The following is a 72089-nucleotide window of genomic DNA, read 5'->3' as shown; positions in this document are numbered from 1 at the left end:
GGATGAGATGTAAAATTGCATCTGGAAACTGGCAGTTGTTGGCGCTGAGCACTGAGGCCGTTGCAGCAATGCCATCGTCATGGGGGATGTTGGTGTAGAGTGCTGAGACATCCATTGTGACGAGGAGCGCTCCTGGTTCAACTGCTCCATGTGTGCCGAGTTTCTGTAGGAAGTCCGTCGTGTCGCGACAAAAGCTGGGGGTTCTTTGTACAATGGGTTTCAGGATGCCCTCGACATAGCCGGAGAGGTTCTCGCACAGGGTCCCATTGCCCGATACGATGGGACGGCCGGGTGTGTTTGCCTTGTGTATCTTCGGGAGGCAGTAGAGATCTCCAACGCGGGGAGTACGTGGGATGAGAGCACGGAGGGTGTTCTGAAGGTCCGGATCAAAGGTCTTGATCAGAGTGTTGAGTTGACGGGTGTGTTCTTTGGTCGGATCTGCAGGTAACTGTCTGTAGTGTTCCTCGTTGTTGAGTTGTCGGTACACTTCTTTGCAGTAATCCGTTCTGTTCAGTATGACGATGGCCCCTCCTTTGTCTGCTGGTTTGATGACAATGTTGCGGTTGGTCTTGAGAGCGTGGATGGCGTTACGTTGTGCTTGGGTGACACTATTTCACATAAATATTTCTGCTTTTTTCCTCCTGAGTCTTTATCATGCGATCCTAGAATCAGAATTTATGTCACACTATTTGTAACTCCCACAGTTGCGTGGACCTGCAGAGTTTCACTGGCTGTCTTGTCTGGAGACAATACACATCTTTTTAGCCTGTCTTGATGCTCTCCCCACTCCCATTGTTTTGTTTCTTAAAGACTGGATTAGTTGTAAGTATTCGCATTCCAACCATTATTCATGTAAATTGAGTCTGTGTCTTATAAGTTCTGTTTGTGAACAGAATTCCCACTCACCTGAAGAAGGGGCTCAGAGCCTCGAAAGCTTGTGTGGCTTTTGCTACCAAATAAACCTGTTGGACTTTAACCTGGTGTTGTTAAACTTCTTACTGTGTTTACCCCAGTCCAACGCCGGCATCTCCACATCATGACTACCATAGACACCGCAAACTGCCGGCTCCAAGTGGAGAGGATCGCCAAGAAGATCGCGCATATCGACACAGACATCAAGTTTCTACAAAGATGCAAGAAAGCAGACAAGATACCGAAAGGACTACAGATCACGAACCCACTCAGGTCAACCTATAACACAGACTACGCTGAGAGACTTTGCCGTCGCACCTCTCTCACCCTCCTCAACCACCTCATACACCAACTCTACAGCAAACGCCGCAGCCTGGAAACCAAGATCGAATCCATATTCTCAACTTGCGCTCAGGACGCAGACCAGCTGCGAAACTCTGCCAAGCAGACGAGACAAAGGAACTACACCATCTACATGCACACCAAGAACAGGAAACTTGAGAAACTCGGCATCACCACCAGCAGCAACCAAGCCTCCCCCGGTACCACAGTAGGAAACAGCACGACTGCCGGGAAGTCCATTGTCAACTTGTCCGACTACACACTTCAACCAGATGAAATCGAAGTTCTCAGCCGAGGGCTTAATTTTTGCCCCACCACCAAAATAGACCCCATCAGTCTCGCAGCAGACACAGAGGAATTCATCAGGCGAATGAGGCTGAGGGAGTTCTTCCACAAACCCCAAGAGGCCAACAACGAACACAATGAGACAGCCAATGAACTGGAACAGCCGACAGAGAGATCCGCAGTGCATCCGAAGAGGAAAGAGTCGAATTGGACTCCTCCGGAAGGCCGCTGCCCTCGACTTGACATGTATGCCCAAGCCGTCAGGAGGTGCGTCAACACCAAATTCATCAGCCGCACTCACAAGACAGCCCCGAACATCACCCAAGCACAACGTAACGCCATCCACGCTCTCAAGACCAACCGCAACATTGTCATCAAACCAGCAGACAAAGGAGGGGCCATCGTCATACTGAACAGAACGGATTACTGCAAAGAAGTGTACCGACAACTCAACAACGAGGAACACTACAGACAGTTACCTGCAGATCCGACCAAAGAACACACCCGTCAACTCAACACTCTGATCAAGACCTTTGATCCGGACCTTCAGAACACCCTCCGTGCTCTCATCCCACGTACTCCCCGCGTTGGAGATCTCTACTGCCTCCCGAAGATACACAAGGCAAACACACCCGGCCGTCCCATCGTATCGGGCAATGGGACCCTGTGCGAGAACCTCTCCGGCTATGTCGAGGGCATCCTGAAACCCATTGTACAAAGAACCCCCAGCTTTTGTCGCGACACGACGGACTTCCTACAGAAACTCGGCACACATGGAGCAGTTGAACCAGGAGCGCTCCTCGTCACAATGGATGTCTCAGCACTCTACACCAACATCCCCCATGACGATGGCATTGCTGCAACGGCCTCAGTGCTCAGCGCCAACAACTGCCAGTTTCCAGATGCAATTTTACATCTCATCCGCTTCATCCTGGACCACAATATCTTCACCTTCAACAACCAGTTCTTCATCCAGACACACGGAACAGCCATGGGGACCAAATTTGCACCTCAATATGCCAACATCTTCATGCACAGGTTCGAACAAGACTTCTTCACCGCACGGGACCTTCAACCGATGCTATACACTAGATACATCGATGACATTTTCTTCCTTTGGACTCATGGTGAACAATCACTGAAACAACTCTATGATGACATCAACAAGTTCCATCCCACCATCAGGCTCACCATAGACTACTCTCCGGAATCGGTTGCATTCTTGGACACGCGCATCTCCATTAAGGACGGTCACCTCAGCACCTCACTGTACCGCAAGCCCACGGATAACCTCACGATGCTCCACTTCTCCAGCTTCCACCCTAAACACGTTAAAGAAGCCATCCCCTACGGACAAGCCCTCCGTATACACAGGATCTGCTCGGATGAGGAGGATCGCAACAGACACCTCCAGACGCTGAAAGATGCCCTCATAAGAACAGGATATGGCGCTAGACTCATTGATCAACAGTTCCAACGCGCCACAGCGAAAAACCGCACCGACCTCCTCAGAAGACAAACACGGGACACAGTGGACAGAGTACCCTTCGTTGTCCAGTACTTCCCCGGAGCGGAGAAGCTACGGCATCTCCTCCGGAGCCTTCAACATGTCATTGATGAAGACGAACATCTCGCCAAGGCCATCCCCACACCCCCACTTCTTGCCTTCAAACAACCGCACAACCTCAAACAGACCATTGTCCGCAGCAAACTACCCAGCCTTCAGGAGAACAGTGACCAAGACACCACACAACCCTGCCACAGCAACCTCTGCAAGACGTGCCGGATCATCGACACAGATGCCATCATCTCACGTGAGAACACCATCCACCAGGTACACGGTACATACTCTTGCAACTCGGCCAACATTGTCTACCTGATACGCTGCAAGAAAGGATGTCCCGAGGCATGGTACATTGGGGAAACTATGCAGACGCTGCGACAACGGATGAATGAACACCGCTCGACAATCACCAGGCAAGACTGTTCTCTTCCTGTTGGGGAGCACTTCAGCGGTCACGGGCATTCGGCCTCTGATATTCGGGTAAGCGTTCTCCAAGGCGGCCTTCGCGACACACGACAGCGCAGAGTCGCGGAGCAGAAACTGATAGCCAGGTTCCGCACACACAAGGACGGCCTCAACCGGGATATTGGGTTTATGTCACACTATTTCACATAAATATTTCTGCTTTTTTCCTCCTGAGTCTTTATCATGCGATCCTAGAATCAGAATTTATGTCACACTATTTGTAACTCCCACAGTTGCGTGGACCTGCAGAGTTTCACTGGCTGTCTTGTCTGGAGACAATACACATCTTTTTAGCCTGTCTTGATGCTCTCCCCACTCCCATTGTTTTGTTTCTTAAAGACTGGATTAGTTGTAAGTATTCGCATTCCAACCATTATTCATGTAAATTGAGTCTGTGTCTTATAAGTTCTGTTTGTGAACAGAATTCCCACTCACCTGAAGAAGGGGCTCAGAGCCTCGAAAGCTTGTGTGGCTTTTGCTACCAAATAAACCTGTTGGACTTTAACCTGGTGTTGTTAAACTTCTTACTGTGTTTACCCCAGTCCAACGCCGGCATCTCCACATCATGACTTTGGGGACTTCCCAGACAGCTTTTTCTTACATATATCCTACCGCAATAACCTAACTTAACTCTTTCCTTCATTGCCCATATTATGGCCTTTTGAAATGGAATTGCTGAGTAACTGCCAGTGGTGAGTAATTGAAATGAAGCTTGCCAAACCTTTTTTTTAATTGAGAAATGCTAACAACCTTTGAGAAAGAGGCTTTCATTCAGCAGTCGCTATGTGCTGGGTTAGTATCCAGATGTATGGAGTAAAAGGATATAATTCCAATCTATTAGCTCCCTAAATTTTAGTTAGAAGGAAATTCATGATTAATGTGATGTCAACAGCTTTGGCAATATCCTCCAAATTTTGAATTGTTTAAACCTACCTAATGCACTTAAGAAATAAATTGTTATTTTGGAATGTGAGTCAAAAACGTTCAGTAATTTATAATGGGTGGAATTACTCAGACTGTGGGCACATTGTCAACTGCACTTTTGTGACATCCAAATGTGACTGTAACCTACCCAAAGATTTGATTTGCTCGTCCTGCAGTTTTTAACATGCCTTTTTTTTTCAAAAATGTTCTTGCTGCTCCAAAGGTTAAGGGATCGCTGTAGCATCCCTAGATAGAGACAAAAAGGTGGCATGATGCTGCCGATGGATACTTTTGTCAGGATACAATATTCCAGTTGTTACTGGACCTAAAGGTCTGATGCAGAATAGTGTATGCTGAAATTCTAACAAGGCTTTTAGAGAATTTGATTTCAGCTCAAAAGAAAAATAAATAAAACTAAAGGCCTTGAAGTTATTGGAAAAACTCAGCTGGGACTCACTTTAGGAAAAAAACCTACCATTTATGTTACTCAACACCAACGTGGTTGACTTAAAAGTGCCAAGCAAGACACTCAGTTACATCATTCTTCAGTTAGTTCATGAAGAAGGCCCAGTATTACCAATAAAGATGAGCTATTATTGCCAGCTGTTGGGGAGAAAAATATAGCTATTCGGCTATAATGTACTTCACTCTCTCACTCTCGAGAAAACCAGACTCTTGGAGCTTCAGACAAGTTCGTAAACTATAGTACGGGCTGGCCCCCGTGCTCTGACTAGTGGTTCACCAGGGACAGCCCCGATACAGGAATTATACTTGTAGTTAAGATCCAGTTACATAGCATGTCCAACTCGAAGATGTACATTTGCACAGAAGATAAATCTATATCCACTCACAACTATGGATTAGGTTTACATCTCACATACTATAAGGGTATAGTTGTCCAATTACAACTTGTGCACGTCTACCTAATTAAAATATCACCACGCATGTATTTCTTTCTACTCAATTATGAAGTTATCTTTCTAACCAGTGGTGTATCAACTCCCCCGTCCCAATTCTTCTTGTTAGAACAGACACTAACAATCTGCAGCTATGTAACTGTGTCCTCACTCGTGACTAGGAGTTTTATGGTCCTTCACACTTATCTGGGTCTGTTTTATTCAAGACCTGTGGTTTTCTCGTGGTTTTCCCTGTGTGACTGAGTTTAGCAGCTTGCAGCTTATGTGATTTTTAAACCTGTATGATTATTAACCTTTTCACTGCCTTGCCAGCAGTGTCCACATCCTGAGAACCAATAAATATACACAACAATGAAAGGTCATCAACCTGAAACAATAACTCCACAGATGCAGCCAGACCTGCTGAGTATTTTCAGTATTTCCTGTTTTTATTTCAAATTTCTAACACCTGGAGTATTTTGTTTCTAAACATTTTTTAAATTAATTTATTATTATGATATCTATGCATTTTGAAGGAACAGGGAAAGCAATGTGGTGGAAAAGTGAGGGTGTAGTAACAGGAGAAAAGGAGAGGGATGATGGTTTGACTGAGTCTTCTATTTCTATAGGTGGCAGGGCGGAGGAGTTGTGTTATATAATAGGGAAATATTTAATTGTGGCTCAGAAAGTAGAAAGAAAGAATTCCTTTCACAGTCGTTAAGATGCTTGTGGATCTCACTGTTCACCCTTCCCAAGATAAGGGGTATTGCAACCCAGTTTAATTAATGTGAAGGTGAATCGTTCGGCAAAGTACAGAGCATGGCCTACTTGCAAAACACCAGCATCATTGAGCAACAAATATTGAAGCAGTAACATCATTTTTGCCATAGCTTTCTTGACAACTCTCGGCATCAGCTGCCCATTGATTTGAGGATGACGACTTCTCAGGGACATGGATTTCTGCCATGGGTCTTTATATGACTGAACAGGCCAATTCATGAACCATGGATCGGTGCACACATAGGGTTCAGGATATCCCACGAGGAAGTGGGATCCAGAAACTGCTTTATTGTCTTTCCTTCTCTGCTGTCCCTCTGCCTCAGCGTTAAGGCATTTGAACTCAAAGTGTGATGCAGCTTGATGGACAAGTTGTTGCCATTTTGAACGATTGGTAGGAAGCTGCTCCCAGTCATAAAGGTCAATACTTCAAGGAAAGCGAGAACACTTGAAGGAGAGCTTCAGTGTGTCTTTGAAGCGTTGCCTCTTTCCTCCCCTGGAACATTGGCAATTTGAGAGTTGAGAAAACAAGACCTGGTGGGGGAGACACTTTTCAGCCAACTGGTAGTGTCCAGTTCATTGAAGTTGATTTTTCAGGAGTTTTGCCTGATTGCCTCTGGAGATGACTTTAAGAGGGACACCAGCTTTGTTCGATGGTCGTCACATTGAATCTGGAGAATGTAGCGGAGGCATTGCTCATGGAATTTCTCTAGCACTCTTATGTGTCACTGATACACAGTCCAGGTCACACGTCACTACAGGAATGTGGTGACAGTAGAACTTTTGTTGACTTGCGGACATCTTTATTGTCAAATACTCAGTGTCATGGGGGCGATCCTCCCATCGCGAGCTGCAACTTTTCTGGCGGGTCGGGCTGGGAGATGCCGTCATCGGCCTTTTTTCGGGATTTGCGCATGCGCAGGGAACGCACGCGCATCTTCCAGAGCTGGAGAGCAGTCGGAATCCAGACCACGCTGGAAACCGGTGGGAAGACAGGTAAGTTGAATCTTTTTTTGATGTAATTTAAATATGTTTAGCATTTCATTATCAGGAACTTACCGGTCCCAATTGAATCTCCCACCCCGCCAGGAATACTTCATTCTGGCAGGATTTAGAGTAACTCCCCATGTTTGGGGAACAAGCGAGAGACCCTGCCGGAATGAAGGGGGCAATCAGAGCCCCCCATGGGGTCAGGCGGTGGGGGGGCGTAGTGCCCCCTGGGCATGGGTATCCTGGCAGTGCCAACCTGTGCCCCCGGCACTGCCCAAGGGGAAAAGTGCCCATGCCCAGGGGTATCTTGGCACTGCCCACCAGGCATTGGGCCGTGCCAAGGGGGTGGGGCCTATTGTGGGCAGGGCCTAGGGGGCAATTGGTGGCGGGTCCTGCTGCCACTCTGGGGATCAGTCTGGGCTGGACGGAGGCCAGCGATTGGGCTGGGCTGGGGGTGTAGCGATCTGCCGGGGGAGAGGGCCTGCCTCCTGTGTTGGGGGGGTCTGACCCTGGGAGTGGGAGCCAGCGAGTTGGGGGGGGGTCTGCCGGGGTGAGGGGGGTGAGGAGATCACCACTGCTGGGTGCGGGGGGCTAGACATCGGGGTGCTTCGGGGCGGGGGAAGGGGGGGTCAGTCTGGCCCGGGAATTGTTGTGGGGACCGCGATCGGGCCATGGGGGGGGTTGCTGGAGGGGTAGTACTGCGGGGACCCCAGGCTGGCCAGCGATCGAGCTGGCCAGCAAACGGGGAGTCTGACAGATCGGAGCCACTGCGCATGCGCAGAGTTCCAGAACTGTCAAACTCTAGTATGAATAGGCCCTGCCCTCCTGGGTTTTTTATGAGATTCATGATTGGGATCTCTGCAGTGCAGAGTGTGGAGATTCGAGTGAGAAGTTGAACTAAGAAAACAGTCGTGATCTAGAACAGTTTTCCCACCAATTCAGTGTTTTTGGGAGAATCACCCCCATAGTTTGTAGAAGGCTGAGTTGATTTTGCTAATCCTGGATCTCCCTGTCAATGGTGGCCTTTTGAGAGAGGTGGTTGCCAGGGTATGGGAAAAGCTCAATATGTTCCACATTCTCTACTTCAGCGTACCTGGGAGGGATGTCCAGGCGTGGGTCGCATTAGAGTTTTTTTTTGGCAATATTTAATGGCAGGCTATGTCACTTGTATGCAGAATTGAAGAGATCGAGAATGGTGTGCAAATCTGGTGCAGAGTGGGTAACTACACTGCAGTCATCCGCAAACTGTGGATCACATCGGTCTGTGGTGGTTAGTTTAGCTTTGGCACAGGGGTGATTGAGGTTCAAGAGTTTTCCATCTCAGCTGCATTTAACGCAGACATCAGAGGGCAGTTGATCTTTGATGAGGTGACTAGTCACTGCCAGGTAGATTGTAAATAGTATGGGAGCTATGACATAATCTTGCTTGACCCAAGTCCAGATTTTGAAGGCATCTATTTCACATCTCCCATTCAAGGCAGTTATATCATCATGAAACAATGACAGGATTGTGATGAAGTCTTCTGTCCATTTGACTTTGGTCTATAAATGGCCCTGGTAGCTTCAAAATAGCTTTGCATGTCATGATGGCAGCACATTGTTGGATCTGTCGGGCCTTCACTTTCTTAACTTCCTGATTTGCCTTTGGGTGTCAGCATTGAGCTGCTGGAATTCTGCTTTCTTGACCTCGGCTTGTTCTGCTGGGCAATGAAAGCTGCTCGTTTTCATTCTAGGAGGTCATAAATTTCAGCATCAGTTTCATCGAACCCGTCCTGTTGATGATAATGCTCAAACCCAATGGTCTGAACACAGGAGTCTGGTATAGATGACTTTATTATTAAATGGGACGTGCGAAGATTTTCCAGATGGCTTATGGGCTGCACTTCAAATTCCTCTCTTCAGTCAAACTGCTTTAGGGCTGAGACGTTGATCTTCCAGCTCTTCAACATTTGGGTCTCATGATGTCTTGGTGTTAGATGGATGTTCATCACCAATTGAACAAATCAATGATTTGCCCAGGAGTCATCTATCTCCCACATGGATTGAGTGATGCAGACATCAATCTGATCTTGGACCCAAACAATGACATAATCCAGGTGCTTTGATCTTGGATGCTACTGTGTGGTTTTGTGTCTAGCGGAAGGAGGTGTTTGTTAGAATAAGGCTATGCTAAGCACATTTCGACAGCACCATCTGCATTGGCTTTTCTCACACCTTTCTCCCAATGGTTCCCCTCCAGACACCAGAGTTATGGTCAACCCTAGCATTAAAATTCCCCCAGAAGGATGGTCTTTTCTTCTTGTGGGTTGACAGTGAGGACTTCATTAAGGACAGAATAGAACTTTTCCTTAAATATCTTAATTAGAGTCAAAGGTCGGGGCACAAGTGTTGATGATGGCGATGTACTGATTATGGTTGAGCTGTAGGTGAAATGTCGTCACTCTTTCATTGGTACAACTGGGGAGTTCTGGCAGTGCATCAAGATCCTATTCTGGAAAGCAAAATCCATGGACGCGAGGATCACTGTCAGCCTTTCCTTTATCCCGCTTGTTTCTTCAGCTGCCCCTCCCCAGGAAGGCAGGTTTCACTGAAGGTGGCGATATTAATTCAGAGCCTTGATAGTTCAGTGATCCAATTGCAGTTCATCTTCCTGGAACAGTCTCTCTTGAGATTATCCATGAGAACTCTAACATTCCTGGTTATAAAATTTACAAGTTCTTTCTTTGACCATGAAGATGATAATCCCAGCAGGAGAAAGTGGGACAATCTATTTTTATGGCATTTTCTCTCATCCCTCTCCCCAGTCAAAGTAAGCAGAAGGTTTCCTGAGAAAAACTTCTCCGTCTCAGGTGCTGCTACCAAAGACACGCCCAACCCAACACAGTAGGATATTCGTGCACCTGTCACTTGTGTGCAGATTCTTGAATAGGGACTCCCAGCTTCCCAGCCCTGCCCCTGTCCCCTAGTGGACCCTGGTAGAGGCCTGCGTGTGATTTTGTTTAATGTGGGGACGCTATAATTTCCACACAATCTTGACAGATGGATCTTGCCACCTTAATGTGGTGGAGAGGCTTTGATGATCTCTTGAATTATGCCACTGGTTCCTGTTCGGGCGGACCATGGCAGCAAAATTGGGGGCAATTGCCAGACGAAGTGCAGTCCAAAAATTCCTCAAAGGCAGAAAAGATGAAGGAAAACGGGATACAACGGCAGAAGAAGGTTGCTGCAGACTACTAACTTTGTGTTCCGTGCGGTAATTCTCAGTTATGTCAATGATATCATGTAGCAGCCCATGGCTTTGCCTGCCCTTGTGCAATCAACATAAGGCCAGTAGCGCTGGTCTGAATTTCTCCCCACAGGTGCCTAAAACAGCAGCACAGGGAGGAATAGAATCAGGGTATTATGGAAGATGTCTTCTCACCTCCATGCAGTTTTACTGGGTGAAATCTGGGAGCATGCCCAGAAGGGACATGTGATTTGAATTATTGTACCTACTGTGGGCTGAGTCAAACAGTAGAAAAGTAAGTTCTGGAAAAGGATTATTTGGGTACAAAATCAGTTCTGGGATGGTAGAAGGAAATTCACCCTATTGACTTATGTCAAAAGCTAATGTTTAAATTGGGTTTTTTTATTCATGGGATGTGGGTATCGCTGGCTGGGCTAGCATTTGTTGCACACCCTTAATTGCCCTTGAACTGAGTGGCTTGCTTGGCCATTTCAGAGGGCAATTATGAGTCAACCACATTGTTTTGGGACTGGAGCCACATGTAGGCCAGACCAAGTAAAGACGGCAATTTTGCTTCCCTAAAGGACATTGATGAATCAGATGGGCTTTTATGACTATTGACATGGTTTCACTAAGTTCGGGATTTTATCAAATTCAAATTTCACCATCTGCTGTGGTGGGATTCAAACACGGGTCCCTTGAGCATTAACCTGGGTCTCTGGATTATTAGTCCAGTGACAATACCACTGTGCCACCGCCTCACCACTGATGGTAGGAACATATGAATAGGAGTAGACCATTCAGAGCCTGGAACCTGTTTCCGGCATTATATTAAATCAGGGCTGATCTGTATCTTAGCTTCATTTATCCAATTTGGTTCCAAATCCCTTGATTACTTAATCAAATTCTATCAATCTGCTTTGAAATTTCTTACCGGCCTTGCTCAACAACGTTTTGGGTGACGAAGTTCCAGATACCCACTACCCTAAGAATTAATTGCACAGTTATGGAGTATAAAAATATATTTGTAGTTGCAAAAACCCATAAGTCTTGAAGTAATTGCTGTCAATATGGATGGTAACCAAAGTCAACAAATTTATTAAATTTCAAAAGCACCTGGATTTTCTCTCAAATGATTTTTTGCACATTGGTTAAAAAGTATCTGTATTCAATTCCTGTTTGTACTATTTTTGTTCTGTCATGAATTCTTTATATTAACTAGGTTCTGACAATTTAATCAACAACCTGCACAGGGAATCAAACTCTTTGACAACTTACTTGGCCATCCATACATTAATTGTTCATTCAATTAAAACTAACTTATCGGGCTGAGTTTTCACTGAGTTGGCATAACTCAGGAACCCTTTAAAAATGGCGGGCAGCTTCCTGGGATTCTGGGATTCCCAGCCCTATTCCCAGGCTGTCTGATTTTTTGGAGTGGCCTGGTTTCTGTTATAAGCCTGTATCTGGCATTCCCAACCTGGCTGTCTCCATGTCTTACCCCCTGCAATTTTTCTGGAGTCAGGCTAGATTTTTAAGAAGTTGCACTTCATGGCTCCTGAAGGGGGTCGTGAACCTGAGTCTGCATGAGAAGACCATTTAAAAGGTAAGTTCCAAAGGCCCTTCTCATGCCTCCTATGCCAAGGCAAGGCCCATGTCCATCTCCATGGCCTCTTACCCCCAAACAAAGTGATGGCACTCCACCCCCCCCCCCCACAGTAGCCCCTCGTACCCCTATGCCATGGTATGGTATTCCACCCACTCCCCACCATGGCCACTCACGCCTACTACGCCAAGCTCTGGCACTTTCATGCCCATTGACCCACTATTCACTGTATAGAACCAATGGACCCTACAGTGACAGTAAGATGTGCAGCATAAAAATCTTTAAAAAGTCATTCATTCATTCATTACTTTCCACTATATTTTTGAAAAAGTAATTTCACTACAGGCTATCATCCGGACCCTTTAAAGTATCAATAACAGAAATCAAAACCCCTTGAAACCACTTAACACTGTGTGAATAAACATTATGAAATTGACTGCAGAGATCAAAGAGCTAGAACTGTCAATCAAGCAATATTTTCTCCAGGGCTCAACTGTTTCAACATGAATAATGGATGTCTGGGCTCTCAGCCAAGCATACATAATGGTTTGCGGAATGATGGTACCCAATTGGTACCCAATTTTACACCCCCTCCCCTAACCCCCGCTGCCATCCCATCCCTGGAAGGGGCTGTAAAATTCAGGCAATTACGTATTTTAAAATCAGACACATTACAATTAATGGACAATTGAAAATCAAATGGAAAATGTATGCCTAACAATGGAACTGAGGCACCAGATAGCACATTTAATATATCCATAAGCACCAAGAGAAACTTGCTGTCACTTCAGCTGTGGACTATTTAAATTGGAGCATTGGTGGAGAAAATCAAATATAGAAAGGCCCATTAAATAACGAATACATTTCCAAATTAATGTAAAACTTATAATGGAATGGAAGAAGGTTTTTCTTTAGAATTCAGAACATCCATCACAAAATAAGGCCTATCATAGGTGGGAGGCTATCATACTGAAGATCATACAGTCTCCACCAGCTACTCTTGAAACAATTTGCAGAAGAAGGTCTCCTTTGAAAATGTCAAAGTCAGAGTTGTAGGTCCTTGCCTATTCTGTTGCGCTTCTGTACATAGTTACAGCTGTCAATCATTTTACATTGCTGGACTTAGGTGCGAATGCCAATGATCTTACAATTCTAGAAATCTCTAATCAAATTTTAAGTGTCAGTCACATTGCTTGTAGATGCTGCACTCCAGGTAGGTGATACATTGCTGATAGTCACACTGTAACTGGTAGCATTGAATTCTGAAGTCCATCCCCTATGGCTGTAAACTGCCTAGACTCATTGCCTCACCCCAACATTTGCCCATAGTACAACATTTACTAAAACACTCCTCATTTCACTAATATCTGTTACTCTGCTCTGCACTGCAGTTCTGCCAGTTCCCTCTAGTGATTTACCATTATCATTAAACTGAAGAAATGAAAGTAATATTATAATTATATAATTCTTGAGTAAATTTACATGTACAACAACAACAACTTACGTACAATTCTTTAACAGTGCCTTCAATGTCGTAAAATGTCCAAAAGTGTTTTGTGGTAGAGTTATCAAATATCCTCTCAGGTGGACATAAAAGATCCCATGGCATTATTTTGAAGAAAATCAGGGGAGTTATCCTTGGTATCTCGGCCAATATTCATCCTTCAATCAACCCCACTAAAAAAACAAGGCTATCTGTTCGTGATTACACGGCTAGTTCATGAGAACTTGCTATGTGCAAGCTGTTTGCCATATTTCTTACATTACAACAGTGACTATGTTTCAAAACACTTCAGAAATATCCTAAAAGGTGCCATATAAATGCAAGTCTTTTCCTTCTTTTTAATGTTGACACTAAAGCACATTAGGACAGGTGACAAAATGTTTGTCACAGATAGGTTTTAAGGAATGTCTTCAAGGAGGGGAGAGATATAGGGAGGCAAAGAGGTTTAGCAAGGATAATTGCATACTTATGGCCTCAACAATTGAAAGCTGTCAGACAAGAACCAGTAAAATCAGAGATATGTACAAGGGCAGAATTAAAGGAGCACAGATATCTTTGGAGGGTAACAGGAGATCACAGGGACATAGAATGATGAGACTCTCGAGGGATTCAAAAATGAGGGAGTCAAGGTAGGTTAGTGAGGACCTGGTTTAATGGTGAATGCGAATTGGTGAGGGTTAGGAAACAGGTAGTTTTGAATGAGCGCAAACGTTTACTGGCTGGAAAATGGCAGGCTGTCCTGCAGGGTATTGGAGCTATCATGTCTAAAAATAAAGTAAAAATAAAGTTTACTTATTAGTCACAAGTAAGGCTTACATTAACACTGCAATGAAGTTACTGTGAAATTCCCCTAGTCACCTGTTCGAGTCAATGCACCTAACCAGCACATCTTTCAGACAGTGGGAAGAAACCAGAGCACCCAGAGGAAACCCACGCAGACACGGGAAGAACGTGCAAACTCCACACAGACAATGACCCAAGCCAGAAATCGAACCTAGGTTCCTGGTGCTGTGAGGCAGCAGTGCTAACCACTGTGCCACCGTGCCGCCCTAGGGAAAACAAAGGCATGAATGAGGCTCTCAGAAGCAGATGAGCTGTTGCAGTGAGCGGAGTTGTGAATGATGTTACAGTAGTGGAAATTGTGGCACAGATAGGTGCCAGGAACCTTATCTCGGGGTGAAATATAACACCAAGGTTGTGAAGAGTCTGGTTCAATCTTAGACACTTGACAGAGAGAGAGGTGGAGTCGGTTGCTGTGGAGCAGAGTTTGTTCCCTGGGTTCAACCTTTTTGTTCAAACATGGAGTTCTGGGAAAGATGAAAACTGATTTGGGAGGCGACCGCACATTCCAGGACTTCAGAGAGTGTGTGGAGGTTGGAGATGGGTCAGTAATTTGCAAGGACAGATGGGCCAAAGATGAGTTTTTTGAAGGGAGGGGAGGAGGGCAGCATATTTGAAGGGAAGGGGACAGACAGTATCTGAGGAGAGAAATGCATTGATATTTTCATCCCATGTGAAGCACATTAATTATTGCGCCACAGTCAAAAACAAAGCCAATGTGAGCAAAAAAAAGAATTCATGTGCTGTATTTTACAGCCTTCCCCATCCCTTTCTAGGGGCAGGATTTTCCAGCCCAAGATGGAAAATCCCACCCGAGGCCAACGGACCTTTGCATGGTCTGTATCCCACTATGTTTACTGTGGCGGGCGTGACAGGAAAATTTCTCCCCAGGTGTTTTTCTGGTGGCGAGGGCATGTACAATATGTCACATGGACAGCCCACCATCTTCCCACCCAGCCCAACCCAGTCTACATAATACGAGTTGTGAGTAAGGTACCCACTAGCCTGCCCAATTTTAGACCTCTTGAGGAATTAAGTGGACAATTGTTGCCCACTTACCACCCTCAATCTGCCATCAGAGTCATAGAGTCATAGAGGTTTACAGCATGGAAACAGGCCCTTTGGCCCAACTTGTCCAAGCCGCACCTTTTTTTTAACAATTAAGCTAGTCCCAATTGCCTACATTTGGCCCATATCCCTCTATACCCATCTTACCCATGTAACTGTCTAAAAGCTTTTAAAAAGACAAAATTGTACCCACCTCTACTACTACCTCTGGCAGCTTGTCCCAGACACTCATCACCCTCTGTGTGAAACAATTGCCCCTCTGGACACTTCTGTATCTCTCCCTTCTTACCTTAAACCTATGCCCTCTAGTTTTAGACTCCCCTACCTTTGGGAAAAGATATTGACTATCCAGTTGTTCTATGCCTTTCATTATTTTATCGACCTCTATAAGATCACCCCTAAGCCCCCTATGCTCCAGAGAAAAAAGTCCCAGTCTATCCTTATAACTCAAACCATCAAGTCCCGGTAGCATCATAGTAAATCTTTTCTGCACTCTTTCTAGTTTAATAATATCCTTTCTGTAATAGGGTGACCAGAACTGTACACAGTATTCCAAGTGTGGCCTTATCAATGTCTTGTACAACTTCAGTAAGACGTTCCAACTCCTGTATTCACTGTTCTGACCAATGAAACCAAGCATGCCGAATGCCTTCTTCACCACACTGTCCACCTGTGACTCCACTTACAAGGAGCTTTGAACCTGTACCCCTAGATCTCTTTGTTCTATAACACTCCCCAGCATCCTACCATTAACTGAGTAAGTCCTGCTCTTGTCCGATCTACCAAAATGCATCACCTCGCATTTATCTAAATTAAACTCCATCTGTCATTCATCAGCCCACTGGCCCAATTGATCAAGATCCTGTTGCAATCCGAGATAACCTTCTTCACTATCCACTATGCCATCAATCTTGGTATCACCTGCAAACTTACTAACCGTGCCTCCTCAATTCTGACCCAAATTTTTAATATAAATGACAAATAACAGTGGACCCAGCCCCAATCCCTGAGACACACTGCTGGTCACAAGCCTCCAGTTTGAAAAGCAACCCTTACAACCACCCATAAACACTGGGTACTAGTGTCAGGCGAGCCAGTGTGAAAGGTCATCTTTTAAACGACATTGTTGAGAAGATGGGAAGGTAGAGAGGCATATCAATCGATAAGGTGTTACTCCATGTTCACTTCACCAACCCAATCCCCATAAAATTTAGCCCTCTATCTTGGTTTTTATAAATTTTAAAGTTAAAATAAGGCTGCACCTTCTCTAGATTCAAAATGAGAGATCAGTAAGTTTCAAGTGGAGATAAATTAGACACAAGAAAGGTCTCCTTGATGGGGAGAACATGCTTAAAATTTAAATGCTAATAACTGTTAAAGCCATTCCAACTTTTAAACAGTTCAACATTATGTCCTGAATTACAGAATGTCAATTTTCTTTCAGAAGTAATGCTTGTAAACAACGTTATAACTTTTATCACTTACTGCAACTAGCAATTCACTTAGAGCTAGTTTGTTGAAACTTAATAATATGAAGGAAAATTAGTTGATATGCAATTTCCAATTACTAACATATATTTAGTTACATGACAACTTAATGGAGGGCTCATGGATGAAAATCCCAGACTATTGAGATTCCAAACTGTTAAGAGACTGTTTGCTAAACACAAGCCTCATAGAATTATTTCTGAATCAAAGGAACTTGATGTATGAAAAATGTCAGCACTGATGACTAGTAACTAGTGGTGTTCCGCAGGGATCAGTCCTGGGACATCTACTGTTTGTAATACATATAAATGATTTGGAAGAAAACGTAGCTGGTCTGATTAGCAAGTTTACGGGTGATACTAAGATTGGCGGAGTTGGGGATAGTGATGAAGATTGTCAGAGAATACAGCAGGATATAGATAGACTGGAAAATTGGGTGGAAATGGCAGGTGGAATTTAATCTGGACAAATGCAAGGTGATGCATTTTGGTCCAATTCAGGTGCGAGCTACAAAATAAATGGCAGAACAATAGGAGCATAGACACACAAAGCGATCTGGGAGTACAGATCCACAGGTCTTTAAAAGTGGCAGCACAGATGGAAAAGGTGGTGAAGAAAGCATATGGCATGCTTGCCTTTATCGGATGGTGTATTGAGTATAAAAGTTGGCAAATTATGTTACAGTTGTACAAAATGTTGGTTAGGCCACATTTGGAATAGTGTGTCCAATTCTGGTCATCACACTACCTGAAGGACGGGGAGGCTTTGGAGAGAGTACAGAAAAGGTTTACCAGGATGTTGCCTGGTATGGAGGGTATTAACTATAAGGAGAGATGAATAAATTGGGATTGTTCTCCCTGGAAAGATAGAGACTGAGGGGCGACCTGATAGAAGTTTATAAAATGATGAGGGATATAGATAGGGTGAACAGTTGGAAACTTTTTCCCAGGGCAGAAATGACAATTACAAAGGGGCACAAGTTCAAGATAAGGGGGGAAAGGTTCAGTGAAGATGTGCAGGGGAAGATTTTACACAAAGGGTGGTGGGGGTCTGAGAATGTACTGCCAAGTGAGGTGTTGGTTACGTTAGCGATATTTAAGACTTACCTTAATAGGCATATGAACAAACAGGGAATAGTGAGATATAAACGGTTGGTTTAGATAGGTAAACATGATCAGCACAGATTTGGAGGGCCAAAGGGCCTGTTCCTGTGCTGTAGTGTTCTTTGTTCTTTGTTCTTTGACTGTTTGTTAGTCCTGCTCGGTATAATGTGATGATCCAGAGTATGTGGAATTCTACAAGCAGTTGTTTATGTAGGCACACATTTAATCTCCTGAAATAAAGAGCACCAGTCAGGAATTTCACTAGTTTATTTAATCATTTATTTTACTTCGTATCTAATGTTCTTGACAACGATCAGTACATACTGTATGCCACAAGTGCTACATCATGCGAGTCCTTTAAAGCATATGATAATGTTGGTCTATAGCCACTTACTTTTCCTTGCATTTGGAGTTTATTTACATTTTCACTTTGCAAAGCTTCCATCCAGTTAAAGTCAATCATTAATTTAGAAAGATCCTGGGGGCGATTCTCCCAGCCCACTGCGCAGTTTTAGCAGCGCAGTGGGCCAAGAGACTCAAGCGGAGGTCGTTTAGCAGGCTCCCAACTGGATGCCATGGCCTCTGGCTGTCGGATTTTCGGCACCATCAGCTCCACACCAGAAATCGGTGCAGAGCTGTATAAATTATTCAAATTCAAATTTAAATGTAATTAGCAGGCCCAGGACTGAAATCTCCGGGCCTGCTAGCCTCCCCCCTGCCAGGAGTATTTCATTTCAGCGGGGTTTACAGTAGCTCCCCACCTGCAGGCAGCTGGCGGCCTGACCCCGCTGGAGTGAATGGGGGCCATGGAGGCCCCCCCAAGAGGTCGGGGTATGGGGGTTGCTCTCTGGGCATTGCCAGCTTTGCCAAGGGGCAAAGTGTCAATGCCCAGGGAGCATCTTGGCACACACTGGGCATTGGGCAGTGTCAAGGGAGTAGGGCCTAATGGGGCAGGGCCTAATAGGGACAGGACCTCTGAGGGCGATCGCTGGGGGTTGGGAGTCCCGCTGCCACTCTACACTCGGCAGTGACAGAGGGAGGGAGGCGAGCGTTTGGGGATGGCCATCAGGGTCGTGGGGAGGTCTGGGCTGCTGGTGGGGGGGAATCAGGGCTGACAGTGTGTGGGGAGAGATCGGGACTCTCGGGGGTGGGGGATCGAGGCGGGGTGGTGGGGGTGGGTGTGGGGGGGGAGGGGGAGTGTCAGGGCTGGCCCGGACATGCCCAGATGACCAGCTTAATTGTTGGATGATCAAGCTGGCCAGCAATTGTGAGGCCGGCAGTGTGGGGCTACTCCGCATGCGCTAATCTCGGCACTGACAGACCGACACATGCACAGAGGCCCACTCAGCGCTACACTGCCAGCCTCTCCAGCGGGAATAGTTCCCACCCACTGATTTTTAGTGTGATTCACACTAGGGCACTCCGTGATGCACAGAGTGTGGGAGATTCATTTTGAAACTCCCACTGAAACAGCCAGCGGGATTTACTTCAGTTTTTACGCGATAACTCTGACCAGTATAACCAACCTAATGTGAGCTGAGCCAAGAATAAAAGCATTGAAAATTGAAGAAGACATCTGCTTCTCCACTGAACAGATAGCTGTGGTGTTGTGAACTCAACTGGGCCAGCATTAGAAGGGCGAATCAGCCAGAGACTATGCAAACATTATCCCATCTCATTCGTCGTAATGTTAGGGGGCTCAGTCATTCTAGAAAATGCTCAGTATATAGTTTAAACTGTACAAAAGTCAGGTTATTTAAAATATTTTACAAAGCCATGCTCTGTCATTGTTCTTGAACGTCACCTCTCATGTAGATATGTTCCACACAGTAGTCACACTCCTACAGCCCACTTTACTATGTTGGATTGTTGCCATATGGACTTTGTAAACTCAGCTAAAGGCTGTCCTGCGGAAAATGTTTAGGTTATTGAGGTGACATTTCTTCCTGAGTGTGACCCTATTGGTTTAGGATTTCTCCCACAGTGCCTCATATAGTGATAGGTTCAATAGGCAAAAAGTGAATATGTTGCTCTTGCAATTGGCTGTGACTTATCCACCTTAACACAATTGTTAAACAGTAGCTTTTAAAATGACATATTTATAAATTGATAGTGGTTTGATTTCTTTGGCAGTACCTTCACAGTTACTGTTCTTGTGGACATTCATTGACTTGAATATTACTAGAAAGGTCAGGATATAGTGTAAGTGATCTATCATGAATATGTTGCCAGCAATAAACCACCAAACTCATCATCTACAATGGCAGGAGATGAGGGCCTCCTCATGAACTCCATTGTATGCTTCTACTCGTATGGTATGAGGGATTTAATGATTGGGATGTTCCCTGGGGTTGACTGCATTGTGCACCAATTTCTCCTGAAAAAACATTGAGTTATGAGGGGAAGTCTGACATTCGGATGTGTCCCAAGTGGCATATGGGAGAGCTGAAACCAGGGGGGTGGGGCTTACAGTTTGCTAAATTGTGGAAAGCAGTTTCTGGGGTCGTGGCTAAATGACTGCTATGAGTGAAGCTGGGTAGCCATAGCGTAAAATGTTAAGTTGGCCTTTAGCCATCATCTGTGATGAGCTGGTTGTGAAAGTGTTGCTTTGAGCAGTTGTTTGTGAACAAAGAAATAAAGGGAGAGCATTTGGTATGTCATTAGTTTGTTTGGCCTGAGGAAAGTTGTTGAACTTCCTGTGGAACTGACCTACAGTCCTGATGTTTAGAGAGAGAGAGAGCATTCAGACATTCAGTGCCACTCTACTCCGGGAGTCTGAACCTATTTAACTATGTTCCTCAAGAGAGGCTTGGAGGTCTGAATCAGAAGATTGCTGTGTTCCACTGTGGCTAGGTGCCATGCCCTGCCTCCTTGATTGACTGCTTGGACAAATGGGTATGGTGTTCTTGAAAACTATCATGAAAAGGTTGATGGGACATACAGTGACGTTATCTGAGCACCAAGTGACTGATACAAACATGGCTCTTTCCTTATCTGGTCGGCCTCCTGTCCGTTGTTGTAAGCTGAACTGTCTTTTGAAATGCTGCTCTCCAGTTTCCATGTACTCCAGCAGCTCGCACCTGTCTTACACAGAACTTCTGCCAATCAATACTACAACAAGTATATAAATGAGTTGGCTCAGGACAGTGTAAATACCTCTGCTGACCACTAGTGGGCACCAATCTTTCTTCATTGGTAAAACAGTTGTCACACTCGCCCAATGTCACATGGAACTTCACACTTATCCATTAACTATTCAGCCGAACCCTCTGTTAATAATGTTCTGGCGACACACTTGAACTGAGGCTTCTGGATGAGAATGGAGTTGGTAAACTAATTCCATTAGTTTTAAGATAGCTATGGAGAATGATTGGCCTGACCCAAAAGTTAAAATTCTAAATTGGGGCAAGGCCAATTTTGATGGTATTAGACAGGGACTTTCAAAAGTTGATTGGGGGAGTCTGTGGGAAGGCAAAGATACATCTGGTAAGTGGGAGGCTTTCAAAACTGTGTTAACCAGGGTTCAGGGTAAACACATTCCTGTTAGAGTGAAGGGCAAGGCTGGTAGAAGTCGGGAACCCTGGATGACTCGGGACATTGAAGCCCTGGTAAAGAAGAAGAAGGAGGCATATGACATGCATAGGCAGCTGGAATCAAGTGGATCCCTTGAAGAGTATAGAGGGTGTCAGAGTAGAGTCAAGAGAGAAATCAGGAGGGCAAAAAGGGGACAAGAGATTGCTTTGGCAGATAAGGCAAAGGAGAATCCAAAGAGTATCTACAAATACATAAAGGGCAAAAGAATAACTAGGAAGAGAATAGGGCCTGCAGATCCACAAGAGATGGGTGAGATCTTAAATGAATATTTCTCATCAGTATTTACTGTTGAGAAAGGCATGGGTGTGAGGAAACTTGGGGAAATAAATAGTCATGTCTTGAGGAGTGTACATATTACAGAAAAGGAGGTGCTGGAAGTCTTAAAGCGCATCAAGGTCGATAAATCACCGGGACCTGATGAAGTGTATCCCAGGACATTGTGGGAGGCTAGGGAAGAAATTGTGGGTCCCCGAGCAGAGATATTTGAATCATCGATAGTCACAGGTGAGGTGCCTGAAGATTAGAGGGTGACAAATGTTGTGCCTTTGTTTAAGAAGGGCTGCAGGGAAAAGCCTGGGAACTACAGGCCGGTGAGCCTAACGTCTGTAGTGGGTAAGTTGTTAGAAGATGTTCTGAGAGACAGGATGTACAGGTATTTAGAGACGCAAGGACTGATTAGGGACAGTCAGCATGGCTTTGTGAGTGGAAAATCATGTCTTACAAATTTGATTGAGTTTTTGAAGGGGTAACCAAGAAAGTAGATGAGAGCAGTGCAATCAGCATTGTCTACATTGACTTTAGCAAGGCCTTTGACAAAGTACCGCATAGTAGGTTGTTACAAAAGGTTAGATCGCTCAGAATCCAGGGTGAGGTAGCCAATTGGATACAAAATTGGCTTAATGACAGAAAGTTGTAGAGGGCTATTTTTCAAACTGGAGGTCTGTGACCAGCAGTGTGCCTCAGGGTTCAGTGTTGTGTCCACTGTTATTTGTCATTTATATTAATGGTTTGGATGAAAATTTAGGAGCATCGTTAGTAAATTTGCAGAAGACACCAGGATTGGTGGCATAGTGGACAGTGAGAAAGGTTTTCTAGGATTGCAATGGGATCTTGATCAATTGGGCCAGTGGGCTGATGAACGGCAGATGGAGTTTAATTTATATAAATGCGAGGTGGCGTATTTTGGTAGACCGAACCAAGGCAGGACTTACTCAGTTAATGGTAGGGCATTGGGGAGAGTTATAGAACAAAGAGATCTAGGGGTACAGGTTCATCGCTCCTTGAAAGTGGAGTCACAGGTGGACAGGGTGGTGAAGAAGGCATTCAGCATGCTTACTTTCATTTGTCAGAACATTGAATACAGGAGGTGGGACAGCTTGTTGAAGTTGTGCAAGACATTGGTAAGGCCACACTTGAAATACTGTGTATAGTTCTGGTCACCCTATTATAGAAAGGATATTATTCAACTAGACAGAGTGCAGAAAAAAATACTAGGATGTCACTGGTTTGAGTTATAAGGAGAGGCCGGATAGACTGAGACTTTTTTTCTCTGGAGCGTAGGAGGCTTAGGGTGATCTGATAGAAGTCTATAAAATAATGAGGGGCATAGATAAGGTAGATAGTCAACATCTTTTCCCAAAAGTAGGGGAGTCTAAAACTAGAGGGCATAGGTTTAAGGTGAGAGGGAAGAGATACAAAAGGGTCCAGAGGGGCAATGTTTTCACATAGAGGGTGGTGAGTGTCTGGAACAAGCTGCCAGAGGTAGTAGTAGAGGCGGGTACAATTTTGTCTTTTAAAAAGCATTTAGACAGTTACATGTGTAAGATTGGTATAGAGGGATATGGGCCAAATGCAGTCAAATGGGACTTGCTTAATGGTAAAAACCAGGCGGCATGGACAAGTTGGGCCAACGGACTTGTTTCCATGTTGTAAACCTCTATGACTCGAAGAGTTAAAATTTCAATGGAGGGAGATCTGCAACACAAACTTAACTCACCAGTTTTGGGCTGTGTGGCAGGTGCCGCCCCAAGAAAGTGACGGCAGATTAAAAGGACAAAGTTGCACTCTGGTAATGTCATACTTGCCTCTCTACATTTTAACTCCGAATTGTGGATGCTGCGCCCAATCCTGAACATTCAAATAATATCTATTGGAGCTGGTGTCAAGGACTCAAGAACACAAAAAAATAGGAGTAGACTACATGGTCCATCGAGCCTGCTCTGCCATTCAATCATAATTGGTCTTGGTCTACTCCATTTTCCTGCCCACTGACCATTTCCCTTAGTTCCCTGAAAGACCAAAGATTTGTCTGTCCCAACCTTAAATGTATTCAACAATGGAGCATCCGCAACCCCCTGAGACAGGAAACTCCAAAGATTCACAACCCTTTGAGTGAAGTAATTTCTCCTCTTCACAGTTCGAAATGATTGTCCCCTTATCCTGAGTCTGTGCCACCATGTTTCAGACCAACCAGCAGAAACAATCTCTCAGCTTCCACCCTAACAAGCCCCTTCAGAAATGTACATGATGCAATGAGACCAACTCTCAATCTTTGAAACTCCAGAGAAAATAGACCCAATTTACTTATTCTCTCATCATAGGACAACCCCCTCTTCACAGGGACCAATTTTGTGAACCTTCGCTGTATCGCCTCCAATGCAAGTATATCTTTTCCGAAATGTGGAGACCAAACCTGTGAATGATATTCCAGATGTGGTCTCACCAAAACCTTGTATGATTGTTGCAAGTCTTCTTCATTCTTGTACTCCAATCCCCTTGCAATAAAGGTCAGCATGTCATCTGGCCTCCTAAGTGCTTGCTGCATCAGCATGCTGACTTTCTCTAGATAAAAGCAAAGTACAGTGGATGCTGGAATCTGAAACAAAAACAAATCTCAGCAAGTCTGACAGCATCTGTGGGAAGAGAATAGAGACAACGTTTCAAGTCTAGATGACCCTTTTTCTGTTTTTGTGCTGACGTTCTGTATTTCTTAAAGCAATAGAACCTCACTGGATAATGAGATGTTTTACTTTTCGCTTTTCTAGGGGAATTTACAGTTTCCGGTTTGCAATGTCTATACTTTTCTTGCCGTCACTGATCTTTCAGTATTTGGGAACTATTCTTGATTCCTTGCCTTGGAGGGAGCAAAATTTGTTGGAGGAGGTGCACCAGCAGCCTTGGCAACCACCACCAGCAACACATGGGCAGGGGAGCACGCCATGCCCATTGACCTCAGGATTATATACTATTCAATATGTTGCAGGGCACATCAGCCAGATCTCCAAATCTGCAGATTACAGCTGCGTTAAGCAAGTCCTCAACACTTTCTGAGCCAGGGCTGAGAAGGACGGCACCTTCCTCACTGGGCCTTTGGTGTAGAAATGGAATTTATTTCTCTCTTTCCTCTTGTCTGTATTTTCACTTGCATTTTGTCACTGTGAAATGTGTGGGAATGTTCATTGTCTGGGGAGAAAATGGTTCCCTTTCCTCCTCAGTTCACATTACTTTCTGTGGCACCTTTAGCTTTCCCCTCTACTCCATACCCCCCGTATACCCTGACACCCCCCCCCCCCCCCCCCACCGGCCTGGATATTCAGCATTGTCAGATCTCTCCCCAGTCAGCTGTTTCCACGATTGCAACAATATCAGGAACCAACTCGCTTTCTGTTTTCCTTCTCGTTTTCAATGGCAGTGCTTTTCTCAGGTGTTCATGCTGAGATCTCAAGCTTAGCACATGGAACATTTCAGACTGAACCCATTGTTATGATTCTGGCTCACTCAGATAGCTTTCCCATGCCCTCAACAGATGTTCACTTCTATAGTCAAGCTTCGTTCCTGATGAAAATGTGACCTTACACACAACACAATAGGGGCAGCACGGTGGCACAGTGGTTAGCCCTGCTGCCTCACAGTGCTAGGGACCTGGCTTCGATTCCCGGCTTGGGTCACTGTCTGTGCAGAGTCTACACGTTCTCCCCGTGTCTGTGTGAGTTTTCTCCGGGTGCTCTGGTTTCCTTCCACAGTCGGCAAGACGTGCTGGTTAGGAGCATTGGCCATGCTAAATTCTCCCGCAGTGTATCTGAACAGGCGCCAGAGTGTGGTGACTAGGGGATTTTCACAGTAACCTTATTGCAGTGTTACTGTAAGCCTACTTGTAACACTAATAAAGAAACTTTGAACATTCTGGGATTACAGCCTGCAGGATGAAAAGTGAGACCTTTTACTTATGAGGTTTCAAAGAAGAAGAATTAAAACATAAATTGAGAGGGCTGGCATGGATATGATGGGCTGAGCAGCCTCTTCCTGTCAATTTCCTTGCTACTTATAAAAGGATGGTCAGGAAGATCTCTATTTATAAGATTAACTTGGTGTTGATCCAGGCTGGAACAAAAGAACAATAAAAAAAAACCGTTACAATTAATCAGTGTAAAAATAAAGTCAAAAGAAACAATAAAATAAGCTTTATAATTAGACAATAGAACGTCCGAGCTTTAAGAAGCCTGCATACCTTGATGACTTATCAACTTTTAACATTAATATCACAATACAAATAATTTGGCCTCAGTGCCTGTTTCAACCAGAATATTTAAAGGAAAACGTGTTAGCCCTTTCGTCCCACTGCGGATTTGCTAACTTTTAAAGCAATTGCAGTGTATTGCAAAAGCAAAATACAGCGGATGCTGGAATCTAAACCAAAAACAGAAAATGCTGGAAAATCTCAGCAGGTCTAACAGCATCTGTGAGGAGAGAATAGAGCCAACGTTTCTCTGAGTAATATGGAATGGGAGCACATTTTTCTAATTTATTCAAGGAGCAAACTTTGGTTTAGTTTATTTATTAGTGTCACAAGTAGGCTTACATTAACACTGCAATGAAGTTACTGTGAAAATCCCCTAGTCGCCACACTCTGGCGCCTGTTCGGGTACACTGAGGGAGAATTTAGTATGGCCAATGTACCTAACCAGCACATCTTTCAGACTTGTGGGAGGAAACCGGAGCACCCGGAGGAAACCCACACAGACATGGGGAGAACGTGCAGATTCTGCACAGACGGTGACCCAAGCCGGGAATCAAACCCGGGTCCCTGGCATGTGAGGCAGTAGTGCTAACTACTGTGCCACCGTGCCATGAGTTTGTGATTCAGATTGTTCAGCTGAATTGTAAGCCATGCAAGTTCCAAGAATGGAATTTAATAAGCACCTCAGCCAAGAAATCACATTTTCTTTTCCATGCTAAATGTTTGAATAGTGAAGTGTGTCTGTTTGCATTGGATCCCGTTTCATTGCTTCTCAGTTAGATGCTTTTGTGAATGGATAGTTCAAGGTGATTTTTTATATTTTGGATGAAGTTGTTACATCTGACTTTACAAATCCATAAATGCGCAGTATCACGGAGCAATAGTACTTGTTACCAGCCTTATAAACACTTGAAAGAGTGATTCAAGAACAACCTAAATATCAATTCATTCTCTCTTTCCTCAGATTGATCTTGTTTGTCCTGCAGTTCATTTATTTATCCTTTTTGCCTTCAGACACTGAGCAAACAAACAATGGTTAGATGAGAAACTATATGTGGCTGCCCCATTCTGAGTGCTAGTGTTATCTCAACACTTCATCCATCGTCATTATCACCCCGGCAAATTTTGGCTCCAGGTAAAAGACGAGAATGAGCCACTGTCTTACTTATGGTGCACAGTAAGAAGTCTCACAACACCAGGTTAAAGTCCAACAGGTTTATTTGGAATCACAAGCTTTCGAAGTGCTGCTCCTTCATCATCACTCATCAGATGAAGGAGCAGCACTCCGAAAGCTCATGATTCCAAATAAACCTGTTGGACTTTAACCTGGTGTTGTGAGGCTTCTTACTATGTCAACCCCAGTCCAACACCGACATCTCCACATCATTACTTACAGTGAACATCAGCAATAGCATCGCTGCAGCAAATTCCCATCCAATAAGTGAGTCAATTAGCTTCTGAAAACCCATCTTTGATGGAATAGTCATTTGGAGATAATCAGAAACGCCTTCCATTGTCTCAAATTTAAAAGTTTCATCTTTGCTTTTTAATTCACACATGGCCTTCCCCATCCCTATCCTTGTTATCTCCTGCAGACCTACAACCACCAGTCCCCTGACTACTCCCTTCCTCTCATCACAGTTGCCTATGCATTCTTCCCTCCTTTGTGCCTTCAGATACTCAGATCCCACTCCAATGCTTCAGTCCTCCTACCTCTCTAAGACCTTCTTAAAACTCACCAGCTTGTGGACCCCTCTCCTAAATTTTTGACTCAGCTTCTCTGTGCATCTATGAAGCACTTTTGGTTGGTTTTCTTTGCTAAAGAAACTCAGGTTGTTGTTGGTGTTGTTTTGCCTCGCTGACGAATGAAGCTAAATGAATAGGCATTACACAAGCCTCAGGTGTTTGTCCGTCCACTTCAAATCTGATGAGGGACCAAAGATGTAAACAAAGGGCAGATTGTCACATCTTCCCCAGCCCCGTGCACCCACCCCACAGCACTTCAATGTCAAGCATTGTTAACTGGAGTCTCTTAATCTCTCCCAAATTGCAGTAATTAAAAATTGTCACAATGCAGGAAAATCAGAAATTTTTATACACAAAAATAAGGTTTTTTGTTTTACGATCTGAAGCATGATGTATCCTCTGAGTAAATCAAAGTTGCTTTCTACCTATTGTACCTCAGCACATTAAAACAGCAGAGCGTGGCACATTAAACCTCCTCTAATGTCTTTTCACTGTCAAAATGCTAACAAATGTATCTATAACTTGATAACAGAATGTTCTTTTGTTTATTAAAAATCCTATTACCCTTGTAATTCCCTCTCTGAATAACACACTGGGATGTTAAATGTTTGCAGAAATACTGTTCATCTCTTAAAGGGAACACAGAAAGAATTAATTACATTCTGTGGATATTTTAGAGATGGAACGTAAGAAAAGGTGATGGTAAAGAAGTGGAAACAAGATGATGTGGCATCATCAAGGGTGTGCGTAGGGTACGCAGTATGAAAAACATGATAATAAATATTTGCTGTTTGCATTTTAACACCAGAGCAACTCATGGAAGGAAATGTAATGTGTTTTCGAAAGGAAATGTGCTTTTCTCCACTTCATCCATTTTAAACCTCAGTGCTTCCACTGTGCTGAAGCATAAAATGTCGAGAGATAAATTAAATGGTCCTTAACTTTTCCCTGTGAATGCTGCCTTGGAGCACCACTAACTATTCAGTAGGGTCAGAAAGGAAAACCATTTACAGTATTTGGCAACATCCATCTTATGAGGGTTCAGATGGAGCGACAATCCATTCTCATGGTCCGCTATGCTAGCTACATTCCTCAATATTTGCTCATTCGTCTTCCCTCCCTACGGAACTGCTGCCTGAGTTTCCCAAAGCTGGTATTAATATCACAGACCATTGTGATACAGTTATTTTCATGGAACCCTTTAAGGAAGTCATGTGGCCTTAATTGGTCCCCTGTGCCCTGAAGGTCTCCGTTTAGTTCGTTGTTTTTACTCACATAATCATCAATGAACTGGAAAGCTGAGGAAGTGGTGATCATTGTCTGCATTCAGCTGGTAACAAGGCTGTTTTGTTAACAGATCTCGATTCCTCCTATCCCCAATCCTTTTAAAGCCTGCATGTACGTGTGCGTATGCAGACACATCTAATTCCTCTGACAGTGCTTCAGCCAACTTACTCCCATGCCTACCTCGCCACTAATAGCAAACTCTAAAATCTGTTTTGAAAGAATTGTATCAGGCCCATTAAAAGACTGAGGGATCACAGTTTAACATCATATCCCTGCCATTTCTAGGATTACATCAAGGCAACAGGTGAGCAACAGTGCTGTTTTATTTTTCCCTCCTCTCTCCAGACTGAAGCAAATCATAAACCAAATATCTGACTGCAGGATGGATGTGGGGTGCTCCCTGAGCAAACTGAGAGGGGACATGGATCAACAACAGGTCTTCAGGGACTGTAAATCAACAGCCTAAAAGGGAGCTGAATGTACTTACTGGGCCTCATGAGCTCAGCCCAAAGCCGAGGCCTCTGTCAGTCAGGGCCTTCACTAATGTTAAAGCCAGCTGTAGCTGGAAGCCAGCAGCTGAAGAAATGATTGAGCTATATCTGTCAATTACTAACAGTCCACTAGAGGCCATTGTACTGTCATTCAATGCAGCCCTGGAGCAGAAGTACTTAAAATACAGCCACCACTAATCTATAAATCTATTTAAACAGGCTCTGTTTCCCTATTAGAATTCTGGAAGGATATTATTTCTCCTCATGATATTAGTTGCATATAAATCGAGATTAAATCTGATATAGATAAAGAAGATACATTGTGCTAAAACTGACGTTCCCAGGTAACCAGACAGTGCAATTAGTAGGAATAGAAAAGTAAGAAACAAGTTTAATTCATTAAACATGGAAGTCATACATTTAAGGTCATAAAAACTAACTTTTGTTGACATATTGTCCATAAATAAACATGGCTCTGTGTCAGCAACAGCATCAATGCATTTTGGAAGGTTTCCTCCCAAGCTTGAAAAAGAATACAGCACATAGAGACCAGGGTGATTCTTACCCTCATATATCTAAATGGGCTGGTGCGTTAAGTCACTTTTACAAATCATAAATGTCAGTCCCAACATTTTTTTGATGTTTACAGCCCCGGTAATATATTCCCTACTTTCGGAAGATCTTCTCCACATGAGGACATTGGCAGGAAACAATCTCAGTGGGATTTGGAAGGGAAGCCAGAAGCCCACAACCAGAGACTATAGTTAGAACATCTCTCAGGAATGTTCTCCCTAAAGAGTTTGAGCCATTTGGGTTCGGCATTCAAGGCATGATTAATGCCACTTTAAAAATACTTGAAGTACATTTGGAGCAACCATCATCAACAGATTCGATGAATTAATAGAACTACTATGGTATCTGTCTACAGGGATCAGTGACTAGCTTTGAGACTTTACCTGTAATGACAGCATGCATGTAGAATCACAGGAAATGCCAAATGGTTCTCTAGTCTCTGCCAGTCCTTTGCCACTACATATTTTTGTACAAGTAATAGGAGATAACTGTTTCACATTTAAGAAGAGCAGTGATTCATCAGTGTCTTTTCAATGATAGGTTTTATTGAACTGAAGAGAAATGTCATGCAACAGTGAATTTATCTCATGGCAGAGTCACAATGACATGGGGATAGGACCTGGGTGGGATTGTGGTCGGTGCAGACTCAATGGGCCGAATGGCTTCCTTCTGCACTGTAGGATTCTATGATTCTATGATTCTATGACTACAGCAAGTCAGATGTAACATCAGGCTGATTACATTTTACAACCCAAACATTCCCCTTTCCATATCAAACAAAAGATACAAACATCCCCTTTTTTCTAGAGAACAAAAGACACACTTGCACGCATGATCCTGAGTGACTGTGAGTTACCCAACTTACTCACTGTTCATATGCATTAACAACTGTTTGTTCTGCTAGCCAGTCACTGCACGTGGATTGAAAACAATTTTCCCAAATACCGGCAAAGGCCAATGGTGGATGGGAAAAGTGGTGTTGAAGCAGTTGGCACCAATGGCAGCGTTCTCTGTCGTATCATTCAGGACATAGAGCAAAAAACTTGTCCCATGATGTCACGCTGATTTTTGATGATCCCAAGACCATTTTTGAAGGCCGTGCAAATGCACAAAAGTTGATATGGAACCCCCCCTCCATGTCACTTCCCCCACCCCCCATCCCTCACCACAGTGCAACCCATACCACAGCACTGCCCTGTGGAACTGCCCCCTGGCACTGCCTGGGCTTCATCCTCCCGTCATGGGCAATGTAGTCACCTGAGCTCTTCTGGGAGATCGGCCCGCCATGTGCATGCCTTGGGGGACCAATTATAATTCAATCTGGTCTGCACTCATGCCGATGTGAATGGACCTTGTTATGGAGGTTTGGGGGGGAATGATTCGGGTTTCAATAAAGCATTTGTATAATTTCATATTTAAATGTTGTTTTAATGTTTCAATAAAGCATTAGTAGACTTTTGTAAAATTTAATGGAAATAGTTTATTAACAAAATTAATATTATAACTGCTAAACTTTGATACCATGTTGACGTTCAACTAAAGATTTTACTTCAGCAGATGCACTATGACATTTTGTTTAATTGCCTCATCTTTCAAATTTCTTACAATAAAATGTATTTTTCTCTCTAACACAATGATCAGTTAAGTATTTTTATACGTTAGCACAACAATTCTGTTGTCTATGTAAACAAGGAGGTAAGGGAAGGAGGTGAGGGAGGAAGGGAGGGATATGAGGAGGAGTAAGGAGGGGAGGGAAGGAAAGGGAGGGGGAAAGGGGAGGGGAGAGTTTAGATGTTAAAATTGTACATTTTACATGCAGCTTGACTCTTCTGCGCCTACTTTGAAACCTCGGAAAGAATATCAGTGATTTTAAGAAGTCAAGCTAAGGGTGTGTACCAGCGGTGGTGGAAGATGACTCCAGACTTTCAACCTGCACAGGATTCTGCAATACCGACCAGAGAGATAGTTCACATCAGCTTACAGGAGACTTGCATATGTCACCATAAGGAATACACTTTCCTAAAGCGTTTGAACGAGCCAAGTTGCATATTTCCCACTGCAAATGTAGAACTCATTTTACCAAGAGGCTTCTAAGGATCACCATTACATCAGGGAGACCCTTAAAATTGGGATAAAATTAGGTGAGATGCTCTTTCAGAAAGTCAGTTAGACTTGATGGACCAAATGGTTTCCTTCTGCACTGTAGGGATTCTATGGTCCAAATGCACATTTTGGCCAGAAAATTGTGTGCTGCAAGTGTGTGGGTTTCTGATGAGTGCTCCCTCCTCACCAAGAGTCAAGTTAAAAACTCAGTCCCTTTAGTCAACCCTACCCTTCAAGCATTTCAAAAACAGGCAGAATTTGGGGTGCAATTAACATTGTAATTTTATCCTGAGAACTCATCTGGCTGCATAATACCATATAATCCCTATTCAGTATCTGTCGTTAGGGCCACGTGAGGAGGGTTAAAAATTATTTCCTACCACTCCAAGTCTGACCGTAACAGGGATTTTGCTGAATTTAGAAGGATGAAAATAGTTACGCACTTTCTGTGCTTAACCATTTACATGCTGATTACAAAGAAACTAGTGTAGCAGGCTTTCTTGAGTTTAAAACAAAAATGGGTTTGTTTTTATTAAGTTAAAAACCCTCTCAGGTGAAGATATAAAAAAACTTGAAAAGGTAAACCTGCAACCAAACATTCCTAACCCATAATTTCCATACACAAAAATTTACTAGTTATACCATTGGTAGTTACTTTCTGAACCAAACTAAAATTCAATGCTGAAAGGTAAGAAAATTGAGAATTCATTGTTTAAGAATCCTTTGCTGGTACCTGTGGCTGCAACAGACTTTTCTCCACAGTGGTCTTGAGGTTTCAAGAGTTGAAGCCCAGTTGTAAATTTCCAGATGTCAAATTTCTTTTTAGGTTCCTTTCAATGGAAATTCACTATCTCTGTGCTGGATTTTAAACTGGAATAGAATTAGGGTTCTAACTTGGAGGAGTGGGGATGGAGAGAAGGGAAATCATCACTCCTTCATTGGTAGCTTTCCCAGACTACTCTTCAGCAGTTTACATCTTGCAATAAAAAAACTTCAAGAATGGCTACTCCAGTGACACGACCTCTCTCCCCACAATGATTTCAGAAGGTAGTTACTTAGTTGATATCTGGACAGAGTGTGGCTTTTGTGGTATTTAGACTCTGTAATGTCCGAGCCATTAATTCCTGAATATCCATTAGCCTGATGTGATAGGAAGAACAGTTTTTCATATAGCTATTGTCTGAGTAGACTCTCTGCTTGTGAGGTAGCCTTATAGAAATGCAAATGTTAGGTCCAATACAGTTTCAGTAAACCTTATTAAGTAGTCCTTGACATAGCAGTTGTGAAATTCTATAGAAGGATGTCGTGCCATGTCTAAATTGCAATTCACAATGGAAATTTCCAGTAACTAGCCAACTTATAATATTGGATGTCAAGAGACTTGTGGCAGCCATCTTAAGTCAGTGCCCTTTCATACATTTAAAAAGTCCTTTTAGACAGTATGGGTGGGATTTTCTAACCGTGCTCACTCCAAGATTGGAAAATCCCACCCGAGATCAACGAACCTTTGCACAGTTTGCGTCCTGTCCACTATGATTCTTGTGGTGGGTGGGATGGGAAAATTCCGCCCTATATGTTTGATCAGCTGATGAAATTACAGATTGGTATCATTCACGTACAGGTCACATCATCGCAACGCTGTGTATTGTCATAATTCACTTTCTTAATTTAGCAAATTAATTGGAACAATATATAAAAGAAAGCAGGAAAAAAACAAAAGAACTTAAACCTTTACTAGAGACTTTTTAGCTTTGGAACAAAGCAGAATGATACTTGTGCCACCAAAGAAGTTTCATATATTAGTCCACTGTGAATGTCTATTTCAAATCACCAATTACCTTAAGTATCAATCATTCTGTCAAAACCAAAAATGAAAAGTTTTCTACTGAGCAAAAACATTTCTAATTTTGTCCTTTTTTCTGTGTCATTTTTTTCAGTTGTTCTCCTATCTCCCCTCATGCTCTCCCTGAGCTAATTATGTCCATGAGACCCAGCGCTTGATCTCTGGCTTCTATTGACACTTAATTTCTGGCTCCCTGTTATATTTTTAATTCGTTCTCCCCCGGCATTGTACCTCGCTCCTTCAAGCTTGCCGGAATCATCCCTCTCCATAAAAAACGCTAGCCACTCTGTCCTTTTGAACTATTGCTCCATACCCAGCCTTTCTTTCTTCTCCAAAGTCCTAGAATATGTTGTTCCCTCCCAAATATGTGTCAATCTTTCACAGAACACTGTGTTTCATATCTCCCAATCGAGTTTCTGCCTCTGCCACAGAATCAAAACCGTTTTAATCAAAGTCACAAATTACACTCTTCGGCTGGAACTCTATCACTTTGCCCGCCCAGAATTAGAGTGGGCGAGCGTCCGACAACAGAAATCTCCGCTGACCTTGGACAGGAATTTCTGGTCTCACCCAAGGGAGGTGTGTGATAAAAGCAAGCTATCCCTCCTTTTCCTTCTCAACCTGCCTGCAATCTTTGGTATTGTAGGCCACAACATCATCCTCCAATGCTCCTCCACTGTCACTCAGTTGAGTGGGACATCTTTCACCTAGTTCCATTCCTATCTACTTGATCAAAGCCAAAGATTCACCTGCAATATCTTTCCTGTCGCCTGCAAAGTCACTCCTGCACTATAACCTCAGTAATTCCCAAGGATCTACCTTCGGTTCCCCTCCTATTTCTCAGCTACATCCTATCCCTCGGCGACATCATCTGAATACGCAGCATCAGTTTTCATCCACGCACTGACAACACTCTGCTCTACCTCACCGTCACTTCTATTCTCTTGAAATTGTCAGACTGTTTCTCTGATATCCAGTACTAATGAGAAAACATTTCTTCCAACTATTTATTGGGATGACCAAAGCCACTGATTTGGTCACCACCACAAACTCTGTTCCCTAGCTACCACTCTGCCCCTCTCCCTGCCAACTGTCTGAAGCTCAAACCAGACAGTTTACAACTTTGGGGCCTGATTCTGCCATTGTGTTGCACCCGTTTTCGGGCGCAAAAACTTGGCAAAGTCGGGCGTGAGGCGAGTAGCATAATCCATGCCCGCCTCCGCGCCAATTCCCCCTTTACCAAGGCCCAGAAATGGCCGTGATCGGGACCGCACCATTTAATTGGATTTGCATGCATTTAAATTGACTTAATGGGCTGCACACCCGACCTTACCGGCACTTTCCCCTTTACCACCGCGTTCGCTCATCCAGAATCGGCACGAAAAAGACATGCTCCATAAAAGTCCGATTTGGGAACTCCATCAGTCAGGGTTCGTGAGGAGGTAAGTGCCTCTGCTTAAGTGATCTGCTTAAGATCGGTGGGGGGGGGGGGGGGGGGGGGGGGGGGGGGGAAGGGGGGGTCTGCTGCCACTCTGCCTGAAATCAGTGGAGGGAAAGGGGGGTCTGCTGCCACTCTGCCTGAGATCAGTGGAGGGGAGGGGCCCGTGATCAGTCTGGGTGGCGGAGGGGGCGGGGGGTAAAGGGGTCAGTAATGTTGTGGGGGTGGGGCAATATCTGTGGGGGGGGAATTATCCGGCCTGGGAGGTATGTGGCAGGGGAGCCGCATGCTATCATTTTTTTTCTGCGCGTGCGCTGTTGGAGGCGCCGATCAGAGCTGCAGCGTTTTGGGCGCGTTAAACCCCGACTGCAGACTTGTGCAGCGCGATTCGGAATCGCTGATATTTTCGCAGACAGAGTGCATATGGGGTCTAAAAGTCAAGTCTGAAACACTCCCAGTTTCTAGTCCGCCCAGCACTTAGAATCAAAATGGTAAAAGAGGGCCGTTGGTGTCATATTTAACCCCAAGATGAGTTTCCAGCCACAAATCCCAGCCATTACTAAGACTGTCAATTTCCACCTCTTTATTGTATCGATGCTGGCAGTTGGCAAGCGCTGCGCTGCCATGTTACTGTCAGGCCTGTACTGCTCTGCCGTCTCACACTCGCTGAGACAGGTCCATTTAGAAAAGAATAAACTCATTAACGATAGTCAGCATGGTTTTGTGAGAGGGAGGTCATGCCTCACTAACCTGGTGGTGTTTTTTGAAGAAGTGACCAAAATGGTTGACGAAGGAAGGGCCGTGGATGTTGGGAATGGAGGGATACAAAAGAGTGGTCTAGTTTGGACCAGGGAGCGGCGCGGGCTAATTGTTCCTTGTTTCTCGTTTCAAGGCTTCATTCTATGATCATCTTGCTGGTGCCAGTACAGAGCGAGACTGCGGATAGTTGGGAACCTGTCTCGGGGGCAGGGAATTCATATGGTGTTCGTGGAAGTGGAAATGGATAGGGTTGGGAAGCATTTTCCGATCAGGGCCAGTGTGATCTCCTGGACTCGTTTCGATCGCCTCAGGGGGTCGGAGAGGAATTTCCCAGATTTTTTTTTTCCCCATATTGGCCCTGGGGTTTTCACTCTGGGTTTTCGCCTCTCGCTGGAGATCACATGGTCTGGAATAGGGGGGTGGGGGTGAGTTAATAGGTTGTGATGAACAAAGCATCGTAGCTGTGAGGGACAGCTCGGTGGATAGGATATTGGTATGTAGATAGGCTGGAAAATTGGGCGGGGATCCTGGATTCAGGATTCAATCCTGGACCGGGGAGCGGCACGGACTTGGAGGGACGAAGGGCCTGTTCCTGTGCTGTATTGTTCTTTGTTCTTGTTTGTTGTTTGTATAAAGGACAGCTCAACGTGCAGTAGAAAGTGATACAGCCTCGTTTGTGCATAGGGATATGTCTAATCACTATCCAGATACACCATTTGATTTCAAACCAGAAAATTATAAGCGGCTCGATGTTATTTAAAGTAGTTATCCAGAAGGACATAAATCAGCTGCTGTAATCCCAGTGCTAGATTTAGCTCAGAGACAACATGATTGACGACCTATCTCAGCCATGAATTAGGCTGCTGAGCTTCTGAATATGCCTGCAATGGGGGTGTATGACGTAGCAACATTTTACTCTATGTCTAATCGCAAGTCAGTGGGCAAGTTCCACATTCAGATCTGCACAACCACGCCATGCATGCTGCACAACTCTGACAGCACTGTGGCACGTATCAAAAAAAAGTTTGGTATTCCTGTTGGATAAACTACACCTGACAAACTTTATATTGTCACAGAGGTGGAGTGTCTGTGTGCTTGTGTCAATGCGCCAATGGTGCAAATTAACGTCAACTATTATAAAGATCTACCGACTAAAGTTATGGAGAAAATAATTGATGAATTAAAAGCTGGCAAAATTCCTAAACCTGGCCCAAGGAGTGGATATTTTTCCTATGAGCCTCCTAAAGGTTTAACTTCACTATTAGAACCACCCAAGGGATCATGTTTTGGAATTCAGCCAGGCCTGTAACCAGCTTGTTCCAGCTACATGATCAATGATGTCTTGAAATTATGGAACTGTGTACACAAGTTATATGAAAATGTTCATACCAACAAAAAAAATTAACTGATCCGCCTGCCTATTTCAGATTGTCTGCTGCTGAAACCCTCATCCACGCATTTGTTACTTCTAGACTTGTCTATTCCAATGCACTGGCCTCCCATATTCTATCCTCCCCTAAACTTGGTCACCCACAACTCTGCTGTCCTTGACCTAACTTGCACCAAGTTCAACCATCACCCCTGTGCTTGCTGACCTACATTGGCTCCCAGTTAAGCCATGCTTTGAGTCTAAATTCTCATCCTTGTTTTCAAACACCTTCATGGCCTTGTCCCCTCCTATCGCTTCCAGCCCCAAAGGCCTCTGAGGTATCTATGCTGCTCTAATTCTGGCCTCTTGTGTATCCCCAATTTTAATCGATCCACCATTGGTAGCCATACCTTTAGCTGCCGAGGCCTCAGGTCTGGAAGATTCGCCCGAAACATCTTCCTCTCTCTGCCTTTCTTCCCTCCCAGGACAGTTCTTAAAATCTACCTCTTTGACCCAGTTTTCAGTCTTCTCCCGTAATATTTCTTTGGCACAATGTCAAATTTTGTTTTATAATGTTGCCGTGTAGCATCTTGGGGCATTTTATTACATAAAAGGTGCTAAATTTGTACAAGTTGTTATTGGTGCTCACATTCATTGGAAAATCCCATTTCAAGAAGGAACAGTTACCAAATGTATTTTTTCCAATGATTTGAACTGACAAGCACCATGATTTACATTTGGTTTCTCTAGTAGTTTGTGTGAGTCTGACTGTCTGAGTGCGACTGAGAGATCCATTAGCATTCCTGGCAATCTAGCAGGAGGAGAAAGGGAGTTAACAGGCATCAACTTACAAAATCAAAAATGAATAAAGTCAAAACAATGGCCACAATACCGTTATTGTACTTACCGACAAATCACAATTGATTTGGTACCGTGAGGTTCTGTTGCACTTGAAATCTCTTTAATGGCAAAAATCCAATGAGCAAAAAGAAATGGGCTTGTGCAAGTTTCATTTTGACAGCTTAAAAAATTCATTGTAAATATATACACAGCAGGAAATGGTGGAACCAATTTTCATAATTTTTTTCCACTCATTTTTCATTCCTGTGGGAAGAATTATATTTCCGAAATGATTTTAGCAGTCCAAAAGGCATACGTGTATGCAATCGAGTGGCTGTAATGAGGAGATTTGGGAGAAGACTTAGTGCAAATTTAGCCAAGAAAACATCACTATTTTCTAAATTTCTACAGGAAGGGATAAGAATTCCTCTGTAACGACACTGTAAATTCATTCATAAAGGTTTAATCTGATCATAATTTCTGTTGCGCCGCTAAATGTATTCTAAAGGGTTTAGAGAGCAGCAAACAGAGGAAATCATCATGAATAGATTTGCGATGTTGCTAGACATGAAAACTGATTCCATTGTGCTGATCTTAAAGAGCAGCCCATTGCCAGCAATGTGTGTGGCCCATGGATTTGGGCAACTGGGCCTCCATGCACTAGGCCCTGAACACCCAATTACGCAGGAGCAAAAGCTTTTTAAAAGTTTTTGAATCAGTGCTATGTCCGTGTACTGATCTCATTAATCTCCTATGAACTTATGTAAATTGTTTCAGTGACTCAATATTTAATACCCTTTATTGTTTTATAGCAGATTTTTCAGTTCACAAACTGCACAAGACTGGAAGATCCAGAAGCTTGTTAGGGAGTGATGATAGGGAGTGGGATAGCTTGATCTTGGTTTCAGATAAAGCTCGGCACAACATCGTGGGCCGAAGGGCCTGTTCTGTGCTGTACTGTTCTTCTTCTTCTAAGCTACAGTGCTAACCACTGTGCCACCATACCACCCCCACTGACCTGCCATCTTGAACCTGGTGGCAAGCACACTTACAGGAAACACGAGGTTGCCTCATTACTAATTGCAAATTGATGTAATTAGGACCCAGGCTTGATCAGAATCAGAAATTCCACTTAGCTTCATAAACTCCTCTTGTGTGTCAGAAGCAGACTGACACAGCTGAATACTGTATTTTAAGTGGAGTTCATTTCCAGGCACTCAGGTCATTAGGATACATGTACGAGCGTTCTTCATGAATTTTCCAGTTTTGAATTTGCTTTGTTCTGATTTCCCCCCATCTTTCTTACCCTGAAGAAGCACTCCTGACTTACAATGGGTGCTTTATTTGCATCATTCATTTGTCTGGAAGCACATTTGAGGGAAGAGGAACAGCAGCATCAGTAACCAAGATCATTTGCAGGTGAAGGTAACCACTCACGTTAGGCTTTGTCTACTATGAATGCAAGATCCCCTCCAAGCCACTCACCATCCTGACTTGGAAATATATTGCCGTTCCTTCACAGTCACTGGGTCAAAATCCTGGAATTCCCTCCCTAATGGCATTGTGGATCAACCCACAGCACATGGACTACAGTGTTTCAAGAAGGCAGCTCACCACCACCTTCTCAAGGGCAACTAGGAATGGGCAATAAATGCTGGCAAGCAAGGGATGCCCATGTCCCATGAATGAATTTAAAAAAAGACCAAGGCCCGGAATTTCAGGCTTCTATCTGTGTTGGAATGGAGGCAGCTGGCTGATGGGATTTGATACAGCAGTCCTGTCCTCATTTCCAGCTCAGCATAATTTCATCAGTGTGAGTGAGGCATTTTTCACAAATGAGTTTAGGTAGAAATCAAAGGGGCCAGTACCTGTCATTGAAAAACTTTTCAGATCCAATCATTCCCAATGCTGCACTGAAAGGACAATGGGAGCATGTCCATGGCAGGGAGATGTGAACAATGTTGGAGGGTGGGCTGAAAGTCGGGAAGCTTTATTCAAAATTATCCCTAACCTTTTAGTGGTTTGTTAAAGCCACCTCGACATCACTGTTCAAAGTGTACATCCAAGAGAGCGAGATGGGGGGTGAGGGGCAGGGTGGAGCACATGGAGGGGAAGGGTGCTGAAACCTACTTGGGACTCTCACCCTCCTCTTTGGCCGCCTCAGTCCTGGATAGGCTTTCAGGCAGCCTACAGGGAGTGGGTGCTTGGGTGCAGCTGCTGAGGGCTCCAGCTTCCATTCTGCCACCAGTGCAAGTGTCCAGTTTTAGATATTAGCTTCTCAGGTACTCCTGGAATTCAGTGCTTGTTATGAACAGACTGCTCCAGGTTACTGAGTGCACCTTGTAACATGTGCAGGATCTCCTTGTGCTTATGCATGCATTCCAGTTACTGCCACACGTGGCTCACCATGAAGTTGGCCATTCTCTCCCAGAAAGAGCTCAGACGCTTGAACCTCTGAGACATGAATAAGCTCATCTGTGTCATGGACTCCTCCACTCACAGATTGCCTCCCACAATTCTGCCAGATGTCCACACATCTGCAGTAGCTGTTCCAAGTACTGAGCCCCTAACAGTGACTCCTCAGGCTCCCCTTCAGTGCGTACCGCAACGGCATCACTGTGACAACCCTTCCTCCCCCAAGGGGTGCTGTCCATGAATGCCCTTGACCTCCTCCCGCACTCTGGCACCACGCACCTCATCCAGTGAATGCGATTCTAACCACACATGCGAACCCACTGATGTGCAAGTATCAGCAGCAAGGGGTGGTGTGCTCATCTAATGCATTCTCAGACATTTCTTCCTCATCCTAATGGTCAAGGGATGACCCATCCATGGGGGTGGCTGCAAGTTACTGGGACCTGTGTGAGACACAAGAGTGATAATGAGAATTCACCTTTGACATTCTATTCATATTGTCAGGCCCACTCCAGGCGGCAGGTATTTGCTAATTTCAAAACTATGGCCGGGGTTCTCCCAAAACAAAACTAATTGCCCAACGGGCAGGAAAATGGGAGTATTGCATTGCAGAATGCCTCAGTGTGATTCCCTCTGCTAAGTAAGGGGCGGGGCCGATTCCCACCAAAGAGGCTAACAGCATAGCGCTGAATGGGCCACTGCGCATGCGCCGATATGTCAGCATGGAGATTAGCGCATGTGCAGTGGCCCCCACCACCATTGCCTCCAGGTTGCTGGCCTCCTGACAGCTGGCCTTCCCCGGAACCCCCCTGATCACTGGCCTTTCTGAAGGCCAGTTGACTGAGTCACTGAGTTCCCACTCACCTGAAGAAGTGGCTTGGGGCTCCAAAAGCTTATGTGGCTTTTGCTACCAAATAAACCTGTTGGACTTTAACCTGGTGTTGGTAACCTTCTTACTCGAGCATTGCAGCAGGCCAAGAGAATCCTGGCCTATATTTTTAAAATGGATATCCTGTGACTTTGTCATTATTGACTCCAGGCAGAACTGAAACTTCAACAAGTAGCTCATTAAAATGTGTCACTTGTAAAACTCAATTCCTTTTGTTAAGGTTGAACCGTAAACAGAACAAGTCTATCGCATATCAGCCAATTCATTATCCTGGACAACAGAAGCCAACAAAATTCATTGTCCTAGTCATGAAAAACATTCAGTTTGAATTGAATGGGTCACTCAATTAAAATAATCTTAACTCTCTCACAAGCCCTCAATATGTGAAAGACTAAAAACACAGGATGTGAAGAAAAACAATCCACTATCCTTTTTTGGAAGAAGGACTTTGAGCTTGTAATCAATTTAAGGAAACCTTGTTTCTTACCCGTTCTTCTTAAAAATAATAGCAGAAGCTGTCCAGATTGGAAATGCACAGTAAGAAGTCTCATAACACCAGGTTAAAGTCCAACAGGTTTATTTGTTAGCTTTCGGAGCGCTGCCCCTTCATCAGGTGAGTCTGATGTGAGATTGGAAATAGCAGAAAGATCATCTGTAAGGCTATCAAACCAGCTACAAGGCTATGCAGCTAAGGTAAAGCAGCCATACTTTGAAAGAGGGAGAAAGGAATCTCCCCCCAACCTGTTCCGACTTCAAGTTCACCTGAAAAACAGCCTCCTAGAATTTCATCAGAGCTTACTGAGATTCCTTTGCTTTTCAAGACCTCCTCTGCAACCAAAGTATCGAGTCAATTACAGGCTTGCAATGGAAGAGACTGAAATCATTACAACTTGTGATTCTCTTGTTTCCTTCTTCATCTGCATGGCATCTGCGCATGTGTGGTGATGGTGTGTGAAACATTGCATCAAAACCTCTCAAAAAAGTGGGTGTCACTCTATAACCTGCTTTATTTTTTGAAGCTGACTGCTGGAAATTATTTAAATCGGCACAATCATCCTGAGGGGAAAGCAACACACACCAACCTGACAGGTTAAAACACTTAGTTCGCAGACAACGATCAAACGCATTGGGGAATTTTACAGTCCCATCGTAGTGGGAGCGGGAGCCGGAAAGTGCATTGATCCGTTCAAAGGTCCATTGACTTCGGGAGGACCGGAATATCCCACCAATGGGGGACTGTAAAATACCCCTCATAAATTCTATCCATGACACTACTTAAACATATCACCATCCACGCCACCCAGTGATTGGCATTCAGTAACGATGCAGCACTTGTCTCAGGCCTGAAGCCATACCTGTACATCCCTTCCTTGGCCCCCAATTCACTACCAACCATTGCCACCATCACCCTTGGCATTGCCCCCGCCCCCCCCCCCCCCCCCCCCACCCCATGCCTCACCAGCACTTAACAGCATCATTCCCATCAGTTAAAACATGCTATTGTATGTCACACTCATGACCAAGTACAGCTGGAATAGGAGACTCCCCATCTCCGATGCTCTGGTGACAGGCCATACATACTAGTTCCATGGCCCTCTACTCCATGACTCATATCGTCCTCAGCTGCAGTGGCCTCACCGGTCCTGCCCATCTCCCTAGCATTGTACACCTTCTTTTCCTGCGAGGATAAGAGAAAGAGGACTGAAATACATTCTATTTGGACAATTGCTGCTCATCAAATGTGGCTTGACCTGACAGTGATCATATACATTTTACAACATGCCTGTTCTCCCTTCCAATTGTCTCATGTCCATAGAGTCCTCCTGGTTACAGGACACACATACATCATGTGTGGCCCACCTTCACTGGCATGCCACTTGGAGACATTCACTGGCCATCCCTGCTCTACTGAAGGTCAAATGCCTTGCCAGACCACAGAAGGTCATGGAAGCATTGAATCCAGGTGCACCTTTGCTCACCTGAGATACTCACAATCTATGCAGTCTCCAGTCATGCTTGTTTTGTGATGGTTGGGGAGAGCTTTCTGCCCACTGGGCGCAGGATGTCCCTCCTGTCACTCATTGACTGCACCAGGAGCTCCAGGTCCTGGTCACTGAATTGAGGTACGCTTGATGCCTGGCTCCCCATTGATGTTCTCCTCTGGGGCATTCTGACATGGAAACAAACAAAGCACATGGGTCATTAAATATGCTCACCTCCTGTGAAAAGTTACAACCCATGGGCCCACTTGGATAATCAGGTTACACTTGTGAGTAGGGTGCTGAGAAATGGAGGAGAATTTTACCATCCCGCCCGCCATGGGAATTGCAGCGGGCGAGGGGCGGACCATGGAAAAATCTGTTGACCTCGGGTGGGATTTTCCGGTTTTGGAGCAAGTGAGGCAGGAATATCCCATCTATGGTGTTGGGCTATGTGGACAGCATGTGGATAGTACGGACTCCTCTCTTTAAGTCCCTCATTTTCTTACCTTGACAGATTGTCCGCCCACAGCCCCCACCAAACTCAGAATGTCAGGCCCTTCCCATTTCTGTCATTGCTCCTAACCCCTGTGCTTGACTAATCTAATTAATTTTTTTGTTTAAATAACAGGGAAGGTTGATGAAGGATTTGCAATGGATGTTACCTATATGGATTTTTAAGATAGTGTTTGACAAAAATTCCACATTAAAGATAGATAGACCAAATTGAGGCTGATGGAACAGGAAGTTCAGTATTAGCTTGGCTAAAAAATTGGCATAAGAACTGATAACAGCAAGACATGGTAAATAGTTGTTTTTCAAGCTTGAGGTTGGTAGAGAGTGGAGCTCCTCAAAAGTCAGTGCTACGGAGCAGATGCAAGGTTTTTGCGTAAGGGATAGAGGGGGGCGAGGTGTGAGGGTAACTTTCTTTATGCAGCAAATACTTATGCCAACACAGTAAAAGCCCTTCTGCTGACCTTTAGTAGCTTTGGCAGAAAGACTGCAGAAACCTCAGTAAAAGGGCTGAAAAAAGTGGCTCTTCATGCAAACTTACTGGTGATAATCAAGAGAATTCCCCCAAATTGTTTTTTTCTAATTACGCTGAAAAGTGGAGCAACCCTCATTTCCTTTCTCAACAGATAACAATCTAGTTCCCCTTTAATGGTCTCAATTGACTCTGAATGTGCTACCTCTTCTAAGAATCGGTTACATATGTCCATTATTTGGTGTTTTGTTTTGTCTCTAACCTCCCAGCTTATCTGAGGATTGTGAATTTCATATTTATGTCATCGAGATCCGCGCACATTGTCAATGTTAAATAGTTTGCTCACGTCAGCTTTGATCTATAATATTATGACTGCCTTTTGTTACTTCAGTACTCTATGAGGACGGAATTGAGCCTGTGCTTGCCGTCCTCTGGAATGGCGGCAGGAGCTCAAGATTACCCCCTCCGCTGTACATTCAAACTGTACCAACGTGACATCATGTCAGCACGGTTTACATCAGATTCACCCAGAAGTGAACCTGTCAAGGGGATCCCCTTGGGAGCTTAAAGGTGAGTATAGCGCCTGGGGGAGAGGGACAAGGCCAAACACTGGCCTGGCACTGCCCCTGGCACTGCCTCTTGGCACAGGTTGGCACTGCCAGGTTGTGCTAGGGACAGTGCCGGGGTGGACCCCAGTGGGGAGAGTCTCATGGGGGCAGAGGGCGAATCTATTTATTTGTGATGATGGGCAGAAGCGGACGTGGGAGCTGGGGATGCCGGTGCTGGCCATTTGGGTGGAGGGGAGGAGGAGGGGGTGGGGGGTGCTGTGGGGGAGGTGTTTGCGGGCATTGACTGTGTGTGTGGGTGGTTGGGGGTTGGGGCCCAGTGTTCGTGGGAAAGGAGGGGTTGAATGCTGGCTCCAATCGATGGGGGCAATGGGAGGGGCGAATGCAGTCTCCGATCCGGGAGGATGAGGGAGTGAAATTCGGTTTTGATTGGGGTGGGGAGATGGGGGTCAAATATGGGCTCCAATGGGGGTGGTAGCAGGGGGCAACCTCCGTGGTTGGCTGGGGAGGAGGTCATTGTTTCTTTTGATTCAAGTATCCTTTAAACACGGTGCCCCGATCTCAGTGCACCTGGGCTTTGCCGGCATTTTAAGGCCCCGCTCCCCCTACATGATGGCGTGAAACCTGTTTTTTTTGATAGAGTGCAATAAAATCTGGCAAGAAAGCCAGTTTGTGTCTCTGGAGAGAAATACGCTGTTTTCTTCGCCAGAACCAACACTCTGCCCATTTTTTGGTAAGGTTTCTCCCAATATATACCAAGACAATTTATGATCTAATCCATACCGTAGCCCTTTTTAGCACTGAGAAAATGTGGAGACTGAAGAAACACTTCAAGTGTTTGTAAAGGCATCTTACCAATGTGGAAACATATCAACCAGTTATTCTGGCAGTGGTTAGAAATGTTCACATTGCCTTGGTTGTACAAAGATAGGAAACGAAAATACATAAGGAAAATACGCAGCAGGAAATTTCATAAATCCATCAAGATGGTTGCATATCCAATTTGTGAATTCACAAATTAAACCTTTAAATGCAGGGAGCTGAATAATCGGTTAATTTAGTTATTGCTTTGCTAGTGTAAGAATATTTCTAGATGGCACATTAAATCATGTAAAATACATCAGCTGCCGGCCTAAACAAGCCTAAAGTATTGTATGTTTTAAATGTAAGAGCTTTGTTTGATTGGGATTTACAGTAAAAGAAAGACTCTATTTATAAAGCGTCAGTCATAACCTGAGGTTGTCTCAAAGTGCTTTACAGCATTAATCTACGCTTGAAGTGTGGTCACTGTTCTAATGTAAGAAAAGTTGGAGCCAATTAGTGCACTGAAGAAAACAGCAATGTGGTAACAACCAGAAAATCTGTTTTTCTATGATGCTGTTTGAGGATAAGTATTGACCAGGGAGAACTCACCTACTCCTCTTCAAAATAGTGCCCTGGAATCTTTTGCATCCATCTTTTTATTATTCATTCATGAGACACGGGCGTCACTGGCTGGGTCCTATCCCTAGTTGCCCTTGGAGGGCAGTTGAGAGTCAACCACATTGCTGTAGCTCTGGTGTCACATGTAGTTTGCGTCTGGTGTCTGGTGTCATATGTAGACCAGACCGGATAAGGATGGCAGGTTTCCTTCCCTAAAGGACATTAGTGGACTCAGATGGGTTTTCCTGACAATTGACAATAGTTTCAGGGTCATCAGTAGATTCTTAATTCCAGATATATTTTCTTGAATTCAAATTCCACCATCTGTCATGGTGGGATTCGAACCTGTGTTCCCAGGAGATTAACTGAGTTTCTGGATTAATAGTTGAGCGATAACACCACTAGGCCATCGCTGCCCCAAAGGGCAGATAGGACCATGGTTTAACGTCCCTTCTGAGGGAGAGAATTTCCAACAAAGCAGCACTTTCTCAACCGTGATGCGTTAGCCTGGATTTCTGAGACAAAGGTAAGAGCTCTACGAACTGAATCACATCTGACAACATTCCATTCCAAATTGCTGAGAATACTACCATCTGAAAATGTTAACATCATTTTTGCTTTCAAGTATATCAATGTTCTCTGGAGGGGGTGCAGAGGAGATTCACCAGGATGCGGCCTAGGATGGAACATTTAAGTTATGAAGAGAGTTTGGAGAGGCTTGGGTTGTTTTCGATGGAACAGAGAAGACTGAGGGATGGCCTGATCAGGGTGTACAAGATTATGAGGGGCGTGGACAGAGTTGATAAGGATTAGCTGCTCCTCATTGTTGAAGGGTCAGTCACAAGGGGACATAGGTTCAAGATGAGGGGCAGGAGGTTTGGGGGGAATGAGAGGAAAAACCTTTTTGCCAGTGGGTGGTGACAGTATGGAATGCATTGCTTGGGAGGGTGGTAGAGATGAGCTGCCTCACATCCTTTAGAAAGTACCTGGATGAGCACTTGGAACTTCATTGCATTCAAGGCTAAAGGCCAAGTGCTGGTAAATGGGATTAGGTGGGACGTCAGGTGTTTCGCGCAAGTCAGTGTAGACTGGATGGGCCGAAGGGCCTCTTCTACACTGTATGATTCTATGATTCTAATTATAATTTGACATTGAAAGCTCTAATTCGGAATGACTTTGACATCAAATTTGATAGTGTGCTCTAAGCTATTTAGTGCACTCTCTCCATCCCAATTCCTCCTGGCAATCTCTGGACCATGGCCCTTGCGAACATGCTGGGCCTTGGGGCTCACTGACTTCTCTCAACCACCATTCCCCTTCCCTTAATGATCACACAGCCCACTTCTCCTGGTGACCGCACCCGTGTGCCCCACTCCCCCACTTGGTTGGGGGATGGAAAGTGGAAAGTGAAGGAAGGAGTCAAAAGGAAAGAGGTGACAGGGGAAGAGGAGAAGATGAGGAGATGGGAAAGAGGAGAGGGGGAAGGACAAGAGGGGAGAAGGAGATGGGGAAAGAGAAGAGGGTGACAGAGCAGAGGGGAAAGGAAGAGAAGGGGAAAGAGAGGAAGGGGAAAGAGGAGGATGAGGAGGAGAGGAAGAAAGAGGAGGGGGAGAGGAGAGGGGAAAGGAGGAGGGGGAGGGAAAAATTAGAGGAGGAAGGAGGAGAGGGGATGGGAAAGAGGAAATGGGGAAGGGGGAAAGAGGGATGGTGAAGCGGGGAAGAGGAGGAAAGAAGGGTGAGGGAGAAAGGGAAAGGAAATGGAGAAGGGGGAAGGGAATAAAGGGTGTAGTGGGAGAAAGGGAAGAGAGGGGAGGGAGAGAGAGGTTGGATGGGGATTTGGTGGGGGGTGCGGTGGTGTAGGTGAGACCCTACACACTGCATATATATTCCCATTTTTTGTGATCTTTGCAGGACGGTAATTGATGGCAATGATGTCAGTTGATAACCATCCTCTGACATTACAATTATGGTTCAGAGTGAAAATGAAATAAATTGATAGCCAGATGATAGCAAATGATATCAAAATGATTGCAATTGATGTAAAATGAACACTGTTGAAAGCAAATGATGTCAAATGATATGAACATTTTCAGATAGGGACTCATCCAATCTTGATGATAGATCCATACTCTTGAGAAGTAAATTGCCTGAAAGCTTCTCTGCGCAGCAGTGACATTGGCAAAGGTTTAACAGAAACCCCATTGACACGCAGAAAAGGAAGCTTACACCAAACTTCTGACAAAGTTATGACAGCAGAGAAGGAGAAGGTAATTGGTTCTCTTCGTTCAAGCTTTTATCACTGAATAGTGATCACCAAGTGGAGGATTTTTGATATCAGCCGAAAACAGGCCTGAGTTCAGTAGAGGGGGCACATCACCTGTCTGAAACTGATGTTAGGGGCCGAGAGTCATTGTATTTGAGTGCAACTGAAGAGCTGTGATGCCAATTGGGCACTCCTCTAGAATTGGCCTGACATTAGCTGAATCTCACACACTGAGCCAGCAAACTCAGTGGCCAGGGATAGGAGAGCCTATCCTGGAAGGGGTAGCAAGCCAGGGCCCATGATAGGTCACAATATTTTTATAAACCCCTCCTCCTGCACATCCTGACACCATAAAAAAAAGAAAAGGAAAAAAGTGCTTTGGATCTCCCTTTGTGAAGATGCCACCGATCATAGAATCCCTCCAGTGCAGAAGGAGGTCATTCGGCCCATCAAGTTTGCACCGACAACAATCCCACCCAGGCCCTATTCCCGTAGCCCCACACATTTACCCTGCTAATCCCCCTGATACTAATGGACAGTTTATCATGGCCAATCCACCTAACTCGCACATCTTTGGAATGTGGGAGGAAACCGGAGCATCCGGAGGAAACCCACACAAACACAGGGAGAACATGCAGATTCTACACAGACAGTGATGTGACCCAAGCCAGGAATTGAACCCGGGTCACTGGTGCTGTGAGGCAGCAGTGCTAACCACTGTGCCACCATGCTACCCTTGGTCCCATTAAGGAGTACTTACTGCCTGGTACAAGTAGAAGATTTGTGCCAAGCACACAAATGGCGGCACGGTAGCACAGTGGTTAGCACTGCTGCTTCACAGCTCCAGGGTCCTGGGTTCGATTCCCAGCTCGGGTCACTGTCTGTGTGGAGTTTGCACGTTCTCCTCGTGTCTGCGTGGGTTTCCTCCGGGTGCTCCGGTTTCCTCCCACAGTCCAAAGATGTGCGCGTTAGGTTGATTGGCCAGGTTAAAAATTGCCCCTTAGAATCCTAAAATGCGTAGGTTAGAGGGATTAGCGGGTAAAATATGTTGGGGTAGGGCCTGGGTGGGATTGTGGTCGGTGCAGACTCGATGGGCCGAATGGCCTCCTTCTGCACTGGAGGGATTCTATGGATTCTATTCTATGGAAATCTGGGAATTACGGTCTTAAAGCCAGTGTTGGAGCCCAGTTTGTATATTTAAATAATCTTACACCTGTTCAGGTGCTTTCCAATTTACATGCCCATGCTCACCTGAATATTGCATCTGTTGGACATTGGGATGGCATTGAGACCATCCCCATCCCCATCCCCTTCCCTCACCCTCAATATCAGCTGCTAGTTTGTCAGATTAGAACCAAGTAGGCAACATTGAAAATTTCCTCCCAGGTCTCACATGTTCACAGCTGCTGGAAAGGTGAAGTTTTTTTGACTTCTTTCCTGGGATGTGGGAGTCACTGGCAAGGCCCACAATTGTTGCCCCTCCCTAATTGCCCTTGAGCGCTCTGGCTTGCTGTGAGTTTTGGAGTCGGATGTAGCGCAAGGAATGGCCGATTTCCTTCCCTAAAGGCATCAGTGAAACAGAAGGGTTTTTGCAACAGTTGATGATAGTTGTCATGGTCACCATTGTTGAGACTAGCTTTATATTCCAAATTAATTAATTGATTAGATTCTACCAGCTGCTATGATAGGATTTGAACCCGTGTCCCCAGAACATTAGCCTGGGTCTCTGGATTGATAGTCTAGGAAAACTTCCATTATCTCATTACCCCCCTATAAACAAAGGAAGTCTAGAAATGTACTGCAGCTCAGTAAGTGCTTTAACATGGAAAGAATATGAACATTTCGTGATCAAACTGCTGAACAATTCCAGCATCTTCAGTTCCATTTAATTTTTATTTAGATACTTGGCTGGATATATTGTTTTCTTTTGTACAATACACACACAACTCAATCACTGTTGAACTGGAAAACTCAAACAGACAGATGTTGTAAAGAAACTTTGCAAATGTAATTTGCACGCTACTTTGGTAAGTGTCCCAAAATGTGACACAGAAATTTCCAGTAACATTAATATCATGCATTTAAAATGCATCATTTTATAAGAATTCATTATTTATAACCCTGGCACGCTGAGGATTTTACTTGAAAAAATAATTGTTTTTGCTGGTGTTTAGCGGAATGCAGGATAATGTGTGGAAATTTTGAACAATATATACACATTCATAAATTTTGTACAGATTTGTCATACTGAATATGTATTTATTTAGAAACCATGGCAACAATACATTAATATGTGTGCTTCCATCGACTACAAACTACGCAGTTCTCAGGTTTTTTCTTATTGTTCACATTGAAGTTTCACTCAGTGCACCTTTGATGAGCACTTCTTCACTCCTAGTAGCCATGTAATTTCCTTCCAGCCCTGTCAGGAGGTGCTCTAACGTGACCCAAGATGACTTGGAGACAATAATAACTTGAATTATTATATGTGTCTGTCATGGCGAAAGCTGATTGTGTGTGTGGACTTGAGTAGATGCTATATGGCACTTGGATAAGAGGCTGGAGGGTATGTTCTGCACTACATTTGATTTGATTTATTATTATCACATAAAGAACAAAGAACAAAGGACAAAGAAAAGTACAGCACAGGATCAGGCCCTTTGGCCCTCCAAGCCTGTGCCGATCATGAAACCCTAACTAAACTGAAAAAAAACTTTCTGCCCTTACTCGGTCCATATCCCTCTAGTCCCTCCCTATTCATGTACCCATCCAGAGGCTTCTTAAATGTTGCTAATGTGCCTGTTTCCACCACCTCCTCTGGCAGTGCGTTCCAGGCACCCACCACCCTCTGCGTGAAAAACCTCCTCCGCAGTATTGAGATACAGTGAAAAGTTTTGTTTCTTGCACGAATTACAAACAAAACATACCTTTCATAGAGTGCATCGGGGAGAATGAAAGGAGAGGGTGCAGAATATAGTTTTACAGAATATAGTTTTACACATAGCTAGGGTGTAGAGAAGGATCAGCTTAATATATGGTAGGTCCATTCAAAAGTCTAATGGCAGCAGGGAAGAAAGCTGTTCTTGAGTCAGTTTGTACATGATCTCAGAGATGAAATTGATGTCTAGTAATCCAGAGGTGTAAGTCAGCGATGCTGATGGAAGGCAAACAGTTTTCTATCATGAGTTCCAGAGAGGATGACAACATTCCCTAAGCCTGATGTGGTGACCAGAGTTCCTGAGACAGCAGGCAGACTGAGGTGTGAGAGGAGAATACCAAAGTAATATGAAGACTTTGTATAATTTAGCGACAGGACATGAAATTGGAAATAGCAGTTCCAGAAAGTGAAATACTGAGCAAAAGACTGATTTTTGTTTGCAAAACGTATTACAGTATAGAGTCTAAGCTAGATACATCAGGCAGAAAATGCATGAACATGTTTTTGGTCTAATAAGGGAGGGATCTCAAGATGATTATCGGTGTGGACTGGAGTATTAGATACTATGTGGTACTTGGATAAGATACTGTAAGCTATACAGCGTAAGGTACACTCTGTACTGCATATGGAGTCACTCTTGGAATTGAAGGTCAGATAGCACATGTGAGACATTAGCCAGTGATTAAATGATGTTGTTCTTTCAGTTAAATCTGTGACTTTGAGTGCTGTCCTTTCAGCCTGAGGTGTGGCAATGAATGCAAAGGAACCATCACAGAGTGCTGCTAGAATATTTTCCTTTATATTTCGATGAAACATAGAACCCCAAGCAAAGGTTTCTATAAATGATCCCCAGCAACTAACAATTTTCTTTTTCTAGCTTTTCTCAGAACTTCGCCTGCCCAAGAATTCTCCTGTGCGATGGTAACGGACTTTAATTCACCTCCAGTGTCAGCCAGAACAACATTGCCTAGCAGGCCAGCTACAAAAGCATAATCTCCAGCTGCAGTTTATGGACATGCATGTCTGCATGGAAGGAAGGTGCTGTCACTGCTCCTGTACCAGTGCTGATCCTGTTCTGAACTTACGCTGTGGAAAGAGAGCGCTAGAGATGAATATTGTGCAACAACATGGGATAACCCTCGAGGCCGTCACCTGAGAGTTATTTTATTTTTTATTTGCTACGGTGGAGACTAGTCTATTGAAATGGAAAGGAAGCAAAGACTTCAAATTTGGAGTAACATCTGGGCCTGCATGTGGCCACTGCTTACGGGGGGGGTATGAGCAAAGTCTGCATTACTATAAACAATGTGATAAGTCACATTCGAAATATGTGACCTTTGCTTCTTACTGATCTGAATAGGAAGCTGAATTTTATAATGATGTTAATTCATATTACAGTACAGATATATTTTGACTGGGAAGTTCCTGCTTTTGTCTTGCTGAAACTGCTTTGGTCAGTGCATTTTTCCTTATAAATCAGCATTTATTTTAGTTATTGCAAGATCACAATTTATTAGACCACTAAATGACAAATAAGGACTTTTCTTATTCGAATAACAGAATTAGAGAAAAAACATGTGCTATTCTGAAAGTCCAGTCATGTCAGAGGAAGAATGATTGGTCTCATAAAAGAGTTTCTGCAATCCTTTGTTGGCATCAATCTGATCAATCTCAACTATGGAAAATCTTGCCATTAAGCTGGAACTTAAATAACGTGCACTATTACAGGCCAAACTAGGCAGGCAAAAGTTAAATCTTACCAATACTGAACCCCTCTTTGTTAAAGTTTTGCAATAGATGTTTTATAGTGTTGCCCATCATCAAAGCTTTTCCTATGATTTATGTGCTTCAACCTACAATACCACACATCACTTTATGTTTAGCACATGTGATGACAGGCTGGCTTGATGTGTAGTGAGATAATAACAACTTCCCCAATTTTTATTGGCCTTGAGTGCCAAGATCTTTGGCCGTTCACACAGTTACCAAAGGATCCGATAGCTGAAGCTTCCTCTCCGAGTGAAACGCTATCAATGGCCGTTCCAAAACCCACCACCAGCTTCAGCGAAAATGACGGCGATCCTAATCTTTTATGTTTAGCCGGGATGTAAGTGCACATCCCTGTGAAACTTTGCATTTCGAAAGCATCCTGAGCTCAGCGGGGTTTCTCAGAACGACTAGGGATCTGGTACAAATGCAAAAAAAACCACAGTGATATTTGTAACTTAAATGTGTTTCAAGTAACTGCATTAATACCACAAGACCTTCTTTGTCTTCCTTTTTTGCTGATTGCACATTGACACCACTTCCTAAATATCTACTGTTATTGAAACACGATGAACTTCACATTTTTGCATAACACTCTGCTGATATCATATTAGAAGAAAACTATTTCCATCCTGTTCCAAAAAAATAACGAAAGCTAACCATGCTAACTCCATTATACTCGTGCTGCAGCCCCGACTCTCCTCCTGGAAGCAGCTGCAGCAGCAGCGATTCTCCCCTTAGACACATAAATTTGATTTGTAGATTTTGTGAGATTTTTGAGTGAAAGAAACAGTTCCAGGAGTTGAAAAACCAGAGGCTGTATATCCTACTCCAGGATAACATGCCACTTAAAAAAAAATAGCTACTCATTTCAATAGTCATAAATGTGTTCATTTGTTGAATGATTGAGAAATGGGCTGCCATTTTAAAATTAAGATCCATAAATAGGAAAATACCCATTCATTTTGGATTTTGGCACGGATTGCAATAACATTAGCAAGTACTAAAATGAATTTGAAGGTGTCAAAATGAATAGTAATATATCATGATACGTTGCCCACAGCCACTAGACTGCACTTAAAGCCCCGACTCGTTTGTAATATGTAATAAAGTGGGCTGTTAAACTCAGGTCATAAGAAAGCTGACTGTACAGTTCAAGAATTCAGGCAAGTAGAGAATTGGGTGTAAATTTGTTGACACCAGTTTTCCACATCAAGGTAGCGATGGGCTGCAATGTGCAGTCGGACCAGAAGGCCTGAGACCAATCCAAAATTGGACCTCAGGCTTCATCGAAATAGTCTGGGTGTCTTTCTCACAGCTTGAATTCCCACCTATCGTTGTATCATCAGTAAACCTAGATACATTAATTGTGATTTATTCGTCCAAGTCATTTATATTCAAGTACTTTCGGAGCGCTACTCCTTCATCAGGTGAGTGGAGAGGTAGGTTTCACAAACATGGCATATATAGACAAAGACACAATTGCAAGATAATAGTTGGAATGCGAGTCTTTTCAGGTAATCAAGTTTACAGGTACGGACAGGAGTGAATTGTCTCAAGCCAGGGCAGTTAGCAGGATTTTGCAAGCCCAGGCCAAATGGTGGGGGTTACATGTAGTGTGACATGAACCCAAGATCCCGGTTGAGACTGTCCTCATGCATGCGGAACTTGACTATCAGTTTCTGCTCGGCGATTCTGCGTTGAGGCAATTCTCACCTCTTTAACCTGTGATTACCCCTCTCTCCACTCGCACTATCTGTACTTGTAAAGACTTGATTACCTGAAAAGACTCGCATTCCAACCATTATCCTGCAATTGTGTCTCTGTCTATATATGCTGTGTTTGAGAAACCTACCTCGCCACTCACCTGATGAAGGAGCAGCGCTCCGAAAGCTCGTGATTCCAAATAAACCTGTTAGACTTTAACCTGGTGTCGTGAGACTTCTTATTGTGCCTACCCAAGTCCAACGCCAGCATCTCCACATCATTTATATTCAAGATTATAAATAGCAGAGGCCCCAGCTTTGATCCTTGCATCCCTGTGCTAGTTACACCCTGCAACTTTGAAAATGATTCATTTATCCCTACTTTCTGCTTCTTGTCCATTGACCAATCCTCTATCCATGCTAATATATCACCCCAAATCTATGAGCTCTTAGCCTGTACATTATCAAATTCCTTTTGGAAATCTAAGTATACAACATCTACTGGTTCCTCATTATCAGTCCTACTAGTTACATTCTTTAAAAAACTCCAAGAAATTTGTAAAATATGATTTCCCTTTCATCAAACTATGTTGACTTGTTCTAAGTATACGATGCATTTCTGTATTCATTGTTAAGACTTTCTGAATAATAAATTCCTGCACTTCCCCGATAACTGATATCAGGCTTACTGGTCTAGAATTCACGGTTTTCTCTCTCCCTCCTTTCTTGAATAGCTGTTACATTTACTAACTTCCACTCTGTTGGAAACATTCCGGAATCTCAGGAATTTTGGAAAATCACAGCCAGCACATCCACTAGCTCCACAGCTAGCTCTTTCAAAACTCTAGGATGTAGGCCATCAGCTTGTGAAATGTGTTGAGTTTTAGTCCCTCAGTGGTGGTGCAGTTGATGAATCCACTCACAGAATCTGTACATTATAATGAGGCTGTGTAGCTCAAATCTATCCACCATTTCAAATTTAACCTTGTCAGCTCTTGGGAAACATGTCTGTTAAAGCTGGGTGTACATGTCCTAAGTTCCACCCATATCTCCTTAAAAGTTGTAACTTCCTATGTCACTAAGCACTGGTTTGCATCAGAAAGGAGCTTGCTACTTATGTGTTGAAGAAGTGTTTGAAGGAAACACTTTTGTGATCTTTTGACTCATTTGCCCTACTAATATTAGCCTGAAGAACTCACTCTTCTCCAGTAATCACTCAAAGACAAGAACTCACAGGCTTAGATCAGCACCATTATGTTTTCTCCAATCCAATTCTTCACCTTGTGCGGCGTGGTGGCACAGTGGTTACTACTGCTGCCTCACAGTGCCAGGGATCTGAGTTCAATTTTGACCTCAGGTCACTGTCTGTGTGGAGTTTGCACATTCTCCCAGTGTCTGCGTGGGTTTCCTCTGGGGGCTCCGGTTTCTTCCCACAGTCCAAAGATGTGCAGGTTAGGCTGATTGGCCATGGTAAATTGCCCCTTAATGTCAGGGAGATTAGCAGGGTAAATATATAGGGTTATGGGGTTAGGGCTTGTTGGGATTGTTGTCAGTATGGGCTCGATGGGTTGAATGGCCTCCTTCTGCGCTGTAGGGATCCTTCTACCTTTCTCAAAGATCCTTCTCTTTGTGATAGGCTGCAACTGTTCCTTCTATTACTGATCTCTACTAAGCCTGTAGTTCTATTTTAGTTGACAATTCACATCCTCCAATCACAATGCAGGAACCATTTTTAGTGGAAGAGTTCATTTTACAGAATTTAAAACATAATAGTTCTACTTGTCAACAAGAAGCTACTACAAAAAAATTGTTTTTACAATGTAATTTTTGCCATTGTTCCATCTTCAGATTATGTACTGGAATAGAGAATGGAGAATGTATTAATTGTTAGGTGTTTTAGTCAGTGCACAATCCCCGATAGAGTTAGCTGGACATTGGCTTTGAGCCAAAGGTAGACAGCTTAAAATCCTATTTATTTTGTTTTTACAGGTAAATTCATTTGTAAGATAAATTTCTCTCAGCAATGTTGGGTCATTACACTGTCCTAGCATGTACCTAATTAATGGTAAATAAAATAGATTACACCGAGATGTGTTATTTTCTAACCAGCATTATGATTTGGCTTCATGGATTTATGACTAAAGATTGTTTTTACACAGCAGATTGCCATGCTGAATTGTAATTGTAGAATTTTCCATGTTACAAGTGTCACATTACAGCAGTATTCTTCAATGTCAGAATTGTATGATCTCTTACCAACTAATCAGAACAGGCCAAGTGCATTATCTTTTTACTGTTCGGTGCTATCTAAACCCAGCACCCATGTCCTAGCAGACAATGGGTAGGAGAGGGTTGGGGGTTGAGAATGGTGTCAGTGGTTAAAGAAATAAACCCACTCAGATAACTCAGTTGCCCCTGTGAGATTCTTGTTTTCAAACTTTCCCACCCTCAGGGCACTCCCTCAGCTGTGACATGGACAGGAACCTAGGAAGGAGGGCACGGGAAGCATTGCCTGCATACCAGCCTTCACAGCCCCTTTAAAGCAAGGGGCACCCCACATGAAGGGAAGGTAAAGCCTGTAAGTGACCCTCTCCCCAATATGGCTACTCTGGGACCCCCATACCCGGCCATGAGCTGTGTCTCCCACGTCCTCTCCAGTGCTCCCCGAGCAATGAAAATTCCAAAGAGTGCTGGCTGTCTGAGCACTCATCATCGAATTTCCCTTCCGAGCACCAGGTTCACGCTTATGTAGAGCTGTTGTAAATGTCACGCCAGGACCTGCTAAATATCTGGTACGGGGTAAGTCTGGGGGAGAGTGCTCGCTAATGACATGTTGATGTATTAAAATGAGCTTCCTGGGATCCTGTGACATGTTTCACGCTGCTCTGCTGGTGAGGAGCCGGGAAGGTCGGATCTCGGAAACTCGATGGCAACAAATTGCATTTTCCGAATCTCTTTGGATTTTGAGCATGTGCCGCCATTCCCATGGATGGGAATGTGGCGTTTTGGGTGAGAAAACCAGATTGCGATCTTCCCACACTTAGTCATTTTTTGGGAGAGGGGCGAATTTTGCACTGGTTCTGAGAGGGGCGGGACCTAAACACGCCAGCAAACCCGAATTCACAGAGATCGGGCACCATTTTCAAAGGGCACCCTGATCTCAAAGTGAAAACCCCCCTCCTTCTCCCCATGGACATCAGGGACCCTCCCCCATTGAAGGGATGTTTCCCCAACCCAAGCCCAAAAAAGATCACTGGCATCAGAGCATTGGGGCCCTCCCATAGGGACCCCCTTCATAACCCCACCCTTCATAACCCCTTGATGCCCGCCTTCATAAACTCCAATCATTCCCCCTCCATGTCCCCCCCTTGAGACCCCACCCCCTCAGGCCCCCGTTAATGCCTCCTCTTGATGCCCACCCCCTTCATGCCCCCTTCATGCCCCCCATTCATGCACCCCCTTTCATGGCCCCCCTAATGTCGCCCCACCGTCAGGCTCCACCGCCCCCCCCCCCCCCCCCCCCCCGAGGCCCCATAGAACTGCTCCCAGCATCCTGGCAGTGCCCACCTGGAAGTTTCAGCCTGGAATTGCAAGTTCACACTGTCAGGCTGGCACTGCCCAACCATGTCCCCGACCATCAATGACCTCTGAGTCATCACTCCTCCCCCTGCCCCCCCCCATCCCCCCACCCCCACCCCCCAATCTTCACATGGCCATCATGCCTGGTCTCTGTTTGTGGAGACCAGGAGTGATTCTCACCAGGTTGCCACTGCATCCGAGGATCAGAAAATCCCAGGAACAGGGAGAATCCTGCCTCAAACGGACTCAGCATATTTAAATACTAATTTGAATATGTTAATTTGGTTCCCGCCCTTACTGGGTGGGAAACAGATTATGTCTGGGATCATTGGCTGGGAGTGAATATGCTAAACTCCTCAACTACAATCGTCCGGTCATCAGACTCCATAAGGGGTGTTGCTTGTTCGGGGGAGGGGAGTGGGAAGGGGCGTGGGGGGGGTGCAATCCAAGTCAGTGACCTCAGGGGTGAGTGGTGTTTGATGCTAGGGTTTTGAATGACCAAGTTTGTATGGGTAGGACGCCTTGGGCCAGCTATGATTGCATTGGAATCATGCCTAGAGGGAACAAAGGCACGGAGGAGGGTTTCAGCAGCAGTTTTCTGAAGATAGGCAGAGTCTGACAATGTTAAGGAGTTGGAAATAAGCAGTTTTATTTCGGAAGAAACTCCTTTCAGGGTCCAGCACAAGGCCATTGTTGTGAACAACTTGGTTCAACCTGAGACAGTTGCCAGGGAGAAGCAGAGTTGGTGTCAAGGAAACACTGCTTGTGACAGGGATCAAAGACAGTGAGTTTCGATTTTCCCAAATGTAACTGGATAAAATTTCTGCTCACCCAACACTTGGGACACAATCATACCACCCATTCAGACCATACTCCCACTGCAGCGAGGTCAGTGCCCAGCGAAATGGGCAGCACAGTGGTTAGCACTACTGCCTCATTGCGCCAGGGACCAAGGTTCGATTCTCGGCTTGGGGTACCGTCTGGGTGGAGTTTAACACGTTCTCCCCGTGTCTGCATGCGTTTCCCCTGGGTGCTCCGGTTTCCTCCCACAGTCCAAAGATGTGCAGGTTAGGTCGATTGGCCGTGCTAAATTGCCCCTTAGTGTCAGGGGGATTAGCAGGGTAAATATGGGGTTACAGGGATAAGGCCTGGGTGGGATTGTTGGCGGTATAGGCTTAATCAGCTGAATGGCCTCCTTCTGCACTGTAGGGATTCTATTCTATAACAAATCTCCGTTCACTGCAGCGGGATGGGAAAATCCGGCTGGCATGAACGGTTGGAAAATTCTGGCCTTGATGTCAGACAGTAAGAGAATTCATAGACAGCGGAGGGGTCAAGTGAAGTGGAGGAAATGAAGCATTGTGTGAATCATATTTTTACATTTAAAATGCATTTATAAATTCTATTAAAAGAAAGATGTTTGCCTCAGTTAAATTGAAACGAGAAAAGAACTTTAGTTATCAACTCATTGAAATATGAAAACAAACACAAAGTAGCCATTCTGTTCTCATTTTTAAAGTTTCATGGAAATTCAAGCTGGAGTTTTGCAGCCTTTCTTCTGGTCCTGCCGAAGACCCTCCCCCTCATCCCACACCATGGTGGGTTTCCCAGTGGCACAGCCGACGAGCAACGCAAATGGCTATGGACTTCAACAAGAAGAATCCATTGGCAGTCATTGGCAAGCCGCCTCCACACCAGGAAACCCAACATATGGTAAATCTAACCCAGGGAATTAATTTTCATATTTTCAGTTGTTAGTTTATGGATTAGATTGTCACATGCGGCAGAAAAGTATTTGGTTGAAGCAATCGGGAAACAAATGGATGGCTGTCTGAACCCACAAATTATTGCCCCATACCCTACACCAAGTAGAAAGATCATCTTCTTCAGCAACCAGTTATTGTCCTCCACACTACCGCAAGAAAGGCCATCTCCGCTGCTCCACTGCAGCTCCCCCATCACTCCCCACACCCCCTCACCTACCCGAGCCCCACCACTCACATCTCTTACTTTCCACAATCAGAAAACAAGGTCCCAGGCCTAACTATTGGGCATGCATTAGGCTTTAACATTCATGTGCAAGGATCACATCCTATACTCACTGTGTGCCCAAAAATAACTGTGCCTGGATTTCTCCGTCATGCAGTTGTTGTTTAATTCTGTTAAACCAGAGTGAAGTGAATGAGTGTGATAAGCAAAGTGGTGAGTACAAGACAAGATAAAGAGCAGATTAGGGCCGATTTGTTTCATATTTCTCAAGAGAGGAGGAAGAATCTGTTAATCAGTGGGTTCATTAAATTTGAAGGAGGCTGGAGTCTGATAGCCAGCATGAAACTTGAGTTTCTGCCTAAGCTGTCAACTCTCATGTTAAAACAAAAAATGCTGGAAATGCACAGAAGTATCTGTGGAGAGAGAAATAGAGTGCTTCAAGTCAATGATCTGCCATCAGAAATGTCAGCTCTGCTTGAGTGACAGAGTTTATAACTACACAAGGGAAAGTGAATTGAGGGATTAAAGTTGGGGGAGGCTCACAATACTAGCATAGACCACATTGGCAGAATATGTTGCCACTATCGTGTTGATTCTGTGTAATTAACACAGAATCAACATGTCAAACAACACCTGTAAAACAGATAATCTAGCTATTATTGCATGTTGTTTGTGGAATCTTGCTGTGCATGAAATGGCTGCAATGTTTCCTACATGACAACTGTGACTAGACTACAAAAGTGTCTCATTGGCTATAAAGTACTCTGGGCCGTCATGAGATCATGAAATTTGCTATATAAATGAAAACCTTTTTTAAAATTCTATGCGATCTAGCCCTGTTCACTAAAGTGACCTGTGCACAGTTTATTTTTCTGACTGCTTTTCCAACTTATTGGAGAATTACTTCAGACCAATAAGTGATTGGAAGTCAATGTTGATGGAAACTCAGTAGCGGATGCCTTAACTGAACAGTTCAGCTTATTAAAGTTCAAACCAGAGTTTACTTGAAAATTATTTTTGAAACTAAAATATTAAGGGGAGTTTTGGAGTCACTGATCAGAACGTCAGTGCTTTCCAACCAAACCTTTCAGCCTCTCAAAGGTTGAGAATGGAGGCAGGCATGGGGGAGGGCCCAAATAATGTACTGGTGCCAGTCTTTCCTGGGAGCAACAATGTTTATCACATTAGGACAGGAACCATGCCCGCCTCCCGACTGAGACTAATTAAAATATTTCCAGAGATTGTTCTTTATTTATTCTTTCACGGGATTCGAATGTCACCAGAAAGGCCAAAAGTTGCCCATCCCTAATTGCCCATGAAAGGGTGGCGGTGTGCTGCCCTCTTGAGATACACTCATGGTGCTGTTAGGGAGTTCCACGGTTTTGAGCCAGCAATAATGAAAGAATTGTGTGATACGGTTCCAGGTCAGGATGGTGTGTGACTTGGAGGAGAACTCGTAGATAGTGGTGTTCCCATGCATCTGCTGCCCTCGTTCCTCTAACTGGAGGTGCTGCAAATTTAGAAGGCACTTTTGAAGAAGGCAGCATGGTAGCACAGTGGTTAGCACTGCTGCTTCACAGCTCCAGGGACCTGGGTTCAATTCCCAGCTTGGGTCACTGTCTGTGTGGAGTTTGCACGTTCTCCTCATGTCTGCATGGGTTTTCTCCGGGTGCTCTGGTTTCCTCCCACAGTCCAAAGATGTGCGGGTTAGGTTGATTGGCCATGCTAAAATTGCCCTTTAGTGTCCTGAGATGCGTAGGTTAGAGGGATTAGTGTGTAAAACATGTAGGGATATGGGGGTAGGGCCTGGGTGGGATTATGGTCGGTGCAGACTCGATGGGCCGAATGGCCTCTTTCTGTACTGTAGGGTTTCTATGATTCTATGAAGAAGCCCTGCAGTGTTGCTGCAGTTCATCCTGTAAATGGTACACACTGCTGCCACTATGCATTGGTGGTGGCGGGAGTGAATGATTAAGATGGTGGATGGAGTGCTGATCAAGGGGGCTGCTTTGTCCTGGATGGTGTTGAGCTTCTTGAGTGTTGTTGGAGCAACACTCATCCAGACAAGTGGAGAGTGTTCCATCGCACTCCTGACTTGTGCCTTGTAGATGGTGGACATGTTTTTGGGCACAGGAGGTGAATTACTCACTGTGGAATATCCAGCCTCTGACCTGCTCTGATAGCCACAGTATTTATGTGGCTGGTTCAGTTTAGTTTCTGGTCAATGGTAATGCCCAAAATGTTGATAGTGGGAGATTCAACAATGGGTAATTCCATTGAATGTCAAGGGGAGATGACTGATTCTCTCTGGTTGGAGATGGTCATTGCCTGTCACCTGTGTGTCATAAATGATACTTGCCACTTCTCAGTTCAAGTCTGAATCTTGTCTGGTCTTGTTGCATGTGGCCTCAGAAACTGAACATTGTACAGTTATCAGTGGACATCCCCACTTTTGGCTTTGTGATGGAGGGAAGGTGAATGATGAAGCAGCTGAAGATGATTGGGCCCAGGACACTACCCTGAGAAACTCCTAAAGTGATGTCCTTGGACTGAAGTGATTGCCCTCCAACTACCTCAACCATCTTCCTTTGTGCTAGGTATGACTAATCAATGGAGAGTTCTCCTATTATAGCACTTATTGGAGGTGGAGGGTGGAATTCTAAAGGCATTGCAGGAGATGTCTGTTTCACTTTTGCTGAATGGAGTTGGATACAGAGTGGGGACCCAGTTATGGTTGCCCCAGCATCATCCAAGACCCATAGGGGAGCAGCATAGCAAAGGCAAATGCAGTATTTGATAAGGAGGCGCTGTACAGCAGGCACCAAGAGTGGGAACAGTGCTCAGACATTGTTTGGGGTTGTCAGGGACAGAAGAGTAGGGAGCGAGGCTGGCATGCTCAGCATCTTCCACGTGTGCACTCATTTTCACGGCAGCTGCCATGACTCCTTCATCAACCGGCAGTCCAGGCTGCCTCTAACCTCTGCGCCAAACCCTAAAGTGTTTGGACAGAGTCTTGTGGAAAGGGGATATCTCTTGAAGGGATGGGAGAAATTCAGATCTTAATCTTTCCTCCAAGCAATTCCACCATTGGTTGAATATAAGATGCTTTTTTTTTGTGTAAAATATATTGAAACAGAACATAGTCAAGGCAATTCCAAGAAATAGTTCCAGGTGATGAATTATTGCCCAGATACCAAGTTATGGACAGAACTGGTGAAATCACAAATATGTTTACACCCTGATTTAAATTACTTGTACAACACGCAAGGTTCATCTGATTGATTCCAAGGATAAAAGGGTTGACGTATGAGGAGAGATTAACTGTTTGGGCTCGTGCTCATTGGAGTTTAGCAGAATGAGATGGGATCTGATTGATGTACATAAAATTTTAGAAGGGATTGATAAAATAAATGTAGATGAAATGTTTCCTTTTATGGGGAAATCTCGAACAAGAAGTCACAGGTATAGGTTGCGAGGAGATGGATTTAAAACTGAGATGAGGAGGAACTACTTCTCGCAGAGGGTGGTGAATTTGTGGAACTCGCTGCCCCATAGCGCGGTGGAATCTGAATTGTTGAATGGTTACAAGAAGGAGATAGACATATTTCTAATAAAAAAAAGGGATATTGGGATATGGGGAACAGGTGGGGAGCTGGATTTGAGACCAGGGAGAAATCAGCTATGATCTGATTGAATGGCGGAGCTCAAAAGGATTAATTTGCCTTCTTCTCCTAATTCCTATGTTCCTATATACACAGGAAATAAGCGGCAGATGCCCTTGGGTTAATCCTTATATCTAGAGATGGAGTGATAATGTGAAAGGTACTTCACTACAGCTACTAATACAATTCCATCCTCATTTATTGGCAGGATCAACATTATCACTCAATTATTGGTGTCATTTCTTCATGAGGCAATAGAAACCTTTTCTTTCTTCCGGAGGGAGGGCTAGGATTCTTCTATTTGGGGTGGTATTCTAGCAGGTCTACTAGACTTCTGGTTGCTGGAATTCCAATCAATTTTCATGGCTGAGAGTCAATTCTTGTACACTGTGGGATCTCAGTGTGACTGAAGCTGATCAGTCCAAAGAGAATCCTGGTGACATGGCTTTGACATGGCTGCAGCACCAGAAAAGATGTTAAAGGATCTTAGTGTGTCAGAAGAGCTTTGAAGGCCAGAAGAAAGGTCCCTGATACTGTTGGCAGATAACTGAATTAGCCCTTATTTGGAATGAGGGAGGTTACTTCAAGACCTTCTGATCTTATTGGGAACACTGTGTGCTTTGCCACTGTTTCCTGTTGCTTACCACCACCTTCCACAACAAAACCCTCAGAAGAAATGCAGGGAAATCCTATGGAGACTCAAGCCTTACTCCACATGCTGAGAAAAGTGTAATCCAGCAGGTGGCCGAGGGGAAGGAAAGCCAGTTAAGACTATGAGGCAACTGTGGGTCTCATTGCCCCAATTTCCCCTCATTCCCTGATGTGGGTTCACAGAGTTTCGATTTGATTTATTATTGTCACATATTATTGTATTAGTATACAGTGAAAAGTGTTGTTTCTTACGCGCTATACAGACAAAGCATACCATTCACAGAGAAGGAAAGGTGAGGGTGCAGAATGCAGTGTTACAGTCATAGAGGAGAATCCAGACCATAATTTAATATTCAGAATCAAGCTCAACATCAAGAAGTATTCCAGCGACAGTCAAAGTGAGGAATTCAGTCATCTAAAAGAAAGCTAGAAATCAGATATTGTTTCTAAGTAGACTCTACCAGACAGCAGGCACCTGATTTGCACTCTCAGAGGTTCAGGGAAAATGTAATTAACTGATGTCAAAACCTGTCAAGAGCTATCACTTCTATACACAAAGCCCAATATCATAAGAACATTTCATTGTTTTCCTATATCTGATGACCTACTATATTTGGGCCCGAATTAAAAATCACAAGACTAACATGTTGTTGGATAAAGAATTTATTTGATTAGAGAAAGCCTCTGTATGAATACACCTCGGGCATTCAATTATTTTTAGTAGGCCTCAACAAAGCTTCACATTATGTCCTATCCAAAATTGACTAGTTTCTTTTATTCTGTATATATAAATATATTAATAGATCTCACAAAGAGTCAATGTTAGGTCACGAATTATAAAGACAGAAGAAATGTGTTATTAATACTGATTATAAATAGTTCATAATATGAGTAATTGTTTGGTTCAAGTTATAACCTTTCAACTTCTCTCATCCATAAACATTAGATTAATATTTTGGTTTGATTTGAGTTATAATTGAACTAACCAAAAGGGAAGTCATCAAAAGGGTTGGGTACATATGCCATATTCAACATCATTAAAGTAATTTAGTAAACTAAATTAAACATGAAAATGCTGATGTCTCCTTAAGTAGCACCTAATTCAGCCATTTCGGCCCCCACATTCTAGCATTCCCTCCCTCAACTTCTCTGTCTATCTACCTCCCACTACCCTTTCACTGTAGTGGATTTCATTGTATATTTTGTCATTTAAGGCTACCGTACACATGTACCAGCAGAGGGAGTCCAGAAGATGCATAAAGGAGTTCATCCTTTAACAGCACATGCAGTTCTGATTCTGAATGCTTCATAATGTTTCTTCCCATATTTCACATTCAGGTCTTCTTTAAAATCTACTTCTTTGATCAGAAGGGGTCTTTGACCAACCTTTCTATCATCTCCATTAGTTTTGGGTGTCCATTTTTGTCTAATATAACTTCTGGATGCTTTTCTGTGCCAAAGGTTTTACATGAATGCAAGTTATTATTGTTACATAGAATTATAATAGTGTAGAAATACAAAGAGTAATCTAAGCTTGATTTTCTGTATATGCTTAGCAAAGCACTTTGATTGATGTTCCCAATATGAGGAATTGGATCCAGATGAAATGAGATGGGAGTACTTGAGACATTTGCATAACAAGAAAATCATTTGATCCTTCTTCATCTAATATATTTTCACACATTTTTCCAATCCTCTTCAACCAAAAATGGCAAATGTTTATTCATAAGCTTTGAAATAATGTAATGAAGACAGATGGTTGATTATAATAAATGGATTACACTTAGCATAGAATCATATGGCCTATAGCAGGGCTGGAGCACCCGGCAACTTGACAACTGATAATTTAGGAGCAAATCTTTCTATCAATTGTGTTACTGAATGTTGACTGTTTGAACTCTTTTTTGCCCTCAGGCAGTACGCCTGACATGGAATGTATACTGTAAATATTAAGACTACTACAATTGTACAGAGTCACTAAGAGTGGAACATACTGGATGGAGACAAATTGAATTTTATTGCCCTTTCTGCCATTTTCATTTTGGAATGTTTTGGAATGTACTTCTACAAATTTTATGGATAACATATATTTTTGGAGGAAATAAATACTGCGTATTTACTGCATCGTGAGGGCACTTCAAAAGATAAGTTGGTGTTCTTCAAAAGCAGATGTATTGTGGTAGACTTTAACTTTGGCTGTGCAAAGTAAGTGATAACAAATCAACAGCCTGCGCTATTGATGCCAGTAAAGTAAAAATTGGGCAAAATGTATTGATTCACCATTTTACACTATCGCACGAAGTCAAAATCTACCCCATTAAAGTCGGATGGTTTAATCATATATATTTTTGGAAGAACATTTGTAAGTTACAAGGAAAAATAACAATAGCCTTTATATAATTACCCTTGTCTTTTCAAAGAAATTGAGATATTCCTAATAGTTAAAATCCAAACACAAAGCCGCAGTTAAGAAAATAATGATACAAAGGTGACCTCTTTAAATTAATGGCACCCACGCTGTATCTCCTTAGAGGCTACATTCAACACATAGCCAACAGATCCAACAGCATTTTCTATAAAAACTGACATTTATTAAATAGAAAACAACACAACAATTTTTAAACTGGGATCCTGATTGTTATAGAAGGTTTTTAAAAAATGTATTTGTTCATGGAATTTGGGCGTCGCTGGCTAGGGCAGCATCTATTGCCCTTCAACTCGGCCATTTCAGGGGACACTGAGTCAGCCACATTAATGGAGTCATATGTAGGCCAGATGAGGTAAGGATGGCAGATCTCCTTCCCTAAAGGACGTTAGTGAACCAAATGGATTGTTTTGACAATTGAGCCATGATCATCATTAAGCTTTCAATAACAAATTTTTATTGAATTCAAATTTCATCATCTGCTGTGGCAGGATTTGAACACTGTAAGAGGTCTCACAACACCAGGTTTATTTGGTAGCAAAAGCCACTAGCTTTCAGAGTGCTGCCCCTTCGTCAGGTGAGTGGGAGTTCTATTCACAAACAGGGCATATAAAGACACAAACTCAATTTACAAAATAATGGTTGGAATGCGAGTCTTTACAGGTAACCAAGTCTTAAAGGTGCAGACAATGTGAGTGGAGAGAGCGTTAAACACAGGTTAAAGAGATGTGTATTGTCTCCAGACAGGACAGTTAGTGAGATTGGTGCCTGAGTGGGATGCTTATTCGGAGAGTCACTACAGACTCTCCAAATGGCCTCCTTCGGCACTGTAGGGATTCTATGATACTATGGTGGCGAAAGGGCACAAATTTAATATAATTTCAAAAGTTGTTATCGAGCAGGCTAGAAAATCATTGCTTCCACAGAGCTTGGTTTGTGGGATCCTCTACCGCAAATGGCTGTTAAAAGCAGAGTTCATCTATAAATTGATTGAAAAACAGAAGTGTTGGAGGATGTTTGAAGGAAGTCAGTAAGCAGGTTTAGATGAGGTGCCTCTTGTGCACCAGCAATGACTCGATGAGAAAGTGACTTATTTCTGTGCTGTCACACTCTGCGGTTAGAAAGTTTGGTTTAAACCTGACCTGCCTAGTTTTGCTACAAAGGTTTTAGGTTCTCTTCTAAGTCCCACAAGAAAGGTTTAGGACTGCCCTGGCACAGGGAGACAGAGAACACAAGGGAGCCAGAGGATTCACATGTAGAAGTGGAGCCTGCGGAATCCAAATGGAAGCATAATATAGTCCCTCCATGGCTGCAAAACCAAACAAATGATGATCTCAGGAGTTCTGCCATTGATAGAAGAATTCTAGCTGAACTTTACACATATAGCATGATTCTAAATGGCCTCAAGCAAAATGTGCAGTAAATGCCTGGGATGGCATTTAAGCTGCTGACAGATTGTGCATCATCAGGAGCTGCAAGGGCCTTCAAAAAAACTTCCCTTACTTCTTGAGTGACAAAGACAATTCCAAGACCTGCAATCCTTTAGTCAACTCAAAATGGAGACACTGACTGAAGGATTGCAGGTCCTGGAAAGTGTTTAGGGTGACATCTTGCACAGACTAAAAGACATTTGACTAACTCTCTGATCTTTTTATTCTGTGTGATCTGTTGTTCTGCTGTTGTTTGGCAACCAGAATCCTGTCCTCAACGCTAGTCGGGAAGCTGTTGGGCATCCTCAGAGGCTGATGCCCTTCAAAGCAACCATGACTGAGTCCATTTCCTCCATGTCTATCCTGGAATTTTGGGATGAAAGGAACCACCTTCAAGCCAAGAAGCTCAGTTTTGGCAGCAACTGTTTAGATCTCAAGCTCCATGCCCTCGTGGGGCTGATAGAAAAAGTGATAGAATAGGGCAGAGAAACATTCAAGTTTTCATGAGGAGTGTGAAGGATACCAAATGGTGCTTTTGTAACTACTCGTAATAAATCATTTCAGTGAATTGCTGTCTTGTTGCACTAGAGTTTAATAACTTTATTTTTGGACTGCTGGTTTTATCAGACTGTCTTTATTTTGGAGACTCGGTGTCACAAATGAAAATTTCCCCCAAATCGGTTTAATAAAATGGATGACTGCAAAATGTGTTTCCCTGTCGTGAGATCCATCTTAATCATTTATTTGTTGAAGAAGAACAGCAGACAATCCATGGAGGCTAAGTTTGTAAGCGAGCGCCACAGGAAATGCAAAACCTCCTGGAGATATCCAAACATCAAGCTATAAAGGTGCATAAGACAATTCCGCAATGTATCCATGGAGTTACATATCTGTGGCATATGTGTAGGGGTTCATGGAACTGTCAGTCATTCTGCATTGCAGAGAATTCATCTCTGAGAGTGGACAGTGTTCCAAAGCATGGCACTGAGTTCTGCTGCCCATCCTGCCAGTTTTGGAGGGTTTATCCATTGTTTCAATGCATTATATGGTTCTGATGCTCTGGGAGTATTTGCCTTTGGCAGGACCTCTGAGAGAGACAAACATCTGAATGATTAACCTTTGGGCTCAGAACTTTCTGAAGTCACTCCCCAAGCATGTATATATCTAGCACGGCCACCATTGCCCAATCCTCTAGGCTTCCTTGTGAGATGTGAATCATCCTGTATCAATTCCTAATCTAGACTACTTGTATCATCCCAATTTACCTTGGAACTGCCTTCTTAACAGTATTGTGGGTGTACCTACTCCACATGGATTGCAGAGGTTCAAGAAGGCAGCTCACCATCACCTTCTCAAAGGCATTAAGGGATGAGAATAAATGTGGCTTTTCCAGTGACACCGCATCCCTGAAAAAGAAATAATGATAGAAAAACCCAAGTTAAAGTTTATTTATTAGTCACAAGTAAGACTTACATTAACATTGCAATGAAGTTACTGTGAAATACCCCTAGTCACCACAGTCCGGCACCTATTCAGGTCAATGCACCTAACCAGCATGTCTTTCAGAATGTGGGAGGAAACCAGAGCACCCAGAGGAAACCCACGCAGACATGGAGAGAATGTGCAAACTCCTACAGACAGTGATCCAAGCCAGGAATCGAACCCGGGTCCCTGGCGCTGCAAAGCAGCAGTGCTAACCACTGTGCCACTGTGCTGCCCCATTTGGGTTTCCAATTTGGGTTTCTTATTGCAAATGAATGTGCTCATAAGATCATAAGAAATAGGAGCAAGAGTAGTCCATTTGGCCCATTGCAGACTGCTCTGCCATTCAACAAGATCATGGCTGATCTGATTGTGGCCTGAACTCCACTTTCTTGCCTGTTCCCCATGACCCTTGACTCACTTCCAGATCAAAAATCTGTCCAACTCAGCTTTCACCAATTTCAATGGCCCAGCCTCCACTGCTGTCTGCGAAAGGGAATCCCGAAGACTAACAACCATCCAAGAGAAATCATAGAAAGAAATCATAGAAACCCTACAGTGCAGAAGGAGGCCATTCGGCCCATCGAGTCTGCACCAACCACAATCCCACCCAGGCCCTACCCCCACATATTTACCCACTAATCCCTCTAACCTACGCATCCCAGGACTCTAAGGGGCAATTTTTAACCTGGCCAATCAACCTAACCCACACATCTTTGGACTGTGGGAGGAAACCGGAGCACCCGGAGGAAACCCACGCAGACACGAGGAGAATGTGCAAACTCCACACAGACAGTGACCCGAGCCAGGAATCGAACCCGGGACCCTGGAGCTGTGAAGCAGCAGTGCTAACCACTGTGCTACCGTACCTCCTCATCTTAAGACCTCTGTCTGAAGTGGGCGACACCTTAGCCGGAATTCTCTGGCCGTTCACACCGGTGGGGTTTTCCGGTCCCACCCACGCCTGTGGGTTTCCCATCGTGTGGGGTGACATCAATGGGAATTCCCATTAACAGCGGCAGAGCCCGAGAATTCTGCCACTGACAAACAAGGTGCCACATCTCGCTGGCGGTAAACACGCGCTGGGAGGCTGGAGAATCCCGCCCCTTATTTTTAAAATGTGCCCCTGGTTCTAGATTCCACCAAGAGGGGAAACATCCTCTCAGCATCTACCATGCCAAGTCCCCTCAGAATCTTATATGATGTAATAGAATCATAGAATCCCTACAGTACAGAAGGAGGCCATCCAGCCCATCAAATCTGTACCGACCACAATCCCACCCAGGCCCTCTTCCTGTAACCCCACATATTTACCCTGCTAATCCCCCTGACACTAGGGGCAATTTAGCATGGCCAATCAACCATCTTTGGACTGTGGGAGGACACCGGAGC

The 72089-nt window shown here is 44.1% G+C and overlaps 1 pseudogene; it reads left to right on the top strand.

Annotated features, from left to right (window-relative positions):
* Positions 1-36175: 36175 nt before the first annotated feature.
* LOC144504816 (NADH dehydrogenase [ubiquinone] flavoprotein 2, mitochondrial-like) lies at positions 36176-37651 on the top strand (annotated as a pseudogene).
* The last annotated feature ends 34438 nt before the right edge of the window (positions 37652-72089 follow it).

Source organism: Mustelus asterias, chromosome 15 (genome assembly GCF_964213995.1).
Source record: "Mustelus asterias chromosome 15, sMusAst1.hap1.1, whole genome shotgun sequence".
Lineage (NCBI taxonomy): Eukaryota > Metazoa > Chordata > Chondrichthyes > Carcharhiniformes > Triakidae > Mustelus > Mustelus asterias.
The sequence above is the reverse complement of the archived record's forward strand: the minus strand, read 5'-3'. Positions and strand labels throughout refer to the sequence as shown.